The sequence below is a fragment of the Lutra lutra genome, chromosome 10 (assembly GCF_902655055.1).
Source record: "Lutra lutra chromosome 10, mLutLut1.2, whole genome shotgun sequence".
Lineage (NCBI taxonomy): Eukaryota > Metazoa > Chordata > Mammalia > Carnivora > Mustelidae > Lutra > Lutra lutra.
This window is the reverse complement of record NC_062287.1, coordinates 108,179,416-108,238,834: the sequence shown is the minus strand read 5'-3', so window position 1 is coordinate 108,238,834 and position 59,419 is coordinate 108,179,416. Positions and strand designations below refer to the sequence as shown.

Below are 59,419 nucleotides of genomic sequence, written 5' to 3'. Positions count from 1 at the left end.
GCCCCTACACTGTTTAGATTCGGAAAACTAATAGTAGCTCTTCGAAGCAACTCTAAGAGGAAGACAGCAGGTTCCTGGCCTGAGAAACGGCAGACCCTTCAAGAAAACAGAAAGCTTTTTACTAGTTCCTCAAGCGAGTGAAAGAGTTTCTAGACTTGCCTCAGTTCTCATGCTGGACATTTTGGTTATTTGTGTAACCATTGTACCCAATGTTTGGCCTATCTTAACATGAACTTAGTGTGTATTTCATAAGAGAAGAAGATAAACTTCCTGGGATACAAGAACCAGCTTATAGGATAACACGGTGAGCAACAGGAATTTGTTTTAGTTTTAACAAGTTTAGTTAGTGAAGCAATTTACAATCTTATAAATGGAGCCAAAATTTCTTTGACTTTTTCTTTTTTTTTTGCTCCTTCATAACGAGGGACCTTCTATTTTTTTTTTTTTTGCCTTCACCATCTTTGATCATCTTTTCAATCTCTTATTTTGTTGTTAATCTATTCACGAACTCAAATTGTTTCAAAGTCAATCTTGGTATTTCACACTATCCTAGGAAGCTATTAATTTCCTCTGAATTTTCCAGCTGGTTGTCCTAATTTTTCTGAAAACAGTCTCTAGTGATTACTTTGATTTCTTCTGGATCTGTGATAATGTACCCGTACCCATCCTCTTTCTCAAGCCTATTTATCTTTAAGGGGTTTTGTTTTTGTTTTTTACTGTGAACGTTTTATTTAATCATTTTTGTTTACAAAAATATGGAACACTTCACCAATTTGCTGTGTCATCCTTGCGTGGGAGCCACGCTAATCTTCTCTGTATCCTTCCAGTTTTAGTTCCAGTTTTAGTATACGCGCTGCTGAAGAGAACACTTTAACTTTTGGGTTTTTTTTTTTTTTTAAGATTTATTTGTTTATTTTGGGGGGGTAGGGCAGAGAGAGAGGGAGAGAGAGAAATTTTTTTTTTAAGATTTTATTTATTTATTTGACAGAGAGAGAGAGAAAGAGCTAGCACAAGCAGGCAGAGCAACAGGTAGAGGGAGAGGGAGAAGCAGGTTCTCCGCCGAGCAGGGAGCCAGATGCTGGGCTTGATCCCAGGGACCTGAGCCCAACGCAGCCCATTGCCCGTTTACCCGACTGAGCCACCCAGGTGCCCTGGAGAGAGAGAATCTTAAGCAGACTCTGCGCCAAGTGCAGAGCCCAACGTGAGGCTTGATCTCACCACCCTGAGATCACCGCCCGAGCTAAAACCAAGAGTCCGCGCTCAGCCAGCTGTCCCACCGAGGTGCCCTGCGCTTTAAGTTTCTTACTGAAGACGATTCATACGATGGAGCGCACAAGTACTAAGTACACAGCTCAATATATTTTCACAATGTGAGCAAACACTCCTGTATCTAGCACCCAGATGAAGAAATAAAACATTCCCAGCCAAGCTCCCCTCATTGCCCCGCCTTGATCCTTTTCAGTCTCTACCTCCAGAAACACGTTGATTTTGGACGGCATAAATTACTTAAAAAAATTTTTTTTGTCATTTATTTATCTGACAAAGAGAGAGAGAAAGAGAGAGAGATCACAAGTAGGCAGAGGCAGGCAGAGAGAGAGAGGGGGAAGCAGGCTCCCCGCTGAGCAGAGGGCCTGAGGCGGGGCTCGATTCCAGGACCCTGAGATCATGACCTGAGCCAAAGGCAGAGGCTTAACCCACTGAGCCACCCAGGGGCCCCAGCATAAATAACTTTTGCCTGTTTTTGTAGTAAAGGAAACAATGTGTGCGGTTTTATGTGTGACTTCTGTGCTGGGCCTCCAGGAGTCATCTGTGGTTTTCACTCCCTCCTGTGAATATTCACCACTTACCCATTCGGCTGTTGATGGACATTTGGACTGTTTCCGGTTTGGGACAGCTATAAATAGTGCTGCTCTGAACATTCTTGTTCATGGTTTTGGCTGAACATACGTACATTTTTCTGTTGCTAAGCTGACATATTTTTGCTCTCTCTTTTTAAACAAAGTTTTATAATAGGCATTTTCAAACATCCTCAAGAGTAGAGGGCATAGGGAGCTCCCTAGAACCCATCCCCCAACTTCGATAACCATCGTGTTGGGAGCCTTGTAAGTCCCCACTCCCCACAGTTTTCTTTTCTCCTCTTTCTTTTTTTTTTTTTTTAAGATTTTATTTATTTATTTGACAGAGAGAGAGAGCACAAGCAGAGGAAGCAGAGGCAAAGGGAGAGGGAGAAGCAGACTCTGCTGAGCAGGGAGCAGGACACAGGGCTCGGTCCCAGGACCCTGGGATCGTGACCTGAGCAGAAGGCAGACGCTTAACTGACTGAGCCCCCACCAGGTGCTCCTTTTCTTTCTTTATTTTTCAGTGTTGGAGGAACTTAAACCAAATCCCAGATCTCATCCCATCTTCCCGATTGTACCCACCGGAATGCATACACCCTGTGCATAATGTATGTACGTGCATACTGCATGTTTCTCTAGCAGATAAGGGTATTTTTTTTTCTCAATGTAACCATCATGCCCGTATCATTGTGTCTTGATTTTCTCATCCAAATGTCTGTGTTCAGATTGCTCTGATGCTCTTATGTATGTTTTTCTAATCCTGCTTGCATGAGGGTCCGAACAGGGTCTACACTGGTTCCTGCGAACGTCTCTGTGTCTCTTTCATCCACCACAGCCCCTTCTCACCTCTTCTTGTGCCTTTTATTTTTGGCCAAGTGAGCTGGCCCGCCTGCGGACCGCCCACGCCGGATCTAGCCGATTTCGCCCTCGCCGCCAGGTCTAAGGTGGGCTGCGGCCGCCGGTTTCTCACGGAGGCTGCTAGGGACAGGCAGAAGCTATCGTTTTGGAAAGAACACCTCGCAGGTGATGCTTCGGCTTCACATCACGGCGCGGTTCTGTGTTTCATGATGTGAAAACTGACCCGTGGGTTCAGGAGTTGTTGGCAAGGTGCATGGGGGTAAGGTCCCCTACCAAGCTTCACGGGATGGTTTTAGCGCTGTTTGTGGACGGTGTTCGCCTACATCCTTCATGAACGAGGCATTGCACGATGGTGGTTTTTCAAATGAGATCATTCGTTCTGTATTCTTAGCTGGAATTTCTCTAAAACGAAAAGCTTTTCATTATCTGCTATTTGAGTACCTGAAATAGAACTATGTACAGGAGTGGCAAGAAAAATCTTGATTTTTTTTCTACTTTCTTTTCTTTTCTCTTCTTCTTCTTCTTCTTCTTCTTCTTCTTCTTCTTCTTCTTCTTCTCCTTCTCCTTCTCCTCCTTCTTCTTCTTCTTCTCCTCCTCCTCCTTCTTCTTCTTCTTCTCCTCCTCCTTCTTCTTCTCCTTCTTCTTCTTCTTCTTCTCCTCCTCCTCCTCCTCCTCCTCCTCCTCCTTCTTCTTCTTCTTCTTTCTTCTTCTTTCTTCTTCTTTCTTCTTCTTTCTTCTTCTTTCTTCTTTCTTCTTCTTCTTCTTCTTCTTCTTCTTCTTCTTCTTCTTCTTCTTCTTCTTCTTCTTCTTCTTCTTTTCTTTCTTCCACCGATTTTGGCATAAATATTTGGTGCCCGTGCCAGCCAGATCCCTGTCAGGAGAGGGAAACTGTCCCAGCTACTTTAACAGGGAGAATATAATCTGAAGAAACGTTAAACAAGGTCTGTAAGAATCGAGAAGGCAAAAAAGTGAACACTGAGCTATCACAGGGCAGCCGGGGAAGCAGCTGGCACCCCTATAGCTGAGGAAACTAGGGGAAGAGTCTGAGATGATTAGACTTCAGAAGCGGGTGGGAGGGGCCCCCAGGAGCGCTGCCCTGCTGAGCCTCAAGTTTGGGGGAAACCCACCAGTAGCCTCACAAGGCAGAGACTAGAAGCTGGGATCCCGACCCTGCATTACCAGCACCAGGCCCAAGCAACTTACTCTGACGTGATCGATTTTTAAAAGTATTATTATGGACTCATGATTTTTTTTAAATGTATTTGAACCCATGGGTATTTGTGATGCTAAAATCCGTCCTGTCTCTGGCTGGTGGCAGTCCCTTAAAGGTGGCTCCTCTGCCAATCTGACAAGACCCGCCGTGTTTCATTCCCTGCTACCGAGTCTGACAAGAGATTTCAGGCTTATTTTGCATATTTCCTGTCCCAGACCCAGAGTTAGCCTTTCTCCAAAGAGCCCTGGTTCCTTCTAGCAGTGAGTGTCATCTTAAGACTGTAGTCTGGGGGCGCCTGGGTGGCTCAGTGGGTTAAGCCGCTGCCTTCGGCTCAGGTCATGATCTCAGGGTCCTGGGATCGAGTCCCGCATCGGGCTCTCTGCTCAGCGGGAAGCCTGCTTCCCCCTCTCTCTCTGCCTGCCTCTCTGTCTACTTGTGATCTCTCTCTGTCAAATAAATAAAATAAAAATCTTTAAAAAAAAAAAGACTGTAGTCTGAGTGTCGCTCATTTCTATTGGGTTGTCTCTGCTTCGAGGTCTTTGCAGTGGACAGAACTAAGAAGAATGTATTTCTTTCGAAATAAAAAATGGATTATGGGGGTGCCTGACTGGCAGGCCTGTAGAGGGTGCCACTCTTGATCTTGGAGTCATGAGTTCAAGCCCCACATAGGGCGTAGAGCCTACTGAAACAAATACTCAAAATTACGACTTCATACTGATATTTGTAATTCAGAAGTAAGATTACAGGATTGTACATAATAAAAAGATTTATATCTGTTATGCAAAAAAATTTTGGCCTCAGATAACATTAACATAATTACTTATTAGCAACGTAAACATATATGTTAAAATAGCTACACCACTCTCAGTGCTAACAATAAGACTATTGAATGTATTTAAGATTTCTTAAATTTAGTTAATTTCTTTTTTTTTCTAAGATTTCATCTATCAGAGAGAGAGACAAAGCAGGGGGAGCAGCAGGCAGAAGGAGAGGGGAAAACAGGCTGCCCGTCGTGCAGGGAGCCCGATATGGGGCTCGATCCCAGGACCCCAGGATCATGACCTGAGCCAAAGGAAGATGATTAACCAACTGAGCCACCTAGGTGCCCCAGATTTAATTAATTTCTTAATGGTTATTTTTATTCTCAGTAGATACCCCAGTAGGAGTGCAAGGTCAAAATGATGAATCGATGAATGAGTCTAGATGGGAACGGGAGCTGTTCGTTTCCTAGCTCCGAGAGGGCTGGAGAGCAGGGACACCCCTGTAGCAGTGAGCACACAGCACCCGGAGTTTGGGTTTTAATACTGCCTTCGCCCAAAGGAGCTGTTGCTTTGAGGAAATGACTGATCCCAGGACTAGGGCAGAGCACGTGCGGCCGGGCCTGGAGGACTTGCTGTACCAGAGAGTAAGGACAGGCTTAAAGAAGGATGGACATGTCAAAAGGACACCAAAGCCAGCTTCCAGGGGCTCCTGCTGGCAAAACCTGGGAAATCTGAGGTGGGCGCTTTTCTCTCCAGCTGGGAGCTGGGGAAGTGGGCTTGGTGGGGGGTTTAGTAACACACCCAGGAGCTATAGACGATGAACTGGGGGAGACCTGGCCCAGTGACACAGGAGAGAAAGGGAATTTGAATGTTCCTCCTGCTGCCACACACCCCACCCTCCTCTGGGAAACAGTCCCCTCTGGGCCCTTGACTCTGATACCCCAGAGGCTTGACTGCTCAGAGCCAGCCCCTCACCCTGCTCTGTCAGCTCCTTCTGCCACCAGAGCCGAGCCCTTCCTGAGGATGCCCGCTGGGACAGGTGGGAGCCTAGCTCCTTGGCACAGTGGTGGGCTTGGCACTGAGGGGCACCAGGATGGTATCTCGGGGGCAGACAGGTGAGAACTCTGCCCCCCAGGCTGCGCTCGGAGGGCAGTCCGGAGGGGCACGTTTTCCCATTGCGCTGGGATCCCTGGTTAGCAAGGACCTGCCTGAGCCCCCAGGATATGAAGTGCGGTGAAGGTTTCTGAGTTCAGCAAGCCCCCTTCCGAAGGGGGCAGATCCTGGTCCTGTGGGCTTGGCAGACATTCCCCCAAAAGTGGGGAAACATAGAAACAGGCCATTAACTGCCAGGGGGAGCCACAGGCTGGGTATGGCTGCTGGGACTTGACAGGGTTGGGAGGACCTGGGAAGAGTGTGGGCCCAACCCAGAGTGAGACCGCTAGAGCAAGGAGGGGAGCCAGCCTGCCCCTGGCCAGCGCCCAGCTCAAGCCTGCTTCGGCACCATGACCAGAAGGGCCACCCCAAGAGCTGAGCTGGGCAGGGAGTGAAGGGGTCCTGGGCGGCCCCTGGGGCTTCTTAGGGTGCTGTGTGCACCAGTGGCAGAGAGGGAGATGCTGGCAAGGGGCTGAACGGGCTTCTGTGAATGAAGACTGGGGTCTCTGGAGCCCTTGAGGGGCCAGGTGCCACGTGGACAGGCACTGGCTAGTCCCCCCTCCACAGTCCTGCCCATGTCGGGTGTTGCCCTCGCTACAAGGCTGCCCAACCGATCAGACACCCAGGGGCCCAGGCCAGCTGTCTGCTCTGCTCCTTATCCTTGGGCCCGCCACCAGCTGATGCTCAGGAAATTCGTGTCGAAGTAACAGAAGGGTGAATGTCAAGTGTGCTTTACACCAGTCCTGGAAGCCTGAGATCATGTCCCATTTTGCAAGGAACGCGGAGACTCCGTGGGAAGTTGCCCGAGGTCAGACAGTTCGTCAGTGGAAAAGCAGCCCTGATGGTTCCTGCCCAGCTGGCTGGCTCCCCGGCCTGGCTAAGAGCTCACCGACCCTCACCCCAGCTGGCGAGGGTCTGGGCAAGTATTGCTGGTGGGGCCCCATGATGAGCCGCAGAGCCGGGACGTGCCCTTTCCTGGGTTCTGCCCACCTCCGGGCTCAGGCCTTAAAGGACTCGGCGGTCCCCAGCCTCTACCTCCTGGGGGCCAAGCTGACTCCTTGCTGCCTTCCGGCCCCAGCCAGGTGGGCAGACAGCCTGGGAGGGGGCTAGCGAACCATCAGGGGCCAGCGGCCGGGACGAGGAGGGGAGGCAGACAGCACCAACCTGGGGAGCTTCCTAGAGGGGCCCCAGAGTGCCACTGGAAGCCTTTCCCATTCCCTGGTTCACCACTTACTAAGTCAGTTACTGGGGTCAGAGTTAGAAGACATCGTGGGCTAAACCTGATCAGTGTGACCCCGGTCCACTGTGCTCCACGCAAGGCCTCGTTTCTGGGTCTGACAGTGGCAATGACCTCCCCAGGGACGTCTGCCCGCAGAGGGTGAGGCTGAGCTCCGACACAGTCCAGCCGGGGCTGGAGCCACACCAGCCAGACCACACGCCCCACCAGACGGGCCTCACGGGCTTCCGGGAGGATGGCAGGGCAGGGCAGGTGGGAGGGGTCCGGAATGCTGCCCCCTGCGCGGTGCTCCAAGCCTGTGGGCACCTCCGAGGGACCAGAGAAGCAGCCAAGCTGAAGGTTAAATCAGAGTGAGGCCTCACGAGGGAGATGACGAGCTCAAGGAAGCATGGTGTGACCACTTGTTGGCTTGTCCTGAAATTGTCACCAATAGCTATCCGCTAAGGCAACTGTTGGCCTTTTCCAAGACGACTTAAAGCATCCTTCTCTTCTACTTAGTGTTTGCTTTTGTTAAACACAAACCCACGAACCACCCGTGAGCCTGGCGTGCACCTGGGCCTCGGTGGGGGCAGGACACCGGGTCTGACTCCATGGGAGCCACCGGTCGCCCTGCCCTCGATTCGGGGCTCCAGCACGTCCCGGCATCCTTCGGAGCTCACCTCCCTGGGAAACGGTACACGGGACAAGTCTCCATGCAGACCGAGCGCAGGGCGGCACCCCCATGCAGTCCTGGGCCCAGGGCCAAGATCTGTGTGGCAACGGAGGCTGGGAGAGACCAGGGTGACTGAGGCGCTAACAACACCTCCACTTCTCACCTGAACGCCAGCCATGCGGGAGACAACGTATGACCGACCTCTCACAACCCGCCAGGACCCGTATGACAAAGCCAGGGGTGGTCAGGAGAGGGGGCAGGGAAAATAAACCGACTGGCTTCTTTGGCTGGCTGGGGCTCAAGGCGGGTGGAGGGCTGTCCTAGAGGATCTGGAGGGTTCTCTCCCTCTTTTAGTTATCCGTGTCCTCAGATGGCCGGGTCGTACTGAGCAGATGCCAGACTCGAAGCCACCTCGAGGGGTCTGGCTCGCCTCTGAATGACAGGAGGATGAACGAATGAACGAACTCATTTAATCTTCACGGGACTTTCTATGAAACAGACGTATTTTGACTATACGAACACAGAATTAAGGCTCAGAGAGGTTTGGTGACTTGCTTGAGGTCACACAGCAAGCAGGGCCCACCTGAGGGCAGTGTGTGGGTGCTCCTCCAGCACCGCCTGCCCCTCCCTCCTGGGTCTAACCCTGGAATCTGCACCAGGACGAAGGAGGAAAAAATAAGGAGGGAACTTTATTTAATATTAAAGTCAGGGAGGGGATCAGAAGGAAGATCGGCTTCACTTGGTGATGGTGTTCCTGCAGAGAGAAGAGGGGCATGAGGCTGGAAACCGTGCAGGCCTTCCCACCCGTCAGGCCCTGTGCTGTCCCCTGTCCCTGCCCGCTGCGCCTCGCCACTCACGCGTTCATGCTCTTGCCGCTGCCACTGAGCACGATATACGGTGTCTTCTGGGCCTTCTGCTTCTCCTGGAGCAAAGCCACTGTGCCCAGGGGGGTGTCGCTGGAGCTCATCTTCTTCAGGAGCTGCAGGAGGAGGGCCGGTCAGCACATGGCGGGAGCAGGCCCCAGGCCACCAGCCACTCCAATGCCAGCAGGTGTGGAAGCCACCCCCCGTGTCCCTGGGCACCCACCGCCTCCTCGTCCAGCTTCTTCATCCGCCGCTCTGTCTTCATCTTGCCCGAGCCTTTCCCGTGGAAGCGGTGGGACAGCTGCCGGAAAGCCTAGGGACATAGGTGGGACCGATGTTAGAGCCACCTGTGTCCAGGGGGCAGGGAAGGGGAAGGGACTCACCCAACCCGTGCTGGGCTGAGGGGTGATGGGAAGGCGCTGGGAGAAGGCCCATGACCTTGGCACCTTCTAGGGGCTCCCCAGAGTCAGGGAGACAGGTTCTGGGGCTGGATGTGCTGTGACAGGGGCGCTTGGGATCCTGAGTGGACCTGCACATGGACACTGAGGCAGCCAGTGGGCTGGGGTTGGGGGGGGGGGAGCACACCCAGCTGGGGACAGTGCCAGGAGCATGTGGGGCAGGGATGCGGGACGGCGAGCATGACTCAGCCCACGGCCCGGACGTCACCCCCAGAAAGGCAGCCCCAAGGGTAGGTCAGGCCATAGGGGGGCAAGTGGGCAAAGGAACCGGGCCTGTGATGGGGCCCACTGGGCCCACCAGAGACGGAAATGGGGGCACCGAGGTGCTGACACCTTGCCAGTCCCCCAGCGCCAGCGGTGGGTGGAACCAAGGACCCACGGCGCAGCTCTGCGTCACCTGGGAAGGCTGGGGCCCCGCGTCTCTGTGACTCGGTCACCCCCAGCCCCACTCACCTCCTTGGGTGTGAGCTTCCGGCCTGTCTCGTCCACGTACTCAATCTTCACGTCGGGCTTGTACCCGTCCTTCTCCTTGAAGTCCTGGGTGAAGCCGCGGTACTCCTCCCGCCGGCTATACTTGTCGTCGATGGCCCTGGGCCAAGAGATGGGGCGCTCAGGGCCGGCAGCTGCCCGCGCTGTCCCCGGGGGCTCCCCCAGCAGCCCCTCCCGCCGCCCACAGCCTCCCCCGCCCGCCCCACCACACTCACATCTTGTCCTCGATGCAGTACACGGCCGACGGCAGGGACTTGTTTGGTGCCTTTACCCGGGCCACCTTCTGCACCGTGGTCTCCAGCAGCCCTGGGGACAGGCGGCAGTCAGACTCCGGCCACCACCCTCAGCGGGGGCTCTCACCAGCCTCACTTCCAGCCACAGCCCCTACCGCTTCCATGACCCAGTTCCCACCCCCCTACCCCCCGACCCGGCCACATTGCGACCTGAAGAGCAAAGCCGTCACCAACGGGGTGACATGGAGCACAAAGGTCAGATGCGGCTATGACCACCCCAGGGTTGGGTGCAGAGGCTCAGCTCCTGGACCATGGGGGAGCAGCCCACGGTTCTGGGGGAGCGGCGGGAGCTGCCTAGCCCCTGCCCCGCCGATGCCCGCAGCCCCTCACCTTTGTTCTGACACAGCAGCAGGGCGGCCGCCAGCCCTCTGTTCACGATGGGCTCCTCGTCCAGGATGGTGGTGGACGAGGCAGAGAACTGGGGTGCAGCACACAGGGAGGAAGGTGGTCAGCAGCCGCATGGGCTCATCTTACCCCCTCCGCCCCCTCGTCCCCGGCACACACAGCCACAGTCCTTCCCAGGGCGCTGGGCTAGACTCGTCGCCGCCACACCGCGCTCTGCAGACCCCAGCCCAGCGTGGGACAGCCAGCCCCGCGGTCACGGTCCCCCAGCAAGGAATGGGCAGGGCTGGGCGGGAGTGCCGTGGGCAGCCGAGCTGTCCTGCTCTTCCCCCCCGCCGCCGCGCCCCTCACATCCTGCTGCTGCTTCTCCTCGTCTAGGTTGACGGTGCTCCAGCCGATGTTCTCCTCCCCGTCCGACTCCGAGCCCCCGTTGGCGGAGCGCTCCTCGTCCCGTTCAAAGTCCTGGGGGTCAGAGACCAGGGTCAGCCCAGGGAGCCTCAGCGCCCCCCGCAGCCAGCCTAACCCGCCGGAGCACCGAGGCTTGTGACCAGTTATGGAGAAGCTGGCCAGGACCTGACAGGCAGGGGGGACCCCAAGCAAGACCAGAGGGGAGCTAGAGAAGAGGGGAAGGTGGGGAGGGGCAGGGCGGGGAGAGGCAGGCTGTCCGAGGACCCACCATGAGCTCCTCCTGCTCCTCCCGGTTGCCCGCCAGCCCGTAGGTGGGGATCTCGCCCAAGGTGCGGCAGAACTCCGACGTGGCATTGAACACGATGGCCCCCTTCCGCTCCGGGTCCTCGTCCTCCTCCCAGCCCCGCTGGCGGGACTCCAGCTTCTTCACAATCTCCACCACCTGGGGGAGGGAGCAGCTGTGGGCAAACCCAGAAGTTTCTGGGGAGATGCCATCAAGACCCAGAAGCCCCAAGTCCTCCCCCGACGGCAGGAAGACAAGCCCTCCGACCCACCGTCCACAGAGCACCTCCGACGGCTCCCCGCTTCCCGACTCCCAGCCGCTCTCACTCGGCACCTACACCCGCCGCAGTCCTCGGCTCCAAAGCCGTCAACGGCTTCCTGCCGCCCTTCAAATTAATCTCCAAATTCCACCTGGCCCTTCTCCAAAGCCCCAAAGCCTCACATCTTCCTCCGGGACCGAAGCACACTGGGGCCTCTTGTCGCCCCGAGGCCACCCTCCCTTCACCCCACAAACACCTGTTTCAGAACTCAAGGTAAGCTGCTTCCAGAACCCTGCCCTGAGGCCACAGGGTGGGAAGAATCTGCCTATGCGGCTCCCACAGGCTTCCAGCACCCGCCACACCTCTGCCTTGCTCCTCCTGTGGGCCACCCTCCTGCCCGGCGTGGCCCCACACGACTGTCCCCGCTGTCCCCTCGACTGCACCATTCCCAGAAGCGTGCAGGAATGCCCAGGCTCTCCGCTCCCTCCGCCCCGCTGTCTCACTGCCGTCCGGACAGCAAGCTCCTCAGAGAAGTTTCCAGTCACCACAGCCGCTCAGCGCCCCTTCCTCCCATGTTATTACATTATGTGTATGTTTTTAGCGAGCGGCTTCATAAACATAGAACGGTTCTACGGAGCGCACGTGTGTTATTAAAGACGGTGACAGCCACACACACCCAGGCACCCATCGCCCAGTCCGAGGAACGTGGTCCATACTCCTTCAAGCCTCACAATCTCCTCGCCCCTTATCTGTGGTCATGATTCACTGGCTTCTCTTCTGTTTTTTCCACATAAAGTCCTATTATTTTGTTGTGCATTTTAAAAACATTATATATCTGGGACGCCTGAGTGGCTCAGTTGGTTAAGCAGCTGCCTTCGGCTCAGGTCATGATCCCAGCGTCCTGGGATCGAGTCCCACATCGGGCTCCTTGCTTGGCGAGGAGCCTGCTTCTCCCTCTGCCTCTGCCTGCCATTCTGTCTGCCTGTGCTCGCTTGCTCGCTCGCTCTCCTCTCTCTCTCTGACAAATAAATAAAATCTTAAAAAAAAAAAAATAAATAAAAAATAAAAACATTATATATCTGAATCTGAATCCCCTACAATGTGATGTAAATATAAATAAATATATACGTATATGCATATGTATAAAACACACACACACACACACACACACGTGCGGCTGGGTGGCTCGGTTGGTTAAGTGTCTGCCTTCAGTTCAGGTCATGATCCCCGGGTCCTAGGGTTGAGTCCCATATGGTGGGGGGGGGGGTGTCCCTGCTCAGCAGGGAGCCTGCTTCTCCCTCTCCCTCTGCCTCTCCCCCCCGCTCATGCTCTCACTCTAGCTGGCTTGCTCCCTCAAATAAATTAAATCTTTCAAAAAAAGAGAAAAATCTATTTTCGAAAATCCATCTTGACCCGAGTGGCTGCACTTCTTAGCTTTTCACTAAGGAACCACATTCCACGACAGGAACGTGTCCTCATCTAGTTCCTCCTCCTTCCCGCCATCACAGACAAGGCGAACACAAGCCATCGGATGCCTGTCTCCCCCAGCGCGGGCAGGTGTGCGTCCGCGATACCCGCGCAGGAGTGGGCGTGCTGGGCCGGAGGGCATGTGCACTTGCCGCTCCAAGAATACTTCCAACGCCTTCCCGAGCTTGTCGGGCCGCTCCGTGCTGCAAAGTGCATGTAAGAATTCTGGCCGCTCCGAATCCTGACACTGGTTATCGCCAGACTTTGACGTTCTTGTCCAGTGACGTGGGTATGACTGGTCCGTCACTGACCTGGCTGGCTCTTCCTTGACCATTCACGAAGCGGGGCCTCACTGGGTGGTGGTCTGTTCTGTTTTGTTGTTTGTTTGTTTTAAAGATTTTATTTATTTGACAGAGATCACAAGTAGGCAGAGAGGCAGGCAGGGAGAGAGGGGGAAGCAGGCTCCCCGCTGAGCGGAGAACCCGATGCGGAGCTCGATCCCAAGACCCTGAGACCATGACCTGAGCAAAAGCAGAGGCTCAACCCACTGAGCCACCCAGGCGCCCCTGTTTTGCTTTTTAAAGAGTGCGCATGCATGAGAGGGGCTGGGGGGCGTGGGGGGGAGGATAAAGCAGAAGGAGAGAGGATCTCAAGCAGATTCCACGCCCAGCACGGAGCCCGACTGAGGGCTCCTTCTCACAGCACTGAAATCACGACCTGAGCTGAAATCAAGAGTCAGACAGGGGCGCCTGGGTGGCTCAGTGGGTTAAAGCCTCTGCCTTCGGCTCAGGTCATGATCCCAGGGTCCTGGGATTGAGCCCCACATCGGGCTCTCTGCTCAGCAGGGAGCCTGCTTCCCTTCCTCTCTCTCTCTCTGCCTGCCTCTCTGCCCACTTGTGATCTCTGTCTGTCAAATAAATAAATAAAATCTTAAAAAAAAAAAAAAAAAAAAAGAGTCAGACAAACCACTGAGCCACCCCGGCGCCCTCTCATGGGCATTTTATAGACCATCTACCCTGCCACTTCTGTGAACGGCCCATTGAGGTCTACTGCCCCTTTTTCTGTTTTGCCAATTTGGGTTGTTTGGATATTCTTGGCACCGACCCATTGATAATTATATACACGTGGGCAAATGTCTTCTTCTGGTGACTTTTTAAAAAAACTGAAGTTCTTAATTTCTCAGTAGTTATTGGTTTTCTTCCTCATGGCTTATGCTTTACTTTCAGAATTTAAAAAAATTTCACTTGAAATAATCCAGTCACAAAAAAACCCTCTGTGATTGCCCTTATAGGTTGTCCCTAGAGGGGACTTTCTGTCCCAGCGACAGAAGTAGGACAGTGGTGGCCAGGGGCAGGGGGGACGGGAGCCAGTGTTTAACAGGGACAGAGTTTCAGCAGTTTCAGCTTTTCGAGATGAGGAGAGCTCTGGGGGTGGCTGTGGGGATGGGTGCACAGCACCAGGGGCACATTTAACCCTTCAGGGGAATCAGACGTCTAAAAATGGTGAAGATGGTCAATTCTTTGTTCTGTGTATCGTAATGAAATTTGCAAAGAGAAAAAAATCTTTCTCTGCCACAAAGTCACAAACGTCATTTCCTTAACCTTGTTCTGGAACATTAATTTGTGACTTTTCAGTTCTTAATCTATCTGTAAGTACATCTTGTGTGAAGTACAAACCCAATTTCACTTTTTTCCAAATGGGTAAGTGTCCAGAAAGCACTTGCTGAACCGAGCGCCCATTCCCACCAGCGCAGCAGCTCTCCTACTCAGGAGTCCGTGCCTGGGCCTTCTACTCGGTCTCGGCCCTGTCAGTCCACCCTTAGGCCACTATTTTATCACCTCAATTACCACAACGACCTAAAGTGAGATCTGTCAGAGCAAAGCCCACCACTTTGTTATTGAAAGCATCTTGGATTTTTTTGGCCCTTTGGTCTTCCAAATAAATTCAAGAATTAGCTTTTCAGGTTCCACAAAAATCCTTTTGGGAATTTTCATTGGAATTGCATATAATCTCTTTACGGAGTCCTAGCCACAGACACGGACATTATAGACTGAACTGTGTCCTCCCAAAATCTGTATGTTGAAACGCTGCCTCCAGTGTGACTGTATTTGGAGACGAGCCTTTAAGAAGATGATGAAGATCAAAGGCGGTCATAAGGGCAGGCCCTAATCCAGTAGGTTGGTGTCCTCATAAGAGAAAGGGACACCGAAGGCTGCAGGCACCCAAGGGAAAGGCCGAGAGAGAACAAAGCAAGAAGACGGCCCCCCGCAAGCCTCAGGGGAAACCAAGCCTACCGACGCCTTGATCTTGAACTTCCAGACTCCAGAACTTTGAGAACTAAACTTCTGTTGCTTAAGCCACCCAGTCTGTGGCATTGTGTCACGGCGGCCCTAGCTGCCTAACACGACAGTCTGTTTCTTTATGTCTTCTTCACGGTCTTTGAAAGATAGACTGCAATTCTCCCCATACGGATCTCGCACATCTTATACTTTTAATTTTGTTAATTTTGTTGCAATCCTTAATTTAATCCTTTAATTTTGTAGCAAGCTTATCTCCATCCTGTTTTGCTTTGATAGCTTTACCCATAAGACTTCCCCATCCCTACTGCTTTCGTGAAAGTGATCTTTTCCAAAATTATACTTTCTACCTCTTCCTGGTGTATGGAAACACCACCGGTTCCCGCCTGGTAATCTTATCCCCAGTGGCCCTGCTAGAGCCGGCGTGGTCTGATCGTCACTTCCCACCACGCCCCGGAGGCCACTTCAGACGAGGGCATCAGTGACCGCCATGCTGCCCGATCCAAATTCTCCGCGACAAGTGTCACAAATGCTTACTTGCTTCCTCGAAACAGCTTCTTGTCATGGGACTCCCAGGGTGACGTCCTGTCCTCTGCTGTCCTCACACGCTCTCCTTCTCCAGCTCTTTTCCTCTGTCCAGACTCACTGTCCCGGTGACTCCAGCCCATCCCGTGGCTTTAACTCCCATCTACGTGCTTACTGACGTCCGCCAGTACCTCCAGTCTCAGCCTCTCCCTTAAAGTTCAAACTCCCACATCCAACTGCCTGTTCCGTATCATCACTGCTATTAAAAAAGCACCTTAAGGGGCGCCTGGGTGGCTCAGTGGGTTAAAGCCTCTGCCTTTGGCTCAGGTCATAATCCTGGGACCGAGCCCCGCCTCAGGCTCTCTGCTCAGCAGGGAGCCTGCTTCCCTTCCTCTCTCTCTGCCTGCTTCTCTGTCTACTTATGATCTCTGTCAAATAAATAAAATCTTTAAAAAAAAAAAAGGCACTTTGAACTTAACCAAAACCGAACGCTTGGTTAGCTCCCCCAACCTGCTCTTCCCCAAGCTCATCCCATCTCAGGAGCGGCCCTGCCTGTTCCTCACCTCAGCAAACGGACCGCCGTTCAAGTCAGAACTTTCGGGAGTCATCCCGAACGTCTTGTACCCACGCACGACCTTACACACGACCCACTGACAAACACTGTTGGTTCTATGCTCAAAATGCAGACATGGCCACTTCCCTGTCTCCACGCCTATCACCGCAGTCAACCGTCACTCCAACTGGAGGACGACAACAGCCTTCCCTGGCCTTCCTCAGAGACCGAACTCCACCTGCCAAGTCCACTGCAACGGCAAGCGTCTGCCCGACGTGGCCTATGACCTGCTCCTTCCCTGTCACTCTCCCCACAGCTCCTGCCACGTCAGCCACGCAGGCCTCCGCCAACTTCCTGAGCCAGCGCGTTGGCTCCCGCCTCGGGGCCTCGGGGGCCAGGTGCTCCCTCATCTCGGAACTGGGCCCTTACATGGCTCTGAGGCTCACTTCATCTGATCTCAACTGTCACCTCTTCGGGGAGGCCCACCCTGACCAGCTGACTTAAAACGAGCGCGCTCCTTCGCTCCTCCTCTCCCCACTACCCTCTTCCTGTTTCTGCTCCCAGTGGTTCTCCCGCCGGACCTTGTCTTTGTCTTTCACGTCCCTCAGTAGAACGAAAGTTCCATGAGGAAGGACTTCTGCGTTCTCGGCTATGGCCACCCGACTCTGACCCGCTTTACGGCAGGGGCAGATGGCGGGTCGCCCAGCACCAGCTCTTCTGATTCCCACTGTCCTGGCTCGCAGCCGGGGCCGCTCACCGAGTGACCCCACTGCGGCTGCTGCTGCTGCGACGGTAGAGCGGCCAAGACCCGGGGGGGCCGACTCCTCCGACGCCCCAGCCATCTGCCCACGCCCGCCCAGAGGGACCGTCCCAAGTGGCTGCCCCAGTGTCCTCATGGCCTCGGTCTTGCGGACTCCACAGTGCCAAATCGGACCCGCCTCTCAGGAGCTAGAGGACTCCCTAGCCCCCTCCTTACAAGCCCTTCTCAGCTTCTGTACCGCCTTGACCTTGGGGACTGCTGCTTCTCCGCCACCTCTGCAGAAGCCCCCGCCACTCGACCCGACGGGCTGCCCCCAGGGCTCCCTGCTCCCACCTCTCGCTCTCCCAGTGTTGCGGGGGTGGGATGACAAGCATGGACCATGGAGTCAGGCTGTTCAATCCCCAGCTCTGCCCCTTACCAGCCACATAACCCTGGTCCCACTTGCCTAAGGCCTCTGTGCCTCAGTTTCCTCATCTGTAAAATGGAGAGAGCAGAACCTTCCTCACAGGTGCTGCTCTGAGCATGAACGAGGTGGCCCACAAGGCACGCAGACAGGGCCCGGCTCCGGCTGGCACCCGCCGCAAGAATCATGACCACAAGGCCCCACCGGCCTCTGTTCACCTCACACCACCAGGCCACCCCTCCCAGGACACCTGCCGTCTCCGCTGCCCAAGTGCCTGGGCTGCCTGCCCACCTGCACCCCGAATCTCTGCGAGGTCAGCTCCTCGGTGTTATTTAAGTCTCTGCTCAAAGGTCGTCTGCCACAAGGTCTCCCCAGGATGGCGGACGCAGGCCAGCCCTCCAGCTACCTGCTCGGCCTTCCCACGGCCGGGCTGCAGGCTCCAGGCGCCATCGGGAGTGTGGTGTGTGCACGTGTGCACCTGTCACCCACTGTCCAGCTGTCCTGCCATCCTGCCCTCTGGCCGCAGCTAGAGAGGAGCACAGGGCGCCTCGCCGGCCGGCTCATCAGGAACTCCCCTGGCCCTGGGACAGTGCACTCTCGTAGCAGGCGTGCCACACCCAGCCACGGAAAAAAAGAAGACAGCAAAGGCTCCAACCCTGAAATATCTTAGAGCAAAAATACTGCTTGAACTTAAACGGATCCACTAATAGCACGACGCTAAACAAAAAAGATGATCCAGACTAGAAGGCAGGCGCCACCCTCGGGGGACAGGTCACCAGAGACGCACCTGTCCCGAAGGCCGTGGGGAGGCCTGCACGCACCCACCCCAGCCCGCCTCGGCCCTCACCTTCTCACCGCTGTCTCGCAGTTGCTGCAGCTGCCGCAGGCGACGCCCCTTCTCCAGCTGCTTCTGCAGCTCCAGCTCCGCCTCATCCTCCTCCAGTACCTCCGGGGACCCGGACTGCGGAGCTCCAGCCTCCTCTGGAGGAAACACAGGAGACCCCTGCTCGGATCACCTCCTCGCCCTGGGGCACTCGGCCCGGCCCCTGCCGCCCACCCGCGTCTGCCCGGGCCCTCACCGTCATCACTGATGTCCATGTTCTCCACGCGGGTGTCATCGGACTGCGGGGGCTGAGAGGCCGGCTCCTTCTCCTCTTCCTCGGGGCCTCCTCATCTGCCTCGGGCACTCGGCGCCGGCCTCGGCCCCGCAGTCTGCGGAAAGGGGCCTCTCCCATGAGTGCGGGCCCCTAGGCCAGTCCATCCCCGCACCGCAACCCTGTTTCCAAGCCCACCTGGAACCGAAGTCCCCATCCTGAGTCTGGTCTCCCAGAGGCAGCAAGTCATCGGCCCGCACGACCACCTCCTTCTCTTTCTTGCGGATCTTTTTCACTCTCCGTTTGGTCTTTTTAAAGATCACCTGAGAGGAGGAGAGGAGAGATGAGACTTGAACTGGGAAAGTAGGCCCCCATGAGCCCCCAAGAATGAAGACTTAAAAAAATTTTTTTTTCACTAGAGGTGGGGGAGGGAGGGACGGATGGAGGAGTGGGGGAGAAGAAGAGGGAGAGAGAGTCTCTTAGGCAGGCTCCGCGCCCAGCACGGAGCCCCACGCAGGTCTCCATCCCACAGCCTCGAAATCAAGACCTGAGCCGAAATTAAGAGCTGGATGCTTAACCAACTGAGCCGCCCGGGGACGCCAAGAACGAAGGCTTCTCTAGCATTCCTCCAGGCCAGCCTCCAGCCACTTCGCACACATACACAATGTGTGCAACCCGCGGTATCTCATCCCACTTGCAAGATGAGAAAAACCCCAGCACAGAGAGACCAAGTTCCTTGCCTGAGGTCACCCAGCTCCTAAATTGGAGAACCAGGATTGTGAACCTTCTCTTCGGGCTACAGAGTCCTGCTCTTAATCACAAGGCCCAGCAATCTAGCCATGGGTCTACCTCTATGTTCATAATCATCCCAAATACGAAATCCACACCCAGCCGTAACATTACCAGCCAGCCACACTGTCACTAGTCCTCGCACCGGCCTCAAGAGATGGCTGCTGCCACCCCATTCCAAATCAGGTGCCTCAGGCTCACAGGTAAGGGACTCCCCGGGGCGCAAGCTGGCGATGTTGCAGAGCTCGACTCAAGCTCAGAACCATCCGTCCCAGCAGTCCCTGTTCAGTGTATGGTCACTGTCCCCCCACAGCACCTCCCCACAGCTGCCATACACCACTGACCACGAGGACCAAGCCCCCACACTCGCCCTTCCTCCATAGCGCCCCCGAGCTGCACATGACCCCAGAGAGGGAGGAATCCCCACCCCAATTACGAGGTGCCGGTGCAGGCCACGGGTCTCACCATCTCCTCAGGTGTGAGGTACTCGGAGGCCAGCCGGGGCCCCACGGTGCTCAGGGACTGGGCCTGCAGCCGCAACTTGGCCCGGATCTCCTCCAGCTCCCGCTCCCGCAGGCCATCAGCAGTGCCGCCCTGCTCCAAGCGGAACGAGTGTGGCCGCTCACCCTCAAGCTCCTCGTCATACTTGGACAGGATAGAGCGGGGTTTTTGCTGCAAAACAAGAGGTACTGGTTGGGACCCAGCTGGCTCCTGAAAAGCCATAATAGAGCCCCCATCTCGCTGCTCCGCCTGCCTGTGCCAAGTCATCCACGCTCTCGTCCTCTGCGTACGGCAGGTAGTCAGGCTTCTTCTTCCGCAGCTCCACGTTCTTCTCTGCCCGCTCCTTGTCTAAGAGGTTCACGTTCACCAGCACATCCTCCTCCTCCTGCAGCACACCTGTGGACAGGGCAGGAGCAGCGGCCCTTCAAGCTTGCCCTTGACGCAGCAGCGCCCACGCCCCCCACTGGAGCCCAGAGCTCAACCCACCTTTGTCCTTGAGGGTGAGGATCAGAGTCTCCCCTTCTCGGAAGGAATCGATAGCATGTTCCACGGTGAGGCCCTGTAGGTCCCGGGCACTGTACAGGTCCTACAGGGGAGGGGGACCGTCCAGCCAAGTCAGGAGCCCTGACCCGCACAGCCCTGGGATCCCAGCACCCAGGACAGCAGCGCTCCCTTCCCCCGCCCCCAGCTACCGCAGGAGCCTCACCTGCCGCCTCTGCCCAAACTCCTCCTCCACCAGGGTGCTGACACCGAACTCCTGGTCCATCTCCTCCAGCAGTTTGGCCTGTGGGATGGGAAGGGGGTGACCTATGACCTCAGGCCATTCAGCATCACTGGAAGACACATGGGGCTTTACCAAGTGGGAGTGCAAAAAAGGGAAGGAAGGCCCTATGCGCCAGCTGCTAAGAATCCAGAGCAGACGCCAATGACCACGGACCTCCGACCTCTCTGAGCCCGGTCCCCTCCCAAGGACAGGTCTCCAGCCCCACCAGCCAGCCAGGTTAAGAGGCACTAAGCGACCACCCCCAGCTGCCCAGGCGCTCACCCTCTTCTCTGCCAAGTCCTTCTCCTTCTGCAGCTGCCGGCTCCGCTCGATCCAGGCTGCGGTGTCATCCAGCCAGGGATCGTCCTCCCCCAGTGTCTTTATCTTTCTGAAGAGAGGAGAAAGCAGTCTTCTGGGAGCCCCACTCCTGTTCCCTGCACCCAACTCCAGAGCTCCTGGGCGGCCTCCTCAGGGCCTTCCCTTGCCCACCCTGCTGACCCCCTTACCCCAGCTTTTGGTTCAGGAGACGCTTTTCTTTGGCGGCCGCCAGCTTTTCCCGTAGCTCTTCTCGCTGTCTCAAGGCCATGGGGTTGATGACATCGGCTGCCACGGGCTCCTCCTTGGTGCCCGCCTCTGGAAGGGGGGCCCAGACGTGAGGCTATGCCTGCCCATGGCTGGTGGGGAGAGGAGGGAGCCACTCACCCTGCCCCTTTCCAGCTCAAGGGGCCGGAAGGGGCGGGGTTGGGTGGAGCGAATCCTTCACGTCCCTCCTCCCACTTCAGCCCACATTTCCATGTCACCCCACACAGCATGATGGGATCCTCCACCGCTTACAAGCCTCACCCCCGCACCCCCGCCGCAATCACGCTTTAAGAAACAAACAAACCCAACACCTGCACAGCCCAGATCAGTCTGCGGCACCTGTGCACGTGTCTCGGCCTGGCTAACTCGGAGCAAGCACACGGCACCAGCCACCTGAAATTAAGAGAATCCCTATTCCCAGCCCCCCATCACGACTACGAGGAAAGGCCTCGTGCCTACCAGCAAGTACGTACGTACGTGTACACACACACACACACACACACACAGCGACTAAATGGTGCTAAACCTGAGCCGTAACCCCGCCCTCCTCAAAGACCCCTTCGGATGGTCTTTCGCCTCCACCCAAAGGCCCTCCCTCAGCCCCATCCACCGCCCCACACTCACCCTTCTTGACGGCATTGACCTCCAAGGGTTTCAGCCCCAACTTTGCCCGGAGTTTACTGAGGACAAGAAATAAGAGTCTTAAGAGCTGTCAACGAAATAGGGACATCAAAGGCATTTCTGGACAGACAGGGGGTGAAACCAGGATGGAACTGAGAGGTCCTAAGGGTCCCCAAAGCAGAGGCTGACCCAGGCAGCCTAGGACGTTGGGATGGACACTGGCCTCCAAATCAGGGGACGTGGGCGCCGGCCCGGCCCGCCCCTCACCAGCACAAGGCCAGCCTTCCGCTTGGCTCTTGGCGTCCTCTTCTGTAACTCAAATGGAAATGCCCCAATTCCAACGAGAATGCTTTGGTGGGTGAAAGACACCCCCCTCCCCGGACAGCTGCCCCAGAAGCCCTCTGTCTTAGATATAAAAGCAGAACATGAGCGAGACCCAGCTTACTTGGTCTCCTCGATGCTGAGAGACGAGGCATCTCCCGAGCTGGGTCTGGAGCTGGTGGCTGGAACAAGAAGCGGACTCAGGAGCCGCACGAGGCCGGCGGGCCGCGTCTCTGGCTCGGCTGCAGGCTCCCCTCACCAGCTCCTGGGCCTTACTGGGACACCTGAACACAGCAGTCCTCCCCCACCCAAGCAGCTCCTCCTACCTCAGGCCTAGTCTCCTGAGACCCCGACTCTCTACGTAACCTTCCTCTCCTGAGCCAAAAGGTCCAACCTTGCTGCATCCTTCACCTCGGCCTCCGCTCCACTTCCGTCCACTCCATTTTCAGCCTGCGCTGCCCTCCTTGGCCTAGCTCTGATCGACAAGATCCTGTCCAAACGCAGAGACCAAATGCCACCTCCTTCTCGAACTCCTGCTCAATTACTGATCAGAATGAATGGCTCTCCCGAGTGCCACAGCCCCATCACTCACTTCTGGGTCTGCTTCCCCCCACAGGTCGGTGACCATGTTAGGAGCATGACTGTGTCCTCTGTGCAGTTCATCCAGTCAAGAAATACATTTACTGGTCCCTGATTTGTGATGGATGTTGAGGATGCTGAGATAAAGAAGCATTTCACACCTCCGCTACCCACATCATGATCAGCAAATACTTCACGAAATGCCACAGACAGAGGCAGAACACCATCAGCTGGGGCTCCCTCACCCAGCTGCCACCACAGGTTCATCCTTCCTGCTTCCCCGCCCCACAACCTACCTCCTCCCCTATAGCTCATCTGGATGCTGTATCCCAGCCTCTCCAAGCTCTCTCCAAGGTCACCAGCCTTATTTCTAAATCCAGTGGATTCTTTTCTGCCTGATTTTCCTTCGTTTTCTGTGGCGCGTGACACCATGAATTACTCCTTCTTTATCTCTGTTCCCATAGACCCCATAATACAAGATTCTGCGATTCCCTGCCTTTCTGGATACTGAACCACCAAGCATTTTTGTAGCATCGTGCTCCAACTACTACTAAAATGTTGGCATTTCTTAGGTTCTACTGGCCACTCCTCACTCTCTCGGTGGGCTTCATTTGCCACCTAAATACCCACGACTTCCACACGGCTCTATCCAGCCCCAACCCTGTACGTCAAATGCAACATTCTCCAAAACTGAACTCTTTCCCCTCAAAAGTCTGCTTCTCTCCCAAAGTCCTCAAGGCCAACAGACAACACAACCACCCACCCAGTTGCTCAACCCAAAATTCAAGGAGTCCTCCTCATTTCCTTCTTCCCACCCTCATCCAAGTGTTAAGCTCTCTTAATTCCCCCTTCAAAACAGTTCAGTCTGTTTAGGTCTCCCCACCCTACTGCTACTGCCTGGCTGCAAGCCACCATCAGCCCTCATGCGACCTCCAGTCTTGACTCCTCTTGAGCCGGTTCTCAATACAGTGATTTTTGCACAATACGATCAACTCATTCCTCAGTTCAAATCCATGGCTCTCGGCTACCCTCAAGACAAAATTCCAATTTCTATAGGGTCCTTTGTGGTCGGAACTGTTTCATAACTCTCCTATGAACCCTACACGATCTGCCCAATACCAAGTTTCTTTTTGGTTCTGCACATGCTAGTACAACTTCATTCATTCATTCATTTACTCAATATTTATTGAGGGCCCGCGATGTGCCAATTTTGAGAAAACAGAAAATCTCTGCCCTCGCGAAGCTTAGTAGACGAAGACAACCTTTAATCCCAAATAACCGTAGGAACACTCTTTAATAAGGGCTGACGAAGACAGCCTCGGGGTGTCTCGGCGGGCTGAACACCCAGACCAGCCCGCCCGCTCTGGGACCCCCTCCCCGCCGCAGCCCGCCCCGCCCCCCAGGCCCCGCCCCTCACCGGCCTCGTAGCCGTCATCGCGCTTCTCTCTCTTCACGCGCCGCTCAGAAGGTTCTGCTTGGCTGCGCTCCCGCCCGTGCGCGCCGCTGCGGGCCTCAGCTTCGGCCCCGCGCCGCCCGCCCCCGCGCTCGCCCCCACGCTCCCGGCTCCGCTTTCGACGTTCGCCGCCGCTGCTGCCGCCGCCGCCGCTCCGGTGCTTGTGTTTTTTGTGCTCCCGGTGCCGCGGCGGCTGCTCGGTGGCGCCTCCAGTGCTGGCCGCCGCCGTCGTCCCGGACGCCTCCTTCTCCCCGCGGTGCTTCTTTGACGACCCCATGGTGGTACGTCCGCCCCGAGCCCGGCCGCCGCCGAGCCCCGACGACGCAAAATGAGAACACTTCCGGGTCGCCCGGCAGCGGCTGTCGTGTTGCCGGAAACCAAGAGTGGCTGCTTCCGTCGTTCACCTCGGAGCCTGCCCCAAAGGTTCATGGGAAGGCCGGGATCGGGGCCCAACTGCGCAGTTGCGGCCGTCTTGGTCTGGGCGGCGGTCTTTAAGCGGGCAGCATGACTGCGCATGCGCCGCTGGGGGTGTGGCCGCCGCCTCAGAGCTGCAGGTCTCTCAACTATAAGCCCTTAAAGCCAGCAACGTGGAAGCTGGAAGCTCTTCCTGGCGGCGGGACGCTCCGTACTCATGGTCTTGCCGTGGACGGCACCTGCCGCTCCCGTAGGCGTCCTCCTAGTGGTCTCCCCCCGGGTCGTGGCTCCATCGGGTGTGCGACGACACTTATGTTTTGAGACCCTCCTCCCAGACTTGCTGCTCTGCAGGCCAGCCTCCGAGCCCCTACAACCAGTACTGTCAGCAAATGCTGCCCTCCCTCCTTTATTGGATTTTTTTTTGGGGGGGGGGGCTATTTATTTGAGAGAGTGCACAAGCCGGAGGGGCAGGGAGAGGGAGAGAAGCCCGGAGCCAAAACCAAGAGTGGGAGTTTTAACTGACTGCCACACCCAGGCACCCCCCCCCCCCCCCGCATTCGGTTTTTTAATCTGTACTCTGCACGTCCTGAAACTGAGTAGAAAATTCAGCATATCTGTGTATGTGAGCTGCCTACCTCCCTGGGCGGGGGCGGGGGGGGGTGTCTAACTTGAAGTTACTTGAAAGTTAAAATCCCAATTCACATAATCCCTCCTCATACCCCCACCCCACAGTTGCTAGGTCTGGAGGCCCCTGTGCAACCCATCTGTTACAGTGTGAGGTATGCACCCCTCTAAGGGTCCAAACTCCACCCCCCACCCGCCCCAGTTCTCAAAGACAGAGGCCATTAGGTCCTGTGTTCACTCTCCAATTCCTAGGACCCAGCCTATATGTTGGAAAAGGGGGTAGAGGAGTTGTGGCTGTTGCTGTGTGAGATGACCCCCTCAGGGGCAGCTCCGGAACCGCGCTCCTGGGTGATGGGACAAGCTAAGCCCGCTGCCCACCTGCTACCTCCCGCTCCCAACCTGCAGCCTCTCCCAGCAGCACCAGAAATTACACGTGGTATTTTCCATAAAGCATTTAATTGTTTTCTTAGGGGCTGGACTCTTGGTTTGGGCTTGGAGTGGAGTGCCTGTCAGGCTGGCTTCCAGTGCGCTCTGTCTTTGGGGGACTTTCAGAAGAGTGCTCCATTCTCGCCCCCATTGACCTTTGGCTCCTTAAAGACGGAGACACAGATAGAGACCATGAGCTCTAGCTCCCCACGCCCATGCCCAAGGACACCAGGCTTTGGGAGAGGAAAGACCATTATTGCCCATGTGGGCTCAAATTTGCCTGCTATGCTGTGTGGTCTCTGAGCAAGTGATTTCCCCTCCTCAAGCCTCAGTGTCCTTACGAATGAGCCTCAAAATCACTGCTGTGCACCAGGTTGTCCTAAAGCATAAGGGACACTATTTGAGGGGTGATTAGTGTGCCACTCATAACTGGGCCTTGGTGTGTGGTCACTCCGCTGGCCACCCTGTGGCTTACTTGCTCCTGTGTCTTCCAGGAAGCCCCTGCCCCTCGGGTCCTTAGTTTTTTTGTTGGGATCTGGAGAACATACCCTGATCCTGCCTTCCTGGGGGGACATGAAGGACAGGGCCTGGGGAAGGACTTGCTGGCTGCTAGAGCTAGGCAGAGTCCTTCAGGCCGAGTGGGGCAGACCAGGCCAGGACTGGGGCTTACATTTAAGGCGGATCAGTGTGGTTGCCCACGAGCCTTCTCAGCATTTTCCTGGGTGTCCAGCCCAGGCTGGAGGTGGGTAGGGAGACAGCTTGGGGAGACCCTATAGGGCCCAGAGTACTGGCAGTGGCATCCCTTCCCCTTGTAGTGGGCACAGCCGGCTCTTTGGCTAGCTAGGTGACCTCACCTGGGTTTCCTGGAGGTGCCCTCTGTGTCCCCCTTTCCTGCCTCAGCCAGCAGCTGCTCCTCATTCAGTCCCAGTGCTGACAGCACCTGGGAGAAGCGCCGGGTGACCGTGAGCCGGGCGTTGACCTGAGTGGAGAGAAGGGTTCTTGCTCTGCACCAAGGCTGCTGAGGACAAACGGTGCTGGGATACTGAGAGGGTCTCGGGGTCTCTAGATGGACAGTGGCCCAGGGCCCCGTCTGAGGGGAGCCACTCTCATCTTACAACCCTACCCGCTCATCCCACGAGAAGCGCCGTTCCCAGGAAGGGAGCATGCTTGTCCGGGTGCTAGCCCTCACCTGCATGGCCTGCTGGAACAGGTAGGGCCGGGCCTGCACTCTGTGCTGGATGCCTCGCAGCTCTGCCTGATACTGAGCACAGCGCTGTCGCTCCTGCCGCCTGCGGGGAGGGAGACAGGCCTCTGGGCAGCTAACCGTGAGCACAAGCCATCCCCACCCTTAAGTGCACCCATCCTCACTGAGGATACCTCATCTTCCCCACCCTTACCTTGCAAAGCGATTTCACTCCCCTCCTTGCCCTGGATTCCTCCTGAGGTCAGTGGGGTGGAAATTATATGCTCCATTTTACCCATGATGAGCCCGAGGCCCAGCAGGGTTGAGGGACTTGGCCAAGGTCACACAGCTGGGAAGTGAGAGACTGAGCCCAAGTCCACAGGCTGTCCAGCCAGGGCTCGTCCAGGCTCCCAGCCACCCCCAAGGGAGAGGGGCCAGCACTGTCTTCGAAACAAAGGGGCTTCTGCTTGCACAGCCCCTCCTCTCCCTGCGCTGACACCCTGAACTCTCTCACAGTGCTCCTGTGAGCGAGAAACGGGGGCCGGGGACCGTGGGCCGTGGCTTAGGGCAAGACCCCGCTCTGGGCTCTGGGGTCAGTTTTTTCTGCACTGTGGCAGGGTTTAGACAACTTTGTCACCATTCTCTGTGGTTCTTGTAAGCACACAGCTTAGAAAATGGGGTGGAGGAACAACAGAATTATGTTGCAAAGGAAAGAACACTTCCTGAAAAGATCAGGGTTCCCCAGGGCAGGCACACATCCATTTACAAAAGCCTGGTTTGTGCGCTTGTCTGACACGCGTCTGCTCATCAAGCCCGATATCGGGGCAGCAAGAGGGACCTTCTGGCCACACTCCACACGGGGCCAGGAATCCTGTGACGCACGGGAGAGAGGTCTTGGGGTGTGGTGGCAGCACCCACACACAGGGAGGGGAGAAGCAGACAAGGCTCCAAGACCTCAAGCAGACGTACAGGGGCCCCGTGGAAAAACACTGCCTTACTGGGCCAGGACCCTTGGCTCTGTGCCAGGGAAGGAACCCTCCTCATCTTCAAAAAATAGATGAACTTGAAAACCCATGGCCAGGAACAAAAGTTATTGCAAAACGGAGTCTTCAGCGTTCAAGAAGTAATTTCAGCAGTTACAAAAGGCGGGGGTGGGGAGCGAGCTGGCATTCAGCCTCCGTCTTGCCTATGATGTCATGCATATTTTTCCTTCTTGAATCTTGATGCTGTTTGTTAGCATTGAGAGGACGTCCATGTCTTGGAGCCCCAAGCAGAAAGGAAGCCTGTGACTGGATTTCAGCCCTGTCCAACATCTGGGAGGAAAAGGAAGGCACATAGCCTCCCTACCACAGGGCAACCTCTCTTGAGCCCGCCCCTGCCGGGCAGGGCAGAGCCTTTGCAGCTCAGAGAGAGCAAAAGTCACAGGATATAAGGGCTGAGAGCCCCGTGGAAAACATCTGCGCTCAAATAGAAAATAAAAAAGGTGTGTGAGAAACACTCCACCTACTGACATCTGTCTCTTGGAGTTCTGAACCTTAGGCTTCCTGCCTTATTGAAAAAATAAACACACAAACCATGAACTTGAGGTCTGACAAGGATTCCTTTAAAACACTCCTGACTTCTTAAGAGCCCTGGTTTTCTCATCTTCAAAGTTGGAGACGATAAGACTGAGCCTCAAAGAGGAAGTGATCAGAACCCTGTTGAGTCCTTGGTGGCCCAGCTGCAGGGCAGGGACCCTCTGGTCTCTTCGCAGTGCTCCACTCAACCTTGACCTAGCCCTTCTCCCAGGATGAAAGGCGATGAGCAGTGGAAAGGGCTACCCTGCTGCCAGCTGCCTCCAGTAGGTACTTAATGTCTGTGGCACTGGCGATCGTATTTGTGTTATCTGTCTCACTAGGTGGGGCTTTTGGACGAAGACGCTGGCACACTTTCTCTACAGTCCAGCCATTCGAGCACTTGGAGACAGGGTAGAGGGTGGCTAAGTGGCTGTCCAAGTTGGAATCCTAGTTTTGCAGCTCATTTGTGAACCTTGGTAAATTATTTGAGCTTTCTGAGCTCCATTTCCTCCTCTGTCGAATTATGGGACTGATGGTAATGCCCACTTTGTGGGCCTGTTTTATGAGTCTAAAAAAGATTTGCTTTTAAATACACATTTGCCTGGTTCTTTTTTTAAAAATTTTTAAAAATTTTTATTTTTTATAAACATATAATATATTTTTATCCCCAGAGGTACAGGTCTGTGAATTGCCAGGTTTATACACTTCACAGCACTCACCATAGCACATACCCTCCCCAATGTCCATGACCCTACCACCCTCTCCCTACCCCTCACACCCCCCCCAGCAACCCTCAGTTTGTTTTGTGAGATTAAGAGTCACTTATGGTTTGCCTGGTTCTTTTTAATGGTCAACATATAGGAGGAGAATAATAGAGAACCCCACCTGATGGCAAACCACGCCTATTGCCAAGAGTGAGATCAGAGGCACTGTTCCTGTGCTCTGTGAATGATTTCAGTAATATCTGCATTTTTTTAAGTAATGTCTGCATTTTGATAATAAGCATGCCTGGCTTTTGAAATTGGAAGAACACCTATAAGCCATTTTAACAGTGAACTTCTGACAGCTGCAGGATTGGTACTGTTCATGGGATGAGTGACCTTATCTCTGCCCCTTCTCCTCCCCTGCTTCATTGTCTTCATCAGTGGCCCGGCCCACCTGCCGGGGCTGGAGGATGGTTGTGGAGACTCAGCCCCAAGGAAAGTGAGAGCTAGGTCTCTCCTTCGTCCTTCCTCTGGCATCTGATATCTTGCAGTGGCCTCCCTGCCCTCTCCCCACCAGGCCCTCCCAAGCCCCGGCTTCCTACCTCAGCTCCTCCAGCTTGCGCTGGGTGGCCCCCGGCCCCCGGCTCCCTCTGGGCGCATAGGCCGCCAGGCAGCGAGCCACCTGCTGCTGGACCCGCTGCTCCCGGGCCCTCCGCAGCTCGGCCTGCTGCTGCTCCTCCTGCTGCTGCTGCTCCCAGGCCTGCAGCAGGCTTCTTGGGTAGGGAGAGGGAAAGAAGAGGGTGGGAGAAATCTGGGGGGAGCAGTGGTCTCGTGGAGGCCAGGGGCAGGGAGAGGCATATGGGGGCCTGAGGGAGGGATGGCAGGCCTGGGGGTTGGAGTTTGTCATGGAAGTCTGACATGATGAGGGCTGCATCGGGGGCTCAACCCTCAGGCCCACCTCAAGGCCTTTCCTTACTCTTCTGGAAGCCTCCTCCCACTCCAGCCAGCTGTGTGCCCCAAACTGAACATCCTCAGCCATGTGGGGCTTGGTGCCCCTGTGTCCTCACCCGTACGGCTGACTTCTCCTGGCAAAGCAACTCTCCTGAGGACGGGGCCAGATCTTGTTCTTTCCTCTGACCCCCCATCTCTGGTAGGAGCTAGGTTCATGAGTTTTGGTTTGAGGGACAGACAGACAGATGAATGGGTGGGAAACAGAAACAAAGTCGTGATGGGTCAGTGGATGGATGAATGGTTGCGTAGACATGTGGCTCCACCTGGAACATTCTGCCCCTAGCTCTGGTGGCCAGTTCCTTGTCTATGAGGTCCTTGCTCAGATGTCAGAGAGAGACTCCCTGACCACCCTTTCTACCTCCCAGGTATTTTCCATTTCTAGCTATACATTTTGTTCATTTCTTTATTAATTACCCTTCATTGCACATAAAGTGTATGTGAGAGCAGGGTTCCTTGCCCTGCTCTTTGCCACCAGTGTCTCCCCAGCCCCTAGGGCAGTGCTTCACATAAAGAGAAATTCAGTGTTGGTGAATTCATGCATGATCCAATCACGGTTGGACAAATTGGAGGGTAGATGCGCTCATTCGCTTGGCACATATTTCTTGAGCACCAACTAGGTGCCATGTCCCATGTAGGGTGCCAGGGAGGCTAGAACTGATAAGATCTGACACCTATCCTCTCAGAGAGCTCTAAACCTGTACACAAGGAGAGACAGGCACCCCGGCACCCCAGTGCAAGGCTGTGTGGCAAGAGCTGTGTCAGAGGCAAGATCAGGGGAGAGCTTCCCGGAGGGCACCTGACTTGGAAGTCGAAAGATGCATCGAGTTAGCTGGGTGAATGAGGGAGAGGGGCGGTCCTGAGAGAGGAGGGAGGGAGAGCATGGGGCATTCTAGCCCTTCTGACTGGCTGGTGTGGGAGATAGGAGCCTCCTTACCGAGAACTCTGGGCTTTGTTCGGAGTGCACTGGGAAGCATGGGAAGCAAGCAGGGGTGACAGAGTAAGAACTGAGGGGTGCTATAGAATGCGGCAATGGATTCTCACCTGCCATTTCTAACCAGTCACCAAGACGTGCTGAGCCAGCCCCCAGATATCTCGTACATGGATCCCCTCTCCATTCATGTGGCCAGTTGGTTCAGGCCTTTATCATCCCTCACCTAGACAACACAACAGTGCCCCTTCCCAGGCTTCCCCCTCTGCTTTCATTGTCTTTTGTCCAAGCCCCAAGTAACAGCCGCTGTCCAACTCTGCTGCCCTCATGGCTGTCTTGCCCATCTGTCTCTTTTTCCAGCAGACTTTGACTTTCTTAGGGCTGAGGCCAAGTCTTTTTGTCTTTACCTTCTAAGCACCCATGAGTAGATATTCAACATATGTTGCATTAATCATTTAGTGAATAGGCTAATGGATGGATAGAAGATGGGAAATGGATGAAAAGTGGTTTGTGTCAATAGACACCTGGCCAAGCAGACAGATGTGGATGATGGATGGATGGATGATGGATGGATGGATGGGTGGGTGGATGGATGGATGGGTGGGTGGGTGGATGGACGAATGGATGGATGGATGGGTAGGTAAATGGATGATGGGTAGGTAAATGGATGGACGGGTGAATGGATGGGTGAGTGGGTGGATGGATGAATGGGTAGATAGATGGGTGAATGGGTACAGGTGAGAGGGTGGATGGATGGTTGGATGAATGGATGGATAGATGGATGGATGGATAGGTGGATGGGTGAATGGATGAGTGGGTAGATGCATGGACATATCCACAGAAGATTGGATGACTAGAAGATTAGAGAATGGATAAATGAAGGAGTGAATGATTCAGTGTCTCTGGAGAACTGGCTTCTCCACTACTCCCAGCCCTTTCTTCCCATCCTCCTTTTTCTTCCACCTTACCTTGTGGCCTCCTGTCGTTTGTGGAAGGTACGGTTAGGAAAGTTGGCAAACAGGAAAGTCTCCTCATCTTCCAAGGCATAGGTCTTCCCACTCCGATTGGAGGCCTGGACAGCAGTCCGCAGAGCCTTCCAGGGCTGCTTTTCAGGGCCTATCCACAGTGGGACAAGTCAGAGAGTAGCCTCCCTCCCAAGCTACTGGGCAATCCCACCCAGAAGCTGGAGCACAGCACAACCCTCTCTTCCCAACTCAACCTCTCTTCCCAACTGTGTGGTTCCCTTGGGACCCAGGCATTGAGAGCCCATACTCACCACAGTCCAAGTCTTGCTGTAACTGCCTCTGCAGCTTCTCCAGGTCCCACGGCCCCTCCAGGTCCTTGGCCCTTGACTTCCTCCTCTGTGATCCTCTGAGGTTGGAGCTTGAGCTGTTCCCCTTGCCCTGCAGGTCACCCTCACTGGAGGCCTCCTTGCAAACGTTGGGCCCCTTTCTCTGAGAACCAGCCCTCCTTCTATAGGGGGTCCTGTGCTCCCCCTCCTCAGCTTCCTCTGTCACCTCTGCAAACTGCTCCTCTTCTAAGATCGACCCCTTCCTGAGGAGGTAGGGCAGTTCCCCAAGGCTCAAGCCCCTCTCTGCCTCCTCAGCACCCAGGGCTTCCAGCTCAGTGCCTTCCTCAGACTCGGATCCTGACCCTGACCTCTTCCCAGATGGCTGGAGGTCCCACTCACTGAGCCCCTCCAGTTCTTGGCTCTTTCCTTTGCCAGGAAAGATGGGGCTGCCACCACGAGCCCTGAGCTGCTGGCTCCTCTCCAGGTTTGGCACTTCTGTCTTCCAGCAGAAGCCTTGGGCCTCTGGGAGGGTGGCTGTGGACTTGCACCTGGTCTTATACTTGAGAAGTGCTTGGGGCAAGGATGTAACTTGGTATCCAGGGACTGAGAAGGAGCTAGGCTGATGCAGAGCCCGGCTGTCAGTGGTGAAGCTCTCCCAGGCCCATTGGAAGGGGAAGGAGGGTTTCCGAGGAGAAGAAGGGATGAGACTGAGGAAGGAGAGGACAGGGAGCAGGAGTCAAGGTCAAGGCGCCGGCCCCCCATGGGGGACCCAGCATCCCACCCAGCCTGTCGCGCAGCTGCTTACTCTTCAGCCTCAGCAGAGCCATGCCCTTTCTTGTTCCGGGCCTGTGGCCTCCGGTCCTTCTTTGTCATCTGCCCTGCGCTCCGAGACCTTGGCTGCTGGCCCAGAATCACACCATCGCCACTCCCAGTCCTCCCCTAGGTGAAGACAGGAGAGAAGGCCCAGCTCCGAAGCAGCCTCCTGGACGACTTCACACCTTCCCCAGGGGACCCTCCTCACCTGTGCCCCTTGGCGGGCCCGCCGGGCTCTTGTTACCACTAAAACTGACTGATCATTACTACTTCCAATATGCAAAGATGCTATTTACTGAGTACCTGTTGGGTGCGTGGCATTTTCATGGGTCACCTCACTTAACTTTCCCAAGGACCCTCTGTTCCACTGTTATCCCTGTGAGATCTCATCTCATCCCAGATGAGAACACTGAAGCTCAGAGAGGTGACATCACTTGACCAAGGTCACCTGGCCAGTAAGTGGAGTCAGGATCGGAATATGTTGAGTCTGTCCCCAGAGCCCAGATTTGTCACCATCGTACAATGCTGCCTCTGGGTCTGGGATGGCTCCTCCGAATGCCCCATGGGGACATGTCCCCATGGGACTGTCTAAGTCCAGGTGGCAGAAACTCATTATCTTTCCCGAAACCTTCCTCCTCCTGCAGGGATCCCCACATCGCTCCACTGGGAGCCTGGGAGCCTGGGAGTCACCCCTGGGTGTCTTCCTCGTCTTCACCCCGAACCCTTGAGGCGTCCTTATGGTCCCTGCCTGCCTTGGGCCTGGCTGTCTCTCACTTGGCCTCAGCTCCAGTCTCCCTCAGCCCTGGCCTCCACGCCCCCACGCAGCCAGCCTGCCTCCAGGCAGTTGGAAGTGACCCCATGGGGCCCCCCTCACCTGCTCAGCCTGGGGGGTGTCTGACAGAAACTTGAGCAGTCCTACGGTTGTCCCTGGAGCCCGGAGCCGCGCGTCCTGCCCTGGTCTCGCCAAAGTGGTCCTGCTCAGCTGCTGGTGGGTGTTTCGCATATTGGTGTCCTGCCCCGTCCCCCACCTGCACCTGCCAGCCTTGGAACTGCCCGCCCCACCATCTCTATGGCAACCAGTTCTCGGCCAGTCTCAAGGGCACTGGCAAAAGGCAGGCCAGGGAGGGCCAGCCAGGGCAGGCGAGGCCAAAAATGTATGTGGGACCGATTCCTTCTGGGGTGGGGGAAAGTTCAGCAGGAGGCTAAGGAGTAGTCTAGGCTGGGAGTCCCGAGGCTTGGGGCCAAGCCTGGCCTCTACGGCACTCTTCACGTACCTGGTGTGAGTCCCCTGTCCTCACTCGGACTGTGTTTCCCCACCTCTCTGTGCAAGCGACCTCTAGACTTGACCATCTGGAAGGGTCCTCACACCCTAAGAAGGTGGCCAGGTGGTGCCTAGGTGGGGCCTCTCCCTCCACCTACCTCCTGGGCTGCCACCCACCCCCAGCCCTGATGGAGGCCTTACAGTAGCCAAGCCGAACTCTCGCTTGGCCTCCCAGGTTCTGACTGGGCAAAAAAGGCCCGGAAGTTGAACACCACGCCCAGGGGGAAGCAGCAGGCAACCAGTGCCCAGAGAAGGCTCTGGAGGGAGTCAGAACTTTAAAAAATTTTTTTTGAAGATTGTATTTATTTATTTGAGAGAGAGAGCAAGGGAGAGTGAGCATGAGCAGGGGAGAGGTAGAGGGAGAAGGAGAAGCAGACTTGCCAACGAGGAGCCCAACATGGGGTTCGATCCCAGGACCCCAGTCTCACAACCTGAGCCGAAGGCAGACGCTTCACTGACTGAGCCACCCAGGTGCCCCAAGGGAGTCAGAGCATTTAAATCTTATCCCAAACTTCTAAGCATCACCAAAATGCCTTGACATGATAAATCCCCACGGGACGCCTAGGGCTGACCCATGTGACCAGCAGCTTAGCGATGTAGGGCCAAGCTGAGGCCCTAGAGACGGAGCAGCAGGGCTGGAGGCCTGGCTTGGCCGCTCACCAGCTCTGTGACCTTGGCAAGTCACCTCTCCCTGCTGCAAACCTGGCAATCACAGGTCCATGCCATAGGGTTGTTGCAAGGATTAAATGAAATCCTCAAGGCAGTGCACTGAGCAAATGTTTGTAATGATTATTGTAATGATTACTTCTAACAATAACGGACCGTTACTGGGAGGCAGCAGCCCATAGTGGTTAAGAAAACAGAGGAGGCACTGGTGGTCAGATCCCAGCCCAACTTCTGCCTCTGTGTCCTCTAGGACAGCGTGGGGCTGGGTATAATGGCGCCTACCTCCTGGGGTCACGTTCACAGATACATCGATAGACAGATGCACGTACATAGATACATTCATTCATAGATGCAGATCCACAGAGAACATTCCCACAGCTCATCCTAACTGCTATGAAGAGCTGTTGCTTCTTAGACAATGGTGCAGCCCCAGTGAGACCAGTAAAGGAAGCAGATCCTACCAGATGCCCTGCCTACAGGCATGTTCTTTCCCGAGCTTTGTTTCTGTGGACTCTCCTCTGCTCTCAGACCCCAGCCCAGCTGACTTCCCGGATGAATTCTGGGCCACTCCTTCCGAGGCAGGGAGCAAGTATGGGACTGTAAGGTCGGTATTTTCATGAGATGTGTGCAGACCTCTTCCCTTCTCTAGACACTCTCACTTGTCGAGGGAGCGCCTTTGGTCTGACACAAGCCATCCTTCACCTTGCATCTGCCCCCAAGTTTATACATGTCAGCCCTGACTTGTCGCACAAGGTCCAGACGCCTGTCCACCAGCCGTTTGACCTGCCACTTGGATGATGAGTGAGCATCTTGGCTTGGCATGTTGAAAGTAAGGCTTTCCCCATCTCGGCCAACGTCATATCCATCTTTCCTGTCACTCGGACCAAAGCCCCAGCAGCATCCTGGATTCGTCTCTCACTCCACACGCCATGCGCTAGCAAACCCTGCTGGTACCGTCTTCAGAAATCATGCAGAATCCAACCACTTCCCCCCACCGCCTCCAGGAACACATTCCCCCAGACCCCCACTGGCTCTCATCTGGATCACTACCATGGTCCCTTCACTTGGCTTCTCCTCTTACCCAATTATATTCTTTACTCAGCAGCCGGAATGATTCTGTTAAGACCAAAGCCTGTCATTGTTCAAAACTTTCAAATGGATCCGGTCTCTGATAGAGTAAAAGCCGAAGTCCTGTGGCCGCCTAGGTCCTGCTTGATTGTCTGCCCCACTGCCTCCATCACTCGCTCTGGTCCAACCACACTGTTCCTTGAGCATACCAGCTGGTGCCACCTCAGGACCTTTGCACTTGCTGTTGCTGCTTCCTGAAATGGTCTCTCTCCAGAATCCCTGTGGCTCGCTCTCCCACTTCCTTCAGGTTTCTGCTAACATGTTCCCTGCCAAAGACTGCCTAAATGGCATTCTGCCCTTACTCTCCTTCACTTCAAATATATTCATATATTGCCTTCATATATATTCACTTATTGGCTGCCCAAGGATGGTTCCAGCAGTTGGCCCCCTCTCTCCTCAGCCACCTTCCACACTCTTCAAAATCACTCTGTCAAAGCAAATGTGCTATCATTTCTCTCTTGACCTCACTTCTCCTTCCCCAGCACTGCCCCCATTTCTCCATTCCCCTTTGCAGCAAAACCTCCTGACAGGGTTGACCCGAGCCCTCTCCATCTTAGCCAAGTGGTTATCTATCCTCCCAGTTCTCAAGCCAAACCCTGGACTCTTCTTCTCTTCTCCATCCTATCCGGCAGTTAATCCTCCTCAAAGTGGATTCAGGATTGGAAGACTTGCCCCCATCTGAGCTCATACCACTCTCAACCCTTATCCAAACTTACCATTTTACCATTTTTAAGTGTACCATTCGGTGATATCATTATATTTATGAAATGTTGCCCAACCCTCACCACTATCAATCTCTGGAACACTTTTTATGAAAAGAATGAAACTCAGGGTCGCCTGGGTGGCTCAGATGGTTAAGCGTCTGCTTCCAGCTCAGGTCATGATCTCCAGGGTCCTGGGATCGAGCCCCACATCTCCCAGCTCAGCGGGGAGAGCCTGCTTCTCCCTCTCCCTCTGTCTCTCCCCCTGCTTGTACTGTATCTCTCTCTCTCTCTCTCTCTCTCTCTCTCTCAAATGAATAAACAAAATCTTTAAAATAAAATGAGGGGCACCTGGGTGGCTCAGTGGGTTAAAGCCTCCACCTTCTGCCCAGGTCATGATCCCAGGGTCCTGGGATCAAGCCCTGCATTGGGCTTTCTGCTCAGCAGGAAGCCTACTTCCTCCTCTCTCTCTGCCTGCCTCTCTGCCTACTTGTAATCTGTCTGTCAAATAAATAAATAAATAAATAAATAAATAAATAAATCTTAAAAAAAAAAAAGAAAAGAAACTCTATACCCATTAGATAATAACCCCCCATCTCCCCGGTCCCTGGCAGCCACCATTCTATTTTCTGTCTCTCTGTCTTTGGCTATTCTAGGGACCTCCTATAAGTGGGATCATAGAACATTTGTCCTTTTCTAACTGGCTTCTTCCACTTAGTATAAAATCCTCAGGATTCACCCATGTTGTAGCATATGTCAGAATTTCCTTTTTAAGGCCGAATAATATTCCACAAATGTATTTTTTTTTAAGATTTTATTTATTTATTTGACAGAGAAAGAGACAGCGAGAGAGGGAACACAAGCAGGGGGAGTGGGAGAGGGAGAAGCAGGCTGATGTGGCTCGAAGTTCTGGGCTCGATCTCAGGACCCTGGGACCATGACCTGAGCCAAAGGCAGATGCGTAACAACTGAGCCACCAGGCACCCCATCCACGAGTGTATTTACCACTCATGGGTTTACCCATTCACCTGCTGATGGGCGTTTGGGTTGCTTCCAGCTTTCGGCTGCTGTGAACGGTGCTCCCGTGACAAGGATGTAGAGACATCTCTCCGGGTGCCTGCTCCCCATTCTCCCGTGGGTGGGCGGGGACTCAGACGTGGAAATGCTGGGTTAGACGGAAATTCTATGTTTAATTTTTTGAGGGATCATCATACTGTTTTCCATAGTTGATCCCGCCGTTTCCTACATTCCCACCAGCAGTGCCCAAGGGGACCAATCTTTCTATATCCTTGCCAACACTTGCTACATTCTTTTTGTGTCGGTGTTTTTGTTTGGGGTTTTTTTGGTGGATTTTTTTGGTTCGTTTGCTTGGTTTTTGTTGATAGAAGCCTCCGTGTCAATGCGACCTGTGGTGGTCTTGAAAACTCAAGCCCCAAGTCCTACAGTGGCCTGTGGGGCCTACGCACATGGCCCCACTCCCTGCCTCTCCTGCTTCATTCTTCAGTGCTCACCCCACCCACCCCCTTTGCTTCTCCCACGGTCTCACCTCTGCCCTGGCCCTTCCCTCTCCCTGGATGCCCTCCCTGAAGATACCTGTGTGGCTCAGTCCTTCACCTTCTTGCAAGGTAGTGCTCAAATGTCAACTTTTCAGAGACCCCGCTCGGACCACCCTATTTAGGACCACAGCCTGCTCTGTAAATGCACACTCGCCCCTTCTCCCTCGGCTTTTTCCCACTGCACTAGTCACTTTCTCATCTTCCCCTCCTGCTTTGGGCTGGGGTCCCCCCGCCCCCAGATTCAGACTTTGACATTCCAACCCTCAGCACCTCAGAATCTGACTGTATTGGGGGATAGGGCTCTTAAAGAGGCGATTACGGTAAAATGAGGTCCTGATTAGCATGACTGATGTCTTTATAAGAGGCGAGCAGGGCGCCTGGGTGGCTCAGGTGATTAAGTGTCTGCCTTCGGCTCAGGTCATGATCCCAGCGTCCTGGGATCGAGTCCCACATCGGGCTCCTTGCTCTGTGGGGAGTCTGCTCCTCCTCCTCGTTCTGTCAATCTCTCTCTCTCTCTCTCTCAAATAAATAAATAAAATCTTAAAATGGAAAAAAGAAAAGAGGAGATCAGGACACAGACACACCCAGAGGAAAGCCCGTGTGAGGACACAGAGGACGGTGGCCACCCACCAGCCAAGGAGAGAAGACTTAGAAGAAACCAAACCTGCCAGTATCTGGACCTTGGACTTCTGGCCTCCAGATTTGTGAGAAAATAGATTCCTACTGGTTAAGCTTCTGCCGTCTCTAGTGCTTTGTCATGGCAGCCCCAGCAAGTGAATACACCTTCGACTGAATCAGCTTCCTTGCTTGTCCGTCCTTCCCAGCAGCTCTTGACTCCCTAAGGGTCCTCGTGTTTGTTCGCGGCTGTATCCTCGGCACCTGGCGCAGAGCCCACACATCCGGGACCCTCCATAATCGCTTTGTGAGTGACAGGATGAACAAAAACACGCTGCGGGGTGCGGGCCTCTCAGAAACCTTGCGGGAAGAATTTACAAATGTTTTCAGGTCCTTGCTTCTCATGAACCTTCCTTTGGCTTCCAGATTGGGCTCTGAGAGCTGCTTATTAGGTGATGTGAATGCAACGTAATCTTTCAGTAACTGACAGACATGGACACCAGCATCTTTTTTTTTTAATTAAAAATTTTAAAAATTTCATTTATTTATTTTTTTGTGATCACTATATACCCAGTCTGGGGCTCACGCTCATGACCCTAAGATCAAGACTTGCCTGCTCTCCTGACTGAACCAGCCAGGGGCCCCACACATTCCCTTTATTTTATTTTATTTTTTAAAAGGCTTTATTTATTTGTCAGAGAAAGAGAGAGAGAGTGTGTGTAGAAGCAGGTAGAGTGGCAGGAAGAGGCCGAGAGAGAAGCAGGCTCCCTGCTGAGCAAGGAGCCTGATGCGGGACTCGATCCCAGGACCCTGGGATCATGACCTGAGCCAAAGGCAGCGGCTTAACCAACTGAGCCACCCAGGTGTCCCTTATTTTATTTTTAAAGTAGATTCTATGTGCAGCGTGGAGCCCAAACTCACAGCCTCGAGATCAAGAGTCACATGTTGTGGGCTCCATCCCAGGCCCCTGGGATCATGACCTGAGCCAAAGGCAGACATTTAACTGACTGAGCCACCCAGACGCCCTTAGGAAATTTCACCCAAAGCTGTCCCCCCAACCCTGACTTCAGCCACAACCTCTGGCACGGGGAGCTTCCCTGCTCTGCACCCAGAATGCCTTTCTCCACATAGTCTCCATCACCCCCATTACCATCGGGCACTCCCTCCCGCCAAGCTGGCCCTGGCCTGGCTCCCTACCCCCAGTGTCTTCTGCCCCTTGAGACTGGAGGGCTTGCTTCACTCTTGGATCATGGGCAGCCACTCCCTGTGCAGCCCTGTCACCAAGACAGCAGTGGCTGCCCCATGCGTCACCTTTCCACTTCCATTTCCCTGGGCACAGTTGGACTCCAACCCTTGGCTCTTTCCCAATTTCTGGGAACCAAGTTTTCTGAGCCCCTCCCAGGACGCTGAGATCATGACCTAGGCCGAAGGCAGAGGCTTTAACCTAGTGAGCCACCCAGGCACCCCTGAACACTATGTTTTTAAAAGCTATGTGCTGATTCTGACTGTCACCTGGTGTACCATAGTTTGCCAAGGTTGCCTCCTGTTTCCATGAAGGACACTGCAGCCAACGCCCTCGTACATTTCTCTTTGAACACCTGCGCACGAATTTCTGTGGCTTATTTGCCAAGGATCAAAAGTGTAGAGTCTTGGAAGAACTGTATACCTCATTTCACAGTGCTCTCGAGAGACTCTACCAACTTACAGGCCTATGGAAATGACCAAAGATTTCTGTCTGCCCATACCCTCACCAAACATTGGTATGATTTGTTTTTTGAATTTCCACTCAACTGGTGGTCATAAAATGGTACCTCATCGTAATTTTAATTGAATCACACGATTACTTCTTAGACCACATCGTCTTCAGTTTCTTGCCATTTTCAGCCAAACGTTCGGTGAGTTGCCTGTTCATATGGATCGCCTATTTCTCTATTGCGTTTCTTGTCTTTTCCTTATTGACCGGTGGGCATTCTTTATTTGATAGATTGCAACTACCTATCTGTCAATGTTAGCTCTGACGGTCTTTGTGGAATAAAAACCCTTAATTCTGATGTAGTTGGATCCATAAATGTCTGAATAGAGGTTTGTATTTTGCATGTCTTAAGAATTCCTTTCCCAGGGCACCCAGGTAGCTCAGTCGTTAGGCATCTGCCTTCAGCTCAGGTCATGATCTCGGGGTCCTGGGATCGAGCCCTGAGTCAGGCTCCCTGCTCAGCAGGGACCCTGCTTCTCCCTCTCCCACTCCCCTTGCTTGGGTTTCCTCTCTCGCTGTCTCTTTCTCTGTCAAATAAATATATAAAATCTTTTTTTTAAGATCTTATTTACTTATTTGACAGAGAGATCAGAAGTAGGCAGAGAGGCAGGCAGAGAGAGAGGAGGAAGCAGGCTCCCTGCTGAGCAGAGAGCCCAATGTGGGGCTCGATCCCAGGACTCTGGGATCATGACCTGAGCCTAAGGCAGAGGCTTTATTTAACCCACTGAGCCACCCAGGTGCCCCAAATAAAATCTTTGGGGGAAAAAAAAAAAAAGGAGAAGAAGTCCTTTCCCTACCCCTAGGTGGGGCATTCTCCTATATTTTATCCAAGTAGATCATAGTTGAACATCTGTGTTCAGAGTGAAATACTCTATACTTTCCTTTTCTGACACTGTCCCTAGCTAGTTTGGGAGTCATATGAGGAACTGGGCAGCTTTCTCTCATTCTTTGTCTTTTGGAACAACTGATATATGATAAGGACCATTTGTTCCTGGAAAGTCTGCAGAAGGTCCATGTGAAAGCGTCTTAGGACTCTTTTGTGTTGGTGTCTTAGATGATACTTTTCCTTACTGGTTACTGATCTATTGAAATTTTTGATAATTTTTGTGCCAACTTTGACATTTTGTATTTCTCTGGAAAGGAATGCACCTTGATTGTCTTTATATTGAGTAATATCCGACTATTTGTAACATTCTTTGATATTTTATTTTTTTAAGTTTTTATTCATTTAGGTAATCTCTAGATCCAACGTGGAACTCAAACTCACAACCCTAAGGTCAAGAGTCACACGCTCTACCAATTGAGCCAGCTAAGTGCCTACTGATATTTGTATTTTAAACTTTTGTGGGGCTCAGGGATCAGATCATACGGGGCCTGGTGGCCATGGGAAGGACTCTAGATTTGTCTTAAACATGATGGGAAGTGTGACAGGATATTGGAAAAACCCATTTTGCCATTTTGGGTGGGGGGTGGAGGTGGTGAGCAGAAGGAGAAGGAGAGGAAGAATCTTAGGTTTGCTCCACGCCCTGCATGGAGCCCAACTCGGGGCTTAATCTCAGAACCCTGAGCTCATGACCTGAGCTGAAATCAAGAGTCGGATGCTTAACTGACTGAGCCACCCAGGCACCCCTTCATTTTGTCATTCCTGAAAGACCAGGGCCACCTCAAGAGTACAAAGGGATAGAGTGGATCCTGAAAGGGAACCCTTTCGAGGAGATAGATTTGGGAAGGGAGGCCCAAAACTGCCCTCAGGGTGGGGACCAGGGCCTGCCTTCTAATCTCCGAGTCCAGGGAGAAGGGCTTTAAGGAAGCTGCCTGGAGAGCTCAGCAGGGGCTCCCTGAAGCCATGGCAGTCCGGGGGTCAGGGTCATGTGAGACTTCAGAGAGGCTGTGGAACCACAGAGGGACCTGGCCTGCGGCCAGGGAGCAGGAGTCCTGTCCAGAGGGCTTCTGTCATCTGACAGGGGCACCCGATGGAGCTGGGTGTGTGCCAGGCAGAAGAAAACCGGAACCAGCCAAAAGAGAGTCCCTGCCCACTTTCCAGGGGTTACAATCGCGGAGGTGGCCTGGAAAGGAGCTGTGAAGGACCTGCAGGGCGAGAGCCCATTTCCAAGAGCTGCCATGCACGCGGCAACGGGCAACCGGCTGTCTTACCCAGAACCAACCAGGGAAGAGCTCTCTGCAATCCTCATCTCGCCCTCCTCTCTGTGCTCCAACTGCAGCTGGTTCTCACGCTGCGGGAGCGGGAGGGAAGGGAGAGGGGCTGACCTGACTTCTCCCCAGCCTCATCGGCTCAGCAGGGGGCCATAACTGCTGGGGAGGGGGAAACTACATCACCAAGGTTGGAGACTTGGCTACCGCACAAAGCTGGGCCGTCTAACAGAACTTTCTGAAGGACTTCAGGGGGTCATAAGACTGTAAGCAAACAAGGCACAGAAAGTCATGACTTCATTTGTGGGCAGAGAGAGAAGTGCTCTTATGAGCTTTAGAGGGACAGTGGGAAACAGAAATCATCTTTAATTATATCCCATGAATCTTGTTTGGTGAAAGTAGCCCTCAAGTAGAGGGTTTTGAGAGGGGAACTGATGTGAGCTCATTCACGTTTTTATTTATTTTTTTAAAAGATTTTATTTATTTATTTGACAGACAGAGATCACAAGTAGGCAGGGGGGCGGGGAGTGCGGAGAAGCAGGCTCCCTGCTGAGCAGAGAGCCTGATGCGGTGCTCGATCCCAGGACCCTGGGATCATGACCTGAGCCAAAGGCAGAGGCTTTAACCCACTGAGCCACCCAGGCGCCCCGTGATTCATGTTTTTAAAAGGTCCCTCTGACTGCTGGAGAGGTTGGGCAAGGGGGCCAGGGTGGAACGAGGGACTGTCATCCAGGAAAGGTACTGGAAGGCTTGTGCCTGGAGAGGCAGGGGAGGAGAGGAGAGGTCTGGAGTCTACACCTGGGTCTGCCAGCATTTAGAGGTCAGGAGAGGTCAGGGAGACATGGCCATGGAGCCCAGACAAGAGCCCAGTGGGGAAGAAGTGGAGGGAGTGAGGGCTCTTAGCCAAGTGAAGAAAGTGTTTCAAAGAGCAGGGAGTGACTAACTGTGACTAGAGCCACTGAAAGTTCAAGGCAAGGCTAACAGAATTAACGACTAAACTTGGCAACCTTACTTGTTCCCTAGGACCCTACTCTGAGAACCAGACGCAGGAGGCTCATTACAGACTTTGCCTGCTGGAATGTGGTTGGGGTCGGCCTCGGCCACACCACCCAGTACCCCCAGTACCTCGTCACAGAGCCCCATCTGAAACTTTTCCTTTAGTCTAGGACAAACTTTCTTTTCCCTGAAGAACTTAAAGGTGCTCCCCTCTCTTCTCCTTGGGGTTGAGGGGGCTGGGGAAGCTAAGTGACTATACCTCCCATCTTGCTCTGGCTGCCAGGAAGCTCAGAGATGAACATGATATGCAGTTAATAGGGCCAAGAGCATTTTATGAGCTTCATCTTTATTTGTTTATATTCTTTTTTTTTAAAAGATTTTATTTATTTGACAGAGAGAGAGACAGCAAGAGAGGGAACACAACTGGGGGAATGGGAGAGGGAGAAGCAGGCTTCCCGCCGAGCAGGGAGCCAGACATGGGGCTCGATCCCAGGACCCTAGGATGATGACCTGAGCTGAAGGCAGACACTTAACGACTGAGCCACCCAGGCACCCCTATTTATTTATATTCTTCATCTTGATCTTCATGTTCTCTTTTATATTCTGTTTTCACATTTTTGACTTTCCATGTCTACTTTTATCTTCCTGCTTCTTGTTGGAAACTACCTCACATGCTTTGAGTATGAGGTAAGTGTGTGAATTAATTCCGCTCACTCAGCAAGTGTCTAGAGCTGATTTTACTTGTCAGGTCCCTTTGATTTGTGACTGACAGAACTATATTAAGACAAAAAAATAAATTAAATAAATGACTGGCTTATTTTACTAACTCATAAAAAGGGCAAGGGTAAGCCTGAGCTTACTCAGTTTTGTCTGGATGGTGGGACTCAGGTCCCCTTGCCTGTGTGTGTGTGTGTGTGTGTGTGTGTGTGTGTGTGTGTGACTCTCCCCATTTCTTTTCCATTTCCCTCTCTCTGTCACCTTTATTCTCTCTGATGGGAATGTAGGATTTAGAGAGTGCCAGGTTGCTGTCTTTGGACCTTTTCCCAGTGTGAAAAGAAGACTCTTCTTGGGTAGAAAAATCCCAGGGATGGGGCGCCTGGGTGGCTCAGTCATTAAGTGGAAGTCATTAAGCCTTCCACTCAGGTTGTGATTCCAGGGTCCTGGGATCAAGCCCCACATCAGGCTCCCTGCTCAGTAGGAAGCCTGCTTTCCCCTCTCCCTCTGATGCTCCCCCCACTTGCATTTCCTCTCTCGCTGTCTCTCTCTCTCTTTCTGTTAAATGAATAAATAAAATCTTTAAAAAGAGAGAGAGAAAGAGAAAGAAAAATCCCAGAGAAAGGCTCTGATATGTCCTGCATCGAGTCTCATGGCCATCTTGGCACCAATCACAGGAACCCAGTGGGAAGGGGAGACTGACCAGCATTTCTGGCATTACCCCCGGGTTGGAGTGTGAGGAGGAATTCTCTGAGGTGGGAATGTGATCTGAGGTGGCCTGAAGGAAGACAGACAGGGCAGATCAAACACCCACCACATGTGTACCATATACCAGGCAACTAGGAGGGATGCAGACATGAATAAAACAAGCCCTCTGCCCTTGAGATGGTCCCAGTCCAACAGGGGAGGTAAAACTCGCACTGACAATTATGATAAGATCAGAAATGGGAAGAACCTTGGAAGAGCAACAGACAAAGGACTTGGAGTATTCCAAGGAGGGCGAGGGACTGCTGATTCTGGCCATGAGGAAGTAAGTTGGAGCAAAATGATCTTTTTGCCACAGACAACTAAGAAACTGGACAAACATAAGAAACAACTACTCTCAGATATTAGAAACCCGGTAACACACAGAACTGTAATCCATGAGACAAGGGAAGCAGGTGAGCCTTACCATTACCTGGGTCATCGACATGTGCTGTCTGCCTAGAGGGGAACCCCCACTGCGTGCGGGGAGGGGACCCCAAACAGGGTCCATCAGTCTCACTGATTAAGGAGTCAGAGGCCAGACAGGCAAAAGGTGGCTAGAATTTCTGAGATAGAACATTTAAGAGGAGGTACCTATGTAGAAAAAGAGCCCCAGACCCTGTCAAGGGATCTCCTGAAGCTTTAGGAAGGATTCTAGTCTGCACATGGCACAAGGTGAAACCCCACAAAACTGGACCAGAACACATTTCAAGAGAAAAACAATTACTGCAGAGCTGAAGACAAATAATTCCCAGAGCGCACATAGAATTAGAAAGCTTGGTAAGAAGATTCTTGGGGCGCCTGGGTGGCTCAGTGGGTTAAAGCCTCTGCCTTCAGCTCAGGTCATGATCCCAGGGTTCTGGGATCGAGCCCCATATGGGGCTCTCTGCTCCGCGGGGAGCCTGCTTCCTCCTCTCTCTCTGCCTGCCTCTCTGCCTGCTTGTGATTTCTATCTGTCAAATAAATAAATAAAAATCTTTAAAAAAAAAAAAAAAAAGAAGAAGATTCTCGCCAGTCCCAGTAAAGAAATCTCACTGAATACATAGAAAATTCAGTAAAGAACCAGATGGGCCATGCCTTAGAGGTAGACTTAAATCAACCCTTAATGAAAGCTACCCTAGACCCACTATAAAAGAGCTTGAAATCAATCTTGAAACGATCAAACCTAACCTTCAAGTAACTCATTTACCAGAAAAAGTCCAATACTCTTCAAAGGGATTCAATAAAATCCAGATTAATAATGTAAAGTTCACAATGTTTGGCATCCAATAAAAAATTAATATACGTACAAAGAAGGGGGGGAAATGTGATTAATAACCAGGAGAAAATCTGACCACAAAAACAAACCCAGAAGATGGCAATACCATGTAAATTGATTCAACTCAGTCCCCATCAGGATCTCAGCTACCTTTGGCAGATATTGACAAGCTGATCCTCAAGTTTTGTGGAAAGTCAAGGGGCCCAGAAGAGCCAAACAATCTTGGAAAAGAAGAACAAAGGTGTTAAGACTCACCTTCTCTAATTTTAATACTACTATAATCAAGACAGCATGGTACTAGCATTAGGACAGACACAGAGATCAATGGAGTAGAATTGAAAATTCAGAAATAAGAGCTCTTACACTGACGGTCAGTTGATTTTCAACAAGGGTGCCACGACCATTCAATGGGAAGAGAAGAGTTTTTTCAAGAGATGATACTAGGATTGCCAGATTTTCACATGCAAAAGAGTGAAGTTGGACCCCTACCTCACACCATATATGAAAATTAACTCAAAATGAATCCCAAACTTAAATGTAAAAGCTAAAACTATAAAATTCTCGGGGGAAAAAAAAAAACCCCACATGAATGACCTTGGATTAGGCAATTGTTTATAACTTAACAGCATTAAAAGCACAAGTAATAAAAAGAAAAAAATAAATTAGATTTCATCAAAATTAAAAACTTCTGTGCTTCAAAGGACACCATCAAGGAAGTGAAAAGGGAACCCGCAAGATGGGAGAAAATATTTGCAAATCATGTATTTGATAGAGGACTTGTGCTCAAAATATATAAAGAACTCTTAAATTTCAGCAATAAATAGGCAAACAACCCGATATAAAAATGGGCAAAACAAGTACACAAACAAACGAAAACCAGAAACAGACTCGTGAAAACAGAGAACAAACTGGTGGTTGCCAGAGGGGAAGGAGTAGAGGAATGAACAAAATGGGCAAAGGGGATTCAGAGGTACCAAGTTCCAGTTATAAAATAAATAAGTCACAAGGATGAAAATTATAGCACAGGGAGTATCATCAATAATACTGTAATAACGCCGTATGGTGACAGATGGTAACTACGCCGACCATGGTGAGCATTGCGTAAAATATAGACTCATCAATTCACTGTGTGTAAACTAATGTACACCTGAAACTCATATAACACTGTATGTCTATTATACTTCAAGGGGGAAAAAACACATTAAAAAATGGGTAAAGGTTTTGAATTGCCATTTCTCCAAAGAATATAGACAAATAGCCAATGAGCCCATACAAAGATGTCCAGCATCATTGGCTACAAGAGAAAAGAAAAAACAAATGCAGAAAATAACAGGTGGGGATTTGGAGAAACCGACACCTTGTGCTTGGTTGGTGGGAAGGTGAGAGGGTGCGGCTGCCATGGGAGAGAGTACGGTGCTGCCTTGGAAACTCACAGAGCTACCATGTGACTCAGAAATATCCCATCGGCTCTTATAACCCAAAGAATTGAAAGAAGGGACTGGAATAGATATTTGTACGCCCGTGTTTGTGACACCATTATTCACAGTAACCAAAAGCTAGGAACAACCCAAATGCCCCTCCATGAATGAATGCATAAATAAAATGTGGTGTATAGATTAATGGGATATTATTCAACCTTTAAAAAAAGAAATTCTGACCCATGCCACAGTATGGATGAACCTTGAAGATATTGTGCTAAGTGAAATAAACCAGACACAAGGGTAAATGTCGTGTGATCCCATGTGTGAGCTAAGATACCTAGAAGAGTCAAAGCCAGAGACAGTGAAGAGAACACTGGTCACCAGGGCCTGGGGATAAGCAGAAATGGGGAGCTGGTGCTGAATGGGGCCTGACTTCCAATTTGGAAAGATGACGTGATTCTGGAGCTCTAGGGTGGTGACGGTCACACAGCACCGTGGAAGAGGAAGTACATAATGTCACTGCACTGTACGCTTCAAAGTGTGGTAAATTGTACGTGTATTTTGGTACAATAAAAAAAAAGCACACAAATTGTGTACACATGCTAACTAAAAAGAAGAGATGATCAGATTGCATTAAAAATGCAAGATTCAATCTTATTCTGCCTGCCAGAAACCCACTCTAAATGTCAAGACTCAGATGGGTTCAAGTGGAAAAGGATGGGAGAAGGTATATCATGCAAACACTAACCCAGGACCGAAAGGAAGGAGAGACTGCTTTCAGCCAGGCCCCCAGGAAGGCCTCCCGGAGGAGGTGACATTTGAGCTGAGCTTTAAAGGCTTTGTAGTTTAGGGACTGAGAAGGCTGAGTTGAGTGTGTGTGTGTGTGTGTGTGTGTGTCGCGCGCGTGTGTGGTGAGATGAGTGGCACAAGGAGTTAATTATACTGGCGGAAGGAGGTGAGCTGGGTTTGACAGTTTAGTGTGGTTAGATAATTATTTTGGGAGGAGAGGAAGAATTTTCCAGTCATGAGTGCAGTAGTATTCAAACTCAGGGAGACAGGCAGCCAGAAGATTAAAACCAAGCTTACAAAGGTGAACCTGGACTCACAGTGGAGAAAAACACAGCACTGGGGGTTCTCAACCCTGGAGGCCCGTTAGAACCATCTGGGAAGCTTTTATTTATTTTTTTAAAGATTGTATTTATTTACTTATCAGAGAGAACACAAGCAGGGGAAGCAGCAAGTAGAGGGAGAAGCAGCCTCCCTGCTCAGCAGGGAGCCTGATGTGGGGCTCGATCCCAGGACCCTGGGATCATGACCTGAGCTGACGGCAGACACTCAGCTGACTGAGCCACCCAGGCATCAAATGTACCAACACCTGGGGCCTCCCAGCCAGTTAGATCAGAATCTCCACAGATGGGCCCCAGGCATGGGTCGCCTTCAGAGCTCTCCAGCAATTCCAAGAGCAATAAGGGGTGAGACCCCCCGCACCACCAAAGGTTAAGTACACTGGGTTTGCTCCCCACCAAATGCTAGTGCCTAGAACTGAGCCTGGCACGGAACAGACGGTCAGCGGATCTCTATACATGTCAGTTAATCCTAATGACAACCCCACGACGTAGGGAAAATGATGATGCCCGGTTCATAATAAGGAAACTGAGGCGCAGAGATGTCAGGTCACAAGGTAATGTGACTAAAAGGCTGATGAACATTGTGCTATGAAATACAGGTAGCGTCACAGAGCCCAAACTCTTACGGGGTGTTCTACTCCCTTAGGGGTGTGGATCCCGAGAGACGTCCTATGGAGGCCCCTACCACCAACATCATCTTCTCCCCCACCTGCCCCCCAAGTGACCGGCTTCCCTGCAAGGTCAGATGTGGCTCGGGGTGGGGAGGGGACAGGCAGGGGCAGAGAACCCAGGAGGCAGAAACCGAACTTGAAGCACTTAGGGGAAGAGGAAAGTAAACCCCGCCTGGGTACCAGAGCCACAGCAGAGACTTGGCGGCTGGAAACCCGCAGGGCGCCCTTCACAGGAACAAGGAAGGGGGAAGGACCCAGTGGCCAGGGCCACACCTCTGAGTGCCTGGAACCGTGAGCCCACTCACACCCCATCTGTCTCCCTTCCCTTCTCCCCGCTCTCTTCCCCTTCCCGGCACCTACCACCCAGCCCTTAGATATCGTACTTTTGCTTTTGGTGGGCAATTACACCATCCCCACCTGGAGCAGAAGGCCCTCTGGGAACAGGTTGCCTATTTTTGGTGGTGGGGTATAGAGGTGGTGGTCGATTTAATATCATTAAACAAAACAAAACATAAAAAACAATCACCCGGAAGCCCCTTTTCCTGGTGGAAGTATTCATTCCACCCCTATAGCGTCTTGCCCGATCATCTAGCTGTTGACACAGACACAGCCTTACACGTTTCCAATGAGTGTTATTATTTACATCATGATTCAGGATCCCGGGGTGGGGGGTCACCATGTACCCCGGCCCCCCATCGCCACCCTGGGAGAAGGATGGAGGACAGAGGAGGGGTGGGCGGAGCCCGTTGAGATGTTCCCAGGACACGTGCCTTCTGCTGCTCCCAGGTAGACACCCAGGATTCAGGGAGGGGACTTGCTCGAACACGGAGACATCACCCCCTTTCTCAGTCACTGCGGTGGACATCCAGGTAGTCCCGCCAGCAGTTCCTGGTCTGGTTCTACTTGGGGAAGCGGCTTCCCCAAAAGGGCAAGTTGAGTAGTTCTTGATTTTGGTCTTGATGTCTTCTGATGCTGAGTCCCAAAGACACCCCTGAAGCAGCTCGCAGCTCAAGTGACCCTCGGCAAAGACTCCGGAGTCAGACCCAAAACCACAGGCGGTCAAAGCTTTTGTATGTTTGGGGCCCCTGGGTGGCTCAGTCAGTTGAGCCTCTGCCTTCGGCTCAGGTCATGATCCCTAAGTCCTAACTCCTTGTTCAGCGGTTTCTCTCCCCCACCCCGCCCCTCCACTCTGCTTGTGCGATCTCTCTCTCTCTCTCTAATAAGTAAATAAAACAAAATAAAAAAATAATAAAATGGTTTTAAAAAAATCTTTTGTGTGTTTCTCTCCCGAGCCCAGAACAGGGTTTGGCACAGAACAGGGGCTCAGAAATAACTTGTTGAGTGAGTGAATGATAAAATGATAAAATGATAGAAACATCCATGATCCCATAAACACGCAGGGCCACTGTTTTCCTGTCCTTATGAGACCCTGTCTAGGGAGATAAGTGGGGTTTAGCCCATTTTGGAAAATGACAACTGGCAATATCTTCTGTTTTTATTTAAACTTGGGAACATTGACTGGAGCAGACCATGCTCCTTGGTTTTGGGCACTCAGCGCATCACCAGCATCCCAAAAAAGCCTCCCTTTGAAATAAACTTTCCTTTCAACCCATCCCCAATCCTATCCCAGTATCCCACAGCCACTCCTCCACCTTGTGTTTGACACTCACCCTTCCAATCTGCTTTCTCGGTGTCGACCTCCAAATGCATCAGAGACGGGAGGCACCATTTACTTCGTGCTCACTGTGTGTTGGGCACTTTGCTAAGCACTTAATCTATCAAATCCACATCATCATCACGTGCCCCTGAAGGAGTTGCTACTGTGGTCTCCACTTTACAGATGGGGAAACTGAAGCACAGAGACCTTCCGCCTGCTGCCGCAGGTCACAGCGTAATTGACAGAAATATACAAGACTGTCCTGCTTCTGTGTTTTCAGTTTCCATAAACAAGGTTCTGCTGAGGATCTTGTCCTGTGTTTTTGTTTTTCACGCAACACTTTGTGTGTAAGCCTTGTCCACTCTGCTCTGTGACACTTAGCCTCTGGCTCTTCGCCACCTCAAACCGTCCCGAGGACACATCAGTTTTCGAGAGCTTTTACCCAGGAGTGGACCTGCTGGACGGGGGGGGGGGAGGGGGGGCACACAGGTGTCAAAATGCCCTTTCGAACATCCTGACTCCCACCAAAAGCACCAGACTTCCATTTACCAGCTCCCCACCAGCATCCCTGTTCATGAGGCTTCCTATTCTCGCTGGTCTGGCAGGTGCCTTGTGGGATCTCGAGTTTTCCTTTGCAGCTTTCCGATTACCAGGGCAGGTGCAGAGATCCTTGTCCTTATTCCTTTTTTTTTTTTTTTAAATGACATCTGAACATACACATGCACACAAAATAGCAAGGAACATGATTTCAGAATAGAGTTCACTCTGATGAAAGAAGTGAGGTCCACCCAACTCCCGCCCCACTCCCCAGTTACGAGGAGTCCCCCAAGGGAGTCCAGAGCCCCCCACCATTCTCCCAAAGGCTCTGCCCAGGGAGAGGAGGGACCAGGGCCCTGGTAGAGCATCTGGGTCACAGGTGTCATCCCCCGGCCATTGTGCCCACGGCCTGGGGGCCTGGGATGGTAGGAACTTGGTTCCCTTCATGTCCTGGAGCCAAACCTATTGTACCTGAGAAAGGATGGCCCTCGGGTAAGAGGAGGAGGCAGGCCATTAACTCCCACTTCCCCACTCACCAGGCCCCTGAGCCCTGCACAGGGCGCGTGTGGCTAAGTGCGCCTACTGTGCCCACACCACTACCTTCTTCCCCTTCAGGAAGCTTCTGAGGCCTCCTAACAGGCTGCCGCAAAAACACCCCTCAGCCAAGGCAGCCCAAATACAGGGCTGGTAGCTCCTAAGTCAGGCTCCTGGGCAGTGGGCAAGGTCGTGGGAGCCGGGGGAAGCCCATAGGGACACGGGACCCAATCAAATCACAATCCCCCAGGGCTTTGCCCTCGCTGTCCCTCCACCTGGAGCCCTCTCCTTGGTTTTCTACTCTAATCTCACCTTGTCAGAGCCTCCCCTAAAGCCTATATGGGATGGCTGGGGCCACCCTTCCTGCCCCCGGACTCCGGCCTCCTCCCTTACTGTGCTTCCTTCTCCCCAGGGCGCGCCCCGCCATCTGACATACTCTATGTCTTCCTCATTGTCTCTCCCCACCCCATCAGAAATAAACCCAGAGAACATACATAATCATCACTACCTAGCAGGCCACGGGCTCCCAAGAGATAGATGAAATTGATACGAGGTCATCCTACAAACACACATCTGAAATGTGTGGCTTTAATGTACTTTTACATACAAATACCACCCAGTTCGAGCAGGGAAACATTTCCGGAGGGCTGCTTTGCACCCCCTCCCAGCCCCTCTCCTCCCTGCCCGTGGTAGCATCACGCTGAATCCCACTGTCTGCCCTGGAACGTCATTTAAATGAACGATCATCACACGGAGTCCTGTGTTTGGCTTCTTTGGCTCAACAGAACGTCCACGCGATCGGCCCATGCTGTTGCGTGCGATGGTGATTAGGGCTTTTCTGTGGCTCTTCTATTGCCCAATATTCCATCATTTCCTTAGTCACACTCTTGCTGCTGGGCATGTGGGTTGTCTTGGCCAGGAGCTACGAACATTCCTGTATGTCTGTTGGTGGACACCTGCCTAGGAACGGAACCATGCGTTCGGGGAAGCGTAGGTCAGTGGACTCGAGGAGGAGCTGCCCAACCGTTTTCTAAGGTGGTTGCACCATCTGAGATTCCCACCAGCAGTGTGAGCTCTGGGGTCACTAGCTTCCACGCCAACCCCTGGCGACAGCACGCTCTTTGTTTCCTGCTCCCAGTAGGTGACTACGGCCTCTCCTGTCCCTGCTGCATGAGGATGTGGGGTGATCAAGGAACCTCTGCTGAACGTTTGGCTCCTCGGGTACACTCTAGAGGGGGCCTCTCTGTTTGGCAAGGCGGGTGGGTCTGTACCTTGCACCTGAGGGGGGACAGCCCCTGGTGGCCATGCTGTCTCAGGAGCAGCTGCCCGTTTCACACCCTGGTCACACTTAATACCCCAGGGTGGGGCCAAGGCTGGGCTGACGCATTCAGATAGGACTTGGCCCAATGCCCAAGGCCCCCCCCAGTGGAAAGAGAGAATGAAGGGAGAAGATCACCCGGGCCCAGACAGAGCCCTGCAGGTGGAATGTCAGCAAGCTGCTGGCCCCTGGTGCCCAGGGGTGCCCGCCGAGCACAGCCATCTTTCCCCTTCCCAGGATACACCAAGGGGCCAGCCCAGTCAAGGATATCGTCTCCCCGGGGCCCCTGCCCTCACTCAGGAAGCAGCACTCCTAACACATTGCAAACGCTGGGTTAGGCCCTTCCCAAAGACCTGTGAGCAGAACCAGCCAGTCAGACACACCAGGTGGCTAGATCACTTTTCCTAGCCCCCCTCAGGTGGACCTTGTGACAGTTTCCGTAGAAAGAGGCAATGGGGCCCCTTCCAACCCTGGCGCAAAACACCTCTGTGGGCTACGAGCTTGTCTCTTGAAACTCATGGGTTGAGAACGGTGGGGCCCCAAGATGGAAGGGGCCTGGGCCCTGAAGTCCCTCTTGAAGAAACACTGCCGTTGATCAGATCAATCTCCTTAAGAGTCTCATGTGAGCCAACAATAAAGTTCACTGCCTTTGAGCGTATGTATTTTAAGTCAGCCGCTTGCTCTAATAACTAGTGTATGTAGTATAGCATGATAACTAACATAGGTAACCCATAGTCCCACTTTACAGAGGAGAAAACTGACATACAGAGAAGCTATAAAACTCACTTGAGGCTAGCACATGGAGAAGTCAGGATTCGAACCCACAGCCTGGCTCCAGAGGTTACGCCCCTCAGCCCACCGCCCCGGCTGAAGCAGCAGGGCCGACAACACAGAGGCTCCTGGGAGTCTCCCCCTCACCTGGGCCTCCTTAAGTCTTTTGCCTGGAAGGCTGCTCCCAGCGTCCTGGGCTTCTTGCCTTCTCCAGTCGTTCCCAGCCTCTCCGCTCTGGAACCTTCTCAGTTCAGAACCTCATCTCCAGCCGTGACCCAGCCACCGGTTCCAAAGGCGTCTTCCTCTCCCACCTACATGCGTCACACCTGCATAGCACGCCCTCGGCTCTGCAGACCCCAGTGTCCAGCTTGCCCGGACTGGGCCCAGCTGGCTGCCAGGAAGACTGCTTCCGCTCCTGGGCCGCTGGAAACCGCTTCCCATTCGTGGTCCCTGCCACCAGAGCTCTTGCAGTCACAAGTGACCGAAAGCCAACTGTCTTTGAGGGAGGACAATGTTATTGGCTCACGTGACTAGGAAGTCTAAGGTAGACGGGGTTCAGGCAAGACTGGGTCCTGGTGTCTCTCTGAGGCTCCTGGGTCTCCAGCGCTGGCTTCCTTCTCAGTCAGAATCACCCGCCGGCAGCGCCCAACCTACGTTCTGTCAGCTTTGCTACCCCAGCGTGGCCACTGTCACCCTCACCAGGACTCCAGAAAGGGCTCCCTGCTGCCTCTTGCTGCCATGGCAAAGCTGACCGTCTTGTCAAGACCCTTCCCCAACAGTCCCACCTTGAGTCCCAAGGGTCAGGGCCGCTGACTGGCCTGCTAGGGCCACGACCCAGTCTCCACCCCTCACAGGGGCCAGAGTGTGCGCTGCAATGTCCCCACCCCTCCACCTCAGGGAGAGGGGACAGCTGCACTCACTATAGAGTGAGCATGAGAGAGATGCTCCCCAAAAAATGGCAGGACAGGACCAGGGTGACCCCCTGGCTCCGGGCGCCCGGGCCCATCCATGCCTGCCACTCAGCCTCCTGCACCCCAAAGAAGTCAGACCCTGTTGCACCAAACTGAATACCTCAGTGTCCCTGCCAAACCCACTCAGCGTCCTCCCCTTCACCCTGGTCAGACGGGGTTCAGCCTTAGGCAAGCTCGCCTCACTGCCTCAGTCTCCCTCCCATCCTTCAGTCCCCTCCCTCACTACGGCCTGTGTTTCCGCTAACTTAGAAAACAAAACCCAAAACCGTTTCTCTGTCCTCGTTCTGAGCCATGGCTCTGGCCTCTGCTTCTCAGCCCTAAGCCTGCTTCCCCTCGCTTCGGCTTCTCACCTCCTGCTCCCGGCCGTCAGCCACGACCAAGCGTTCCCTAAAACCTGCCAGCTGCTGGGACAGCTGACCTCTCCCTCCTCCCAGACACACCTGGACACTCCCAAGGGCACTGGGTGTGGCTTTGGTGGCCTGCCCAGGCCCTCCCCTCTCTCCCTGGGGCGGGGTCGCCTCCTCTCAAGGCTCACTCGTCTGTCTCCAGGCCCCCAACATCCCATGACCCATTTGATGTCTCCCCTTGGCAGCTTCACAGGCGCCCGAAACTCACCACAGCCCAACTTGTGATCCTGACCCTAATCTCGCTCTTTCTCTGTGTCCTCCAGCTGGAAAAGGGCCCCTGCCCAAGTCGCTACAGAAAGCAAGCTGGCAGTCCCTAAGGGTTCCCTCCCTCTCAGCCCCACAGCCAGTGAGCTCGAGGCACCCGTGAGTCTACTGACGACACACACCTCGAGTCTGCCCTTTGGCCGCCGTGTCTCCCAACGGCCTCACCAGCCCCGGCTCCCTTAAGGTACACGTCTGCCTTGGGGACCCCACGGTCCCAGGGTCTGCTCAGAAATGGGGGCGGACTGACTACCTGGATCACTGTCCTGCTTGAAAGGGGATCTTTGAGCCCTCAACAGTCCGACCTACCTCTGCTCCCACGGCCCTTCCCACGTGCCCTTCATTGCACCAGGCACTGAGCTCTGTGGTCTGCAAGGCCTTTTCCCATTATTTGTCCAATCTGTCCCTCTGCAGCAGTCCAGAAGGGGCAGAAGAGGCTCAGAGAAAGACAGGAACCTCGCCAGGGTCCCACGGCACAATGGAACAGGTCGTACTCCAGAGTAACCAGCACCCCCGGCTCCGGCCCTACAGCACCACTCTGCCCACCTTCCTTCCGCCAGCACCCCTGCTCCCGCCCTGGCCGAACCGTGGCCTCTGGACCCTCCTTTCACTCAGCGGCTGCCTTGCCCGCCACCACTCTTGGCCTCAGCTCAGCACAGAGAAAGCAGGTGGATGGACAGGAAGGTGGCCACGGAGCCCTGGACGCAGGCTGGGACAGACACGGGTGTTCCCTTTTATTATTAATTTTTTAATAAATTTAAGAACAGCTCTATCTTCTCTCCTCCCCCCAGAGCAACTAAAACCAACTAAAAGGGGGCATGGCCTGGGGGGCAGAGGGCGCTAGGAGTCATAGTCCTCTTCGTCCTCTGCGTCAGGTGCCGGGGGGCCCGGGGGGGCTGGGGGCAGAGGCAGAGTCGAGGTGAAGGGCATGAAGGGTGTCGGGGGGCTGCAGGGCAGAAAGCAGGAGAGAAAGATCAGGCCCCTCTCCGGTGCCCATTTCTGCCCGCTGAGCCCTGCCTCACCCCCGCCAGCATGGAGCCCATGGCCCTGTGTACCAGGGGGTGGCCAAGCCCAGAGAAGGGAAGGACCTAGAACAGGTCACATGTTCAGTGGGGCTGGGAGCGGGTCAGGGAGGAGACCTTCCGAGAGCAGTCTCCTGCATTTAAGCCCTCCTCAGTTCCTCCCCTCCTGTCCTCCAGATCTGCCACGAGGACGAAAAGGACCTGTCAGCCTTGTGGAGTCTGCTAGCTCCCCTCTCTTGCCACTGAGGTGCTTACCTCTGAAAGTGGGCAGGGGGATGGCTGGCCTGGGCTGGAGCCTGTGATGTCTCCTCTTCCCCATCAGTGTCTGTGTCATCAGAGTCATCCTGGGAGCAAGGCAAGGGGCAGAGGTGACAAGAAAAGCATGAGCTCATCACTGGAGAGCCTAGACCCTCAGGAGGAGCAAGAACAGAAGGCTGAGCTCTACAGCCTAACCTTTACGGGCCCGATGCACAAAAGAGCATAGGTGAGGACAGGACCAGGTGTCCAGCCAGCAAGGCCTGACAGAAGACTGCCCTCTCCACAGCACAGGGTAAGGCAGGGGGCTGGGGAGGCCTCACTCACCTCCTGCTCCGAGTCCGTCCCTGACAGCTTCTTGTCCTTGCTTTTGCTTCCCATCCCACCATTCTTCCGGCCACCACTGCCAGGCTTCCGGCCCCTTCGGGAAGGGACAGTCCATCTGCCCAGAGATCTCAGAACTCCCTGACCACCCCCCAACCACCCCCAACCCGGGTGGCCTTGGCCTTCCTTGCCTGGACACCTGGCCCTGGCTCCCCACCTGCGGGTACCCTTGTCCCCGTCCATGTGGTTGTCTTCCCCGTCTCCCTGCATGTCAGGCACAGAAGCCACCAGGTCCTTCAAGAAGTCAAACTGCTGCTCCAGCTCAATGCACTGCTTCCTGGAAGAGGTGGGGAGAAGACGGCATTCAGGTGGGGCCCAGATGTCTGGGCCCTCAGCAAGGGACAGTAAGGGTCTTTGGATGTCAGGAGAACGGAGCCTGGAAAACCTCCACCCCATCTCCACTAAGGGACCTTCCCATTAGGCTAGACCACCCAGCCCCTCCTCCCCCAGTTCAAACCCACCAGCTTCTGAGGCACTGCTGGTCTCCCAGCAGCCTCCCACCTCCCCTAAGTGTGTGAACTCCTGGGGCAGGGTCCCACTGGGCCCGACCAGCTCCGGGCCACTCACAGGTGGGATGTGGTCATGGTCTTGGCATTTCGGGACTGGGTCACCTGGCAAGCCTTCTTCAACAGGGACTCCAGGAACAGCTCAAGCGCTCGCGCTGAGGAGCGTCAAGGAGAATACGGGTGGGGGATCCCCAGCCTAAAGAAGGCGACCCCGGGCTTCCTCCCTACCCCACGTCCCTCAACCTGGCCAGGCCCCGACAGGATACAGATGATGACAGGCACCGCCGCTGCCACCTTCCCGATCTCTTCGTCAGTTTGCATGATCTTCTTGATCCGCGCCTGGGAAGGGGACAGAAAACTCGGACCCTGTCACCTCCGTCCCAGAAAGGGGTGCTGGGGCGGAGGGATGAGAGAGGGTATCCGGGAGAAGGGGGGCGGGGGGCCCCCGACGCCAAAAGAGCACGGAAGGGGGCGGGGCGTCCGTGTCCCCGAACACCGCGACGCGCCCGCCCCCCCACCCACCCCGGCTTGGGCCCGAGCCTCCCGGGAGCCCGGCCTGCTCCCCCGGGGCCGGCCACGTGCTCACCGGCGGGAACCGCGCGTTATACTTTTTCTTCTTGCTCGGCATCTCAGGGCCTCTCTAGCCGCACCGGGCCCAGCGCCGCCGCCTGCAGCTTCCCGGCCCCCGGGCCTGCTCGCCACCCGCCTGCCGCGGTTCCCCCGGGTCCTGGTGCCGCCTGCTCCGCCCCCGCCGCTCCCCACGAGGTCCTAGCGCCGCCGGTCAGCACGCCGCTCTCAGGGCGGGAGAGCCCTCCCCTTGGAGCCTCCCCGGCGGTGCGCGTCGATCCCGGACCGGACCGCCACTCCCGGGGGCCCCCCAAGCTTAGGAGAACGAACGTTAGCCCCGCCCCCGGATCCCGGCCCCGCCCCCGGGGTAAGCCCCTCCCCCCTCAGGCCCCGCCCCGCGGCGCGGCCGACCGGCCCGGTGGCCCCGCCCCGTGCTGCGCTTGTCTATAAAGTTGTTGTTGAGACAGCGGGCGCTAAGATGGCGGCGGCGGCAGCCGTGGCGGGGGCGGGGCGCGGCGGCGGCGGCGGCGGCGGCGGCAGCAGCGGCGGCGGTGCAGAGCCCCGGCAGGAGCGGAACCGGGCGCGGGGATGGGCCGGCGCGGAGCGCGGCGAAGGCCGGAGGTGACGGCGGGGCTGCGGGACG

General features: G+C 54.0%; 4 protein-coding genes and 1 pseudogene across 7 annotated transcripts in view; 1 reads left to right on the top strand and 4 right to left on the bottom strand.

Annotated features, from left to right (window-relative positions):
• Nucleotides 1–749: 749 nt before the first annotated feature.
• On the bottom strand, nucleotides 750–867 carry LOC125080233 (uncharacterized; annotated as a pseudogene).
• Nucleotides 868–8,380: 7,513 nt separating this feature from the next.
• On the bottom strand, nucleotides 8,381–24,168 carry SART1 (spliceosome associated factor 1, recruiter of U4/U6.U5 tri-snRNP). 2 transcript variants are annotated; one of them, XM_047692377.1, is made up of 20 exons: nucleotides 23,779–24,163; nucleotides 21,907–21,964; nucleotides 21,465–21,520; nucleotides 20,765–20,891; nucleotides 20,541–20,646; nucleotides 20,202–20,279; nucleotides 19,982–20,081; nucleotides 19,749–19,891; nucleotides 19,460–19,666; nucleotides 18,404–18,528; nucleotides 18,191–18,323; nucleotides 17,959–18,092; nucleotides 10,833–11,022; nucleotides 10,508–10,618; nucleotides 10,145–10,232; nucleotides 9,737–9,827; nucleotides 9,486–9,621; nucleotides 8,798–8,887; nucleotides 8,569–8,690; nucleotides 8,381–8,465 (listed from the first exon to the last, which is right to left on the bottom strand). In XM_047692377.1, the coding sequence occupies exons 1-20, from the start codon at nucleotides 24,089–24,091 to the stop codon at nucleotides 8,447–8,449; spliced, it is 2,427 nt and encodes an 808-aa protein (XP_047548333.1). In that variant the 5' UTR covers nucleotides 24,092–24,163; the 3' UTR covers nucleotides 8,381–8,446. The 2 variants fall into 2 exon arrangements, with proteins under 2 accessions (XP_047548333.1, XP_047548334.1); XM_047692378.1 differs by lacking the exons at nucleotides 8,381–8,465; nucleotides 8,569–8,690; nucleotides 8,798–8,887; ... (1 more) ...; nucleotides 9,737–9,827; nucleotides 10,145–10,232 and adding an exon at nucleotides 10,263–10,413 and having other exon boundaries at nucleotides 10,460–10,618; nucleotides 23,779–24,168.
• A 1,129-nt stretch (nucleotides 24,169–25,297) lies between these two features.
• On the bottom strand, nucleotides 25,298–45,557 carry TSGA10IP (testis specific 10 interacting protein). Its single transcript, XM_047693616.1, has 10 exons — nucleotides 45,543–45,557; nucleotides 42,659–42,738; nucleotides 33,639–33,831; nucleotides 32,757–32,890; nucleotides 31,937–32,658; nucleotides 31,629–31,776; nucleotides 29,324–29,494; nucleotides 26,468–26,567; nucleotides 26,133–26,257; nucleotides 25,298–25,442 (listed from the first exon to the last, which is right to left on the bottom strand). The coding sequence occupies exons 1-10, from the start codon at nucleotides 45,555–45,557 to the stop codon at nucleotides 25,319–25,321; spliced, it is 1,812 nt and encodes a 603-aa protein (XP_047549572.1). The 3' UTR covers nucleotides 25,298–25,318.
• An 11,212-nt stretch (nucleotides 45,558–56,769) lies between these two features.
• Nucleotides 56,770–59,102, bottom strand: DRAP1 (DR1 associated protein 1). Of its 2 annotated transcripts, none has more exons than XM_047692324.1 (7): nucleotides 58,796–59,102; nucleotides 58,476–58,548; nucleotides 58,271–58,364; nucleotides 57,861–57,980; nucleotides 57,647–57,761; nucleotides 57,320–57,408; nucleotides 56,770–56,988 (listed from the first exon to the last, which is right to left on the bottom strand). In XM_047692324.1, the coding sequence occupies exons 1-7, from the start codon at nucleotides 58,835–58,837 to the stop codon at nucleotides 56,883–56,885; spliced, it is 639 nt and encodes a 212-aa protein (XP_047548280.1). In that variant the 5' UTR covers nucleotides 58,838–59,102; the 3' UTR covers nucleotides 56,770–56,882. The 2 variants fall into 2 exon arrangements, with proteins under 2 accessions (XP_047548280.1, XP_047548281.1); XM_047692325.1 differs by having other exon boundaries at nucleotides 57,647–57,740; nucleotides 58,796–59,101.
• A 124-nt stretch (nucleotides 59,103–59,226) lies between these two features.
• The window catches only part of C10H11orf68 (chromosome 10 C11orf68 homolog), a 2,289-nt gene continuing 2,096 nt past the window's right edge, over nucleotides 59,227–59,419 (top strand). The window contains exon 1 of one of the 2 annotated variants that reach the window (XM_047692319.1): nucleotides 59,227–59,397. In XM_047692319.1, the coding sequence (XP_047548275.1) occupies nucleotides 59,255–59,397 (143 nt within the window). In that variant the 5' untranslated portion in view covers nucleotides 59,227–59,254. The remainder of the gene's footprint in view (nucleotides 59,398–59,419) is intronic. The other variant, XM_047692320.1, reaches the window with a different exon arrangement.

Excerpts from the sequence above, each read along its gene's own strand:
- TSGA10IP (XM_047693616.1), bottom strand. Across the intron at positions 32,891-33,638 it reads ACACCCCCCAGGCTGAGCAG|GGGAGGACTGGGAGTGGCGA; the intron begins GTGAGGGGGGCC and ends GTCTTCACCTAG. Across the intron at positions 25,443-26,132 it reads GGCACCTCCAGGAAACCCAG|GAGCCAAAGGTCAATGGGGG; the intron begins GTGAGGTCACCT and ends TCCGTCTTTAAG.
- DRAP1 (XM_047692324.1), bottom strand. The coding sequence starts at position 58,837 with ATGCCGAGCAAGAAGAAAAAGTATAACGCGCGGTTCCCGCCG. Across the intron at positions 57,981-58,270 it reads ACCATGACCACATCCCACCT|GAAGCAGTGCATTGAGCTGG; the intron begins GTGAGTGGCCCG and ends CACCTCTTCCAG. Across the intron at positions 56,989-57,319 it reads CCCCCTGCCCACTTTCAGAG|CCCCCCGACACCCTTCATGC; the intron begins GTAAGCACCTCA and ends TCTGCCCTGCAG.
- SART1 (XM_047692377.1), bottom strand. The coding sequence starts at position 24,091 with ATGGGGTCGTCAAAGAAGCACCGCGGGGAGAAGGAGGCGTCCGGGACG. Across the intron at positions 20,280-20,540 it reads AGGACTTGGCAGAGAAGAGG|GCCAAACTGCTGGAGGAGAT; the intron begins GTGAGCGCCTGG and ends CCCATCCCACAG. Across the intron at positions 9,828-10,144 it reads GCTGCTGTGTCAGAACAAAG|GGCTGCTGGAGACCACGGTG; the intron begins GTGAGGGGCTGC and ends GCCTGTCCCCAG.